At 44.4% G+C, this 72,089-nt stretch overlaps 2 protein-coding genes across 4 annotated transcripts; one reads left to right on the top strand and one right to left on the bottom strand.

The window, feature by feature from the left end:
* Window positions 1-25,358: 25,358 nt before the first annotated feature.
* stil (STIL centriolar assembly protein) lies at window positions 25,359-39,042 on the bottom strand. Its single transcript, XM_064934816.1, is given in 18 exon segments — window positions 25,359-26,723; window positions 27,916-28,235; window positions 28,518-28,671; window positions 29,084-29,321; window positions 30,108-30,237; window positions 30,344-31,321; window positions 31,492-31,612; window positions 31,879-31,988; window positions 32,581-32,731; window positions 34,511-34,597; window positions 34,846-34,929; window positions 35,038-35,164; window positions 35,167-35,293; window positions 37,277-37,464; window positions 37,661-37,776; window positions 38,049-38,156; window positions 38,289-38,374; window positions 38,674-39,042. Coding segments are annotated over 17 exon segments (3,738 nt in total). The 5' UTR covers window positions 38,300-38,374; window positions 38,674-39,042; the 3' UTR covers window positions 25,359-26,035.
* Window positions 39,043-42,050: 3,008 nt separating this feature from the next.
* Window positions 42,051-68,016, top strand: si:dkey-121a11.3 (uncharacterized protein KIAA1614). 3 transcript variants are annotated; one of them, XM_064934814.1, is made up of 10 exons: window positions 42,051-42,195; window positions 50,426-51,478; window positions 52,658-52,727; window positions 53,654-53,794; window positions 56,533-57,938; window positions 60,034-60,184; window positions 63,207-63,456; window positions 63,775-63,893; window positions 65,063-65,238; window positions 65,770-68,016. In XM_064934814.1, exons 2-10 carry the CDS (start codon window positions 50,458-50,460, stop codon window positions 65,967-65,969), a joined length of 3,534 nt encoding a protein of 1,177 aa, XP_064790886.1. In that variant the 5' UTR covers window positions 42,051-42,195; window positions 50,426-50,457; the 3' UTR covers window positions 65,970-68,016. The 3 variants fall into 3 exon arrangements, with proteins under 3 accessions (XP_064790886.1, XP_064790887.1, XP_064790885.1); XM_064934815.1 differs by lacking the exon at window positions 42,051-42,195 and adding an exon at window positions 42,318-42,467 and having other exon boundaries at window positions 56,533-57,920; XM_064934813.1 differs by lacking the exon at window positions 42,051-42,195 and adding an exon at window positions 42,318-42,467.
* The last annotated feature ends 4,073 nt before the right edge of the window (window positions 68,017-72,089 follow it).

The raw sequence follows: 72,089 nt of genomic DNA, 5'->3' as shown, positions 1-72,089 counted from the left end.
GAAATGTGGCAAAAGGTCGCATAGTTCAAGGGGGCGAATACTTTCGCAAGGCACTGTACATCTATGACATGGAATGGTTGTGATGTCTGCTAAATTGGCAAATGACCTGCCAGGTGACATAGTAATGAAATAGGAATCACAATCTTATCAATCAACCAATCAAGTTTGGAAGCATACATACGGAGCTTGCCCACAGCACAGTCACTACAATTTTTTTTCACGTGGAGAAACATCACAACCCTAAACAGCAGCTACATGCTTGTGGAAGAGAAATAAGAAGATGTGTAAGGATGCGTGGTGGTGGTATTAGGGGAAGACACAGTAGAGGAAGAGGCAAAAGGCAAAGAATAAGAGTCCCTGATGAAATCAGAGCCACAATTGTAGACCATGTCATAAACCACGGCCTTAAGAAGGAAGAGGGATGGTCGGAGAGTACAGCCTAATGTAAACAGGTCCACAGTGTTATAAACCACGGCCTTACGATGGAAGAGGGATGGTCGGAGAGTACAGCCTAATGTAAACAGGTCCACAGTGTCATAAACCACGGCCTTACGATGGAAGAGGGATGGTCGGAGAGTACAGCCTAATGTAAACAGGTCCACAGTGTCATAAACCACGGCCTTACGATGGAAGAGGGATGGTCGGAGAGTACAGCCTAATGTAAACAGGTCCACAGTGTCATAAACCACGGCCTTACGATGGAAGAGGGATGGTCGGAGTGTACAGCCTAATGTAAACAGGTCCACAGTGTCATAAACCACGGCCTTACGATGGAAGAGGGATGGTCGGAGAGTACAGCCTAATGTAAACAGGTCCACAGTGTCATAAACCACGGCCTTACGATGGAAGAGGGATGGTCGGAGAGTACAGCCTAATGTAAACAGGTCCACAGTGTCATAAACCACGGCCTTACGATGGAAGAGGGATGGTCGGAGAGTACAGCCTAATGTAAACAGGTCCACAGTGTCATAAACCACGGCCTTACGATGGAAGAGGGATGGTCGGAGAGTACAGCCTAATGTAAACAGGTCCACAGTGTCATAAACCACGGCCTTACGATGGAAGAGGGATGGTCGGAGAGTACAGCCTAATGTAAACAGGTCCACAGTGTCATAAACCACGGCCTTACGATGGAAGAGGGATGGTCGGAGAGTACAGCCTAATGTAAACAGGTCCACAGTGTCATAAACCACGGCCTTACGATGGAAGAGGGATGGTCGGAGAGTACAGCCTAATGTAAACAGGTCCACAGTGTCATAAACCACGGCCTTACGATGGAAGAGGGATGGTCGGAGAGTACAGCCTAATGTAAACAGGTCCACAGTGTCATAAACCACGGCCTTACGATGGAAGAGGGATGGTCGGAGAGTACAGCCTAATGTAAACAGGTCCACAGTGTCATAAACCACGGCCTTACGATGGAAGAGGGATGGTCGGAGAGTACAGCCTAATGTAAACAGGTCCACAGTGTCATAAACCACGGTCTTTCGATGGAAGAGGGATGGTCGGAGAGTACAGCCTAATGTAAACAGGTCCACAGTGTCATAAACCACGGCCTTACGATGGAAGAGGGATGGTCGGAGAGTACAGCCTAATGTAAACAGGTCCACAGCGATTGTGCAAACATTCCGCAGGGAAAACAGGTAAACATGTACTCGTCCTTTAATTTTACATTTACATTTACGTCATTTAGCAGACGCTCTTATCCAGAGCGACTTACAAATTCTGACATCCAGTGGAACAGCCACTTTACAATAGTGCATCTAAATCATTTAAGGGGGGTGAGAAGGATTACTTATCCTATCCTAGGTATTCCTTGAAGAGGTGGGGTTTCAGGTGTCTCCGGAAGGTGGTGATTGACTCCGCTGTCCTGGCGTCGTGAGGGAGTTTGTTCCACCATTGGGGGGCCAGAGCAGCGAACAGTTTTGACTGGGCTGAGCGGGAACTGTACTTCCTCAGTGGTAGGGAGGCGAGCAGGCCAGAGGTGGATGAACGCAGTGCCCTTGTTTGGGTGTAGGGCCTGATCAGAGCCTGGAGGTACTGCGGTGCCGTTCCCCTCACAGCTCCGTAGGCAAGCACCATGGTCTTGTAGCGGATGCGAGCTTCAACTGGAAGCCAGTGGAGAGAGCGGAGGAGCGGGGTGACGTGAGAGAACTTGGGAAGGTTGAACACCAGACGGGCTGCGGCGTTCTGGATGAGTTGTAGGGGTTTAATGGCACAGGCAGGGAGCCCAGCCAACAGCGAGTTGCAGTAATCCAGACGGGAGATGACAAGTGCCTGGATTAGGGCCTGCGCCGCTTCCTGTGTGAGGCAGGGTCGTACTCTGCTGATGTTGTAGAGCATGAACCTACAGGAACGGGCCACCGCCATGATGTTGGTTGAGAACGACAGGGTGTTGTCCAGGATCACGCCAAGGTTCTTAGCGCTCTGGGAGGAGGACACAATGGAGTTGTCAACCGTGATGGCGAGATCATGGAACGGGCAGTCCTTCCCCGGGAGGAAGAGCAGCTCTGTCTTGCCGAGGTTCAGCTTGAGGTGGTGATCCGTCATCCACACTGATATGTCTGCCAGACATGCAGAGATGCGATTCGCCACCTGGTCATCAGAAGGGGGAAAGGAGAAGATTAATTGTGTGTCGTCTGCATAGCAATGATAGGAGAGACCATGTGAGGTTATGACAGAGCCAAGTGACTTGGTGTATAGCGAGAATAGGAGAGGGCCTAGAACAGAGCCCTGGGGGACACCAGTGGTGAGAGCGCGTGGCGAGGAGACAGATTCTCGCCACGCCACCTGGTAGGAGCGACCTGTCAGGTAGGACGCAATCCAAGCGTGGGCCGCGCCGGAGATGCCCAACTCGGAGAGGGTGGAGAGGAGGATCTGATGGTTCACAGTATCGAAGGCAGCCGATAGGTCTAGAAGGATGAGAGCAGAGGAGAGAGAGTTAGCTTTAGCAGTGCGGAGCGCCTCCGTGATACAGAGAAGAGCAGTCTCAGTTGAATGACTAGTCTTGAAACCTGACTGATTTGGATCAAGAAGGTCATTCTGAGAGAGATAGCGGGAGAGCTGGCCAAGGACGGCACGTTCAAGAGTTTTGGAGAGAAAAGAAAGAAGGGATACTGGTCTGTAGTTGTTGACATCGGAGGGATCGAGTGTAGGTTTTTTCAGAAGGGGTGCAACTCTCGCTCTCTTGAAGACGGAAGGGACGTAGCCAGCGGTCAGGGATGAGTTGATGAGCGAGGTGAGGTAAGGGAGAAGGTCTCCGGAAATGGTCTGGAGAAGAGAGGAGGGGATAGGGTCAAGCGGGCAGGTTGTTGGGCGGCCGGCCGTCACAAGAAGCGAGATTTCATCTGGAGAGAGAGGGGAGAAAGAGGTCAGAGCACAGGGTAGGGCAGTGTGAGCAGAACCAGCGGTGTCGTTTGACTTAGCAAACGAGGATCGGATGTCGTCGACCTTCTTTTCAAAATGGTTGACGAAGTCATCTGCAGAGAGGGAGGAGGGGAGGGGAGGGGAGGAGGATTCAGGAGGGAGGAGGATTCAGGAGGGAGGAGAAGGTGGCAAAGAGCTTCCTAGGGTTAGAGGCAGATGCTTGGAATTTAGAGTGGTAGAAAGTGGCTTTAGCAGCAGAGACAGAGGAGGAAAATGTAGAGAGGAGGGAGTGAAAGGATGCCAGGTCCGCAGGGGAGGCGAGTTTTCCTCCATTTCCGCTCGGCTGCCCGGAGCACTGTTCTGTGAGCTCGCAATGAGTCGTCGAGCCACGGAGCGGGAGGGGAGGACCGAGCCGGCCTGGAGGATAGGGGACATAGAGAGTCAAAGGATGCAGAAAGGGAAGAGAGGAGGGTTGAGGAGGCAGAATCAGGAGATAGGTTGGAGAAGGTATGAGCAGAGGGAAGAGATGATAGGATGGAAGAGGAGAGAGTAGCGGGGGAGAGAGAGCGAAGGTTGGGACGGCGCGATACCATCCGAGTAGGGGCAGTGTGGGAAGTGTTGGATGAGAGCGAGAGGGAAAAGGATACAAGGTAGTGGTCGGAGACTTGGAGGGGAGTTGCAATGAGGTTAGTGGAAGAACAGCATCTAGTAAAGATGAGGTCGAGCGTATTGCCTGCCTTGTGAGTAGGGGGAAGGTGAGAGGGTGAGGTCAAAAGAGGAGAGGAGTGGAAAGAAGGAGGCAGAGAGGAATGAGTCAAAGGTAGACGTGGGGAGGTTAAAGTCGCCCAGGACTGTGAGAGGTGAGCCGTCCTCAGGAAAGGAGCTTATCAAGGCATCAAGCTCATTGATGAACTCTCCGAGGGAACCTGGAGGGCGATAAATGATAAGGATGTTAAGCTTGAAAGGGCTGGTAACTGTGACAGCATGGAATTCAAAGGAGGCGATAGACAGATGGGTAAGGGGAGAAAGAGAGAATGACCACTTGGGAGAGATGAGGATCCCGGTGCCACCACCCCGCTGACCAGAAGCTCTCGGGGTGTGCGAGAACACGTGGGCGGACAAAGAGAGGGCAGTAGGAGTAGCAGTGTTATCTGTGGTGATCCATGTTTCCGTCAGTGCCAAGAAGTCGAGGGACTGGAGGGAGGCATAGGCTGAGATGAACTCTGCCTTGTTGGCCGCTGATCGGCAGTTCCAGAGGCTACCGGAGACCTGGAACTCCACGTGGGTCGTGCGCGCTGGGACCACCAGATTAGGTGGCCGCGGCCACGCGGTGTGGATCGTTTGTATGGTCTGTGCAGAGAGGAGAGAACAGGGATAGATAGACACATAGTTGACAGGCTACAGAAGAGGCTACGCTAATGCAAAGGAGATTGGAATGACAAGTGGACTACACGTCTCTAATGTTCAGAAAGTTAAGCTTACGTAGCAAGAATCTTATTGACTAAAATGATTGAAATGATACAGTACTGCTGGAGTAGGCTAGCTGGGAGTGGCTGCGTTGTTGACACTACACTAATCAAGTCGTTCCGTCGAGTGTAATAGTTTCTACAGTGCTGCTATTCGGGGGCTAGCTGGCTAGCTAGCAGTGTTGATTACGTAACGTTACGTTAAAAGAACGACAATAGCTGGCTAGCTAACCTAGAAAATCGCTCTAGACTACACAATTGTCTTAGATACAAAGACGGCTATGTAGCTAGCTAGCTACGATCAAACAAATCAAACAGTTGTACTGTAATGAAGTGAAATGAAAATGTGATACTACCTGTGGAGCGAAGCGGAATGTTGGCCGGGTTGCTAGGTTCAATTCGGTAGACGTTGGCTAGCTGTTGGCTAGCTAGCTCGCAGTATCTCCTACGTTAAGGACGACAAATAGCTGGCTAGCTAACCTCGGTAAATTAAGATAATCACTCTAAGTCTACACACTCTAACTACACAATTATCTTGGATACGAAGACAGCAAGGACAACTATGTAGCTAGCTAACACTACACTAATCGAGTCGTTCAGTTGAGTGTAATAGTTTCTACAGTGCTAGTGGACGTTAGCTAGCTGCTGGGCAGATAGCAGTGTAGACTACGTTAGGACGACGAAATACGATAATTACGCAATTATCTTTGATGCAAAGACGGCTATGTAGCTAGCTAAGAAGAAATTGCTAAGATTAGACAAATCAAACCGTTGTACTATAATGAAATGTAATGAAAATGTAATGAAAAGTTATACTACCTGCGGACCGAAGTGTAGATGCGACCGCTCGCTCCAGGCTTCACTGAAATCTGTTACAGCAGATTTCAGTGTTACAGCATTTCATTCACAACAATACGTCAACTATTGTAAGGTAAATGCAAGTCTGAAAATCACAATGTACCGGAAGATATGTATGCGGAATATACAGTAATAGAGTAATACAGTAATACAGCACAATTTGAATACAATGTACTATCTGCAACATGGTCTATTTGTGAATTCTACATGTCATATATAGGACTGCACAACGACCTCATGCTGGGGGCAGAGCAGCAGTATTCAGCCATCAGCAAGATCAAGACATTTGCAACATGGTCATAGCCAACAATTCCATCAGGCTTTGAGAGATCCAAAGTGCAATCATAAGCGACAACAATATTTTCACAAATATCAATTCTGTCAGCATTTCCACTGTAGACAGAGTGAAGGTGCCATTTGAAAGGAATAGTGACAGAGTGAAGGGGCTGCTTTACCAGTATGTCCAGGTAAACCATTGGTGTGTTTACTGTACTTCAATGATGCCTGTATATACTTCTTGAAGTTGTAGATACCCATAAGAACACAAAACATTTCTACTTTACTAAACTGTCTGATTCTAGAATAGGCTATGTAAAACTAACTTTATATTTTGTTTCTGTGTTACTATATAGAGAATAATGGAGCTGGAAGGACATGAAATGTTCCACATTCTTTTTTTTGTGCGGAAGAGACTGGGTTCAATCTGGCCAAATTGCAGGAGACGTGGCCGCAATCTCATTGGACACCGAGCCACAATTGGCACACCAGGCCAACGTGGGGGCAATATTACAATGTGTGCTGCCATTTCTGAGAATGCTGTGAGCACACATATTCCATACATTGGGCCCTATAACACCCAATTTCTACTGGCCTTCCTAAATACACTTTACAGAGACCTAACACCAGAACACGAAAGAGGTTTAGTTAGACCAGATTTGCCAAATTATGTAACTGTGTGGGATAATGTAAGCTTCCACCGAACCAACATTGTTGGGGAATGGTTTGCTGCGCTTGAAAGGATAACAATGGACTTCCTTCCACCAACCTCCCCATTCCTGAATTGGAAAGAATCATTTTTTTCAGCATGGAGGTGGAAAGTATATGGCATAGTCCACAAGATCAGATGTCTCTGTTAGATGCCATGAATGCTGCTTGTGAGGACATCACAGGCGATCATACAGCATACATTGAGGGAAATAACATTTAAAAAAACTGATGTATCAATACCCAATAAGTGGAGTTTGTGTACAATCTGTCTAGAAAATAACGTTTTCACTTACATGGCGGCAGTAGGTACAGTGCCTTGGGAAAGTATTTGGCCCCCTTGAACTTTGTCACCTTTTGCCACATTTCAGGCTTCAAACATAAAGATATAAAACTGTATTTTTTTGTGAAGAATCAACAACAAGTGGGACACAATCATGAAGTGGAACGACATTTATTGGATATTTAAAACTTTTTTAACAAATCAAAAACTGAAAAATTGGGCGTGCAAAATTATTCAGCCCCCTTAAGTTAATACTTTGTAGCGCCACCTTTTGCTGCGATTACAGCTGTAAGTCGCTTGGGGTACGTCTCTATCAGTTTTGCACATCGAGAGACTGACATTTTTTCCCATTCCTCCTTGCAAAACAGCTCGAGCTCAGTGAGGTTGGATGGAGAGCATTTGTGAACAGCAGTTTTCAGTTCTTTCCACAGATTCTCAATTGGATTCAGGTCGGGACTTTGACTTGGCCATTCTAACACCTGGATATGTTTATTTTTGAACCATTCCATTGTAGATTTTGCTTTATGTTTTGGATCATTGTCTTGTTGGAAGACAAATCTCCGTCCCAGTCTCAGGTCTTTTGCAGACTCCATCAGGTTTTCTTCCAGAATGGTCCTGTATTTGGCTCCATCCATCTTCCCATCAATTTTAACCATCTTCCCTGTCCCTGCTGAAGAAAAGCAGGCCCAAACCATGATGCTGCCACCACCATGTTTGACAGTGGGCATGGTGTGTTCAGGGTGATGAGCTGTGTTGCTTTTACGCCCAACATAACATTTTGCATTGTTGCCAAAAAGTTCAATTTTGGTTTCATCTGACCAGAGCACCTTCTTCCACATGTTTGGTGTGTCTCACAGGTGGCTTGTGGCAAACTTTAAACAACACTTTTTATGGATATCTTTAAGAAATGGCTTTCTTCTTGCCACTCTTCCATAAAGGCCAGATTTGTGCAATATAGGACTGATTGTTGTCCTATGGACAGAGTCTCCCACCTCAGCTGTAGATCTCTGCAGTTCATCCAGAGTGATCATGGGCCTCTTGGCTGCATCTCTGATCAGTCTTCTCCTTGTATGAGCTGACAGTTTAGAGGGACGGCCAGGTCTTGGTAGATTTGCAGTGGTCTGATACTCCTTCCATTTCAATATTATCGCTTGCACAGTGCTCCTTGGGATGTTTAAAGCTTGGGAAATCTTTTTGTATCCAAATCCGGCTTTAAACTTCTTCACAACAGTATCTCGGACCTGCCTGGTGTGTTCCTTGTTCTTCATGATGCTCTCTGCGCTTTTAACGGACCTCTGAGACTATCACAGTGCAGGTGCATTTATACGGAGACTTGATTACACACAGGTGGATTGTATTTATCATCATTAGTCATTTAGGTCAACATTGGATCATTCAGAGATCCTCACTGAACTTCTGGAGAGAGTTTGCTGCACTAAAAGTAAAGGGGCTGAATAATTTTGCACGCCCAATATTTCAGTTTTTGATTTGTTAAAAAAGTTTGAAATATCCAATAAATGTCATTCCACTTCATGATTGTGTCCCACTTGTTGTTGATTCTTCACAAAAAAAATAGTTTTATATCTTTATGTTTGAAGCCTGAAATGTGGCAAAAGGTCGCAAAGTTCAAGGGGGCCGATACTTTCGCAAGGCACTGTATGTGGCCAGTTGAGACAGACAGACAGACAGACAGACAGACAGACAGACAGACAGACAGACAGACAGACAGACAGGCAGACAGGCAGGCAGGCAGGCAGGCAGGCAGGCAGGCAGGCAGGCAAGCAGGCAGGCAGGCAGGCAGGCAGGCAGGCAGGCAGGCAGATAGATAGATAGATAGATAAATAGATAGATAGATAGATAGATAGATAGATAGATAGATAGATAGATAGATAGATAGATAGATAGATAGATAGATAGATAGATAGATAGATAGATAGATAGATAGATAGATAGATTTGGCTGCTAAAATATGAGGGGTGATCATTGACAGATCGAAAGTGCAATGCTTAAATGTTAAAAAGGAATGTGAAAATGATATTTGCATTTTTGTTTTCACATCAGTTAAAATTCTATTAGAAAATGGATAATTGAAAATTACCAATGGTAAACAGAAATTCTAAGTAAAAATTATAAATGGTAAACCAAAAAAGCCAAATGGTAAACAGAAAATCTGTAAATGCAATGTGAAAAATCAAATTGAAAGTCAAGAATGTTCTTTTTTCCATTTCCATTTTCTAAGTGGTTGCAAATTGCTTCTTGGATGTGTGAATCATGAGAGGAACACCACACCCCAGTATTAGGACATTCTATCCATGTCAGACTCTCTGTACATTGATTTTAGACTAGTGTAACTAGTGCTTCGGTGACCACCTGCATGTGATGAGTAACATTATCTAGTGTTGAGTAACTTTGCCTGAAAAGAGAAAAATGTAATTGACTATGTTGCTTAGCAGGCTAAAATGTTATTCTGGTGTGCTGGGCACCAGGTAAGAACCCCATGTGTAAAAATAGTCTCAAATCAAGGCATAGAGAGTGTGATATGACTATGATGTAACACTGCATGTTGGTGTTTTTTTCTTCAGGTTCACGCCTCCAGGAAACCATTTGCATATACTGTGAAAATGGAAATTAAAAGCGAAAATAGAAAATGCTAAATTGGGCAGTTGGAAAATTAAAGCAGTCACTTTCCATAACACTTTACACATTGCATTGACTATGTTTTGTCAACCATTTGCCATTTTCTGTTTACCATTTATCATTTTCATTTAGAATTTCCATTTACCGTTTCCAATTTTCAATTAGCCATTTTGGATTTTAATTTGAACAATTCAATTTCATTGTGGCATGAATCATGGATTTATTTTATCAAAGTTTTATCTGTTTTTTTTGTAGAACCATCTGCAACTGGACACAGACTTTTATACACTACATGACAAATAGTATGCGGACAGCTGCTCGTCGAACATCTCATTCCAAAATCATGGGCATTAATATGGACATGGTCCCCCCATTGCTGCTAAAATAGCCTCCACTATTCTGGGAAGGCTTTGCACTAGATGTTGGAACATTGCTGCGGGGACTTGCTTCCAATCAGCCCCAATATCATTAGTGAGGTCAGGCACTGATGTTGGGCGATTGGGCTTTGCTCTCAGTCGGTATTCAAATTCATCCCAAAGGTGTTCAATTGGGTTGAGGTCAGGGCTCTGTGCAGGCCAGTCAAGTTCTTTCATTCCGATCTCAACAAACCATTTCTGTATGGACTTCGTTTTGTGCTGGGGGCTTAGTCATGCTGAAACAGGGAAGAGCCTTCCCCAAACTGTTACCACAAAGTTGGAATCACAGAATCATCTAGAATGTCATTGTATGCTGTAGAGTTAAGATTTCCCTTCGGGGGGACTAGCCCAAACCATGAAGAAGAGCCCCAGTTCATTAGTTCTCCTCCACCAAACTTTACAGTTGGCACTATGCATTGGGGCAGGTAGCTTACACCTGGCATCTGCCAAACCCAGATTTATCCTTTGGAGTGCTAGATGATGAAGCATAATTCATCACTCCAGAGAACGTGTTTCCACTGCTCCAGGGTCCAATGGTGGCGAGCTTTACACCACTCCAGCTGACGCTTGGCATTGCGCATGGTGATCTTAAGCTTGTGTGTGGTTGCTCGGCCATGGAAACCCATTTCATGAAGCTCCTAATGAACAGTTCTTGTGCTGACGTTTGGAACTTGGTAGTCAGTGTTGCAACCGAGAACAGACGATTTTTACATGCTTCAGCACTTGGCGGTCCCGTTCTAGGAGCTGCCTAAATAGTGACACCTACTGGTATATGAGGGGTTGTGCATTACAGTGAGAACACTTCTACCATCCAAATGCCTACTTTGATGTAACCTGCTTACCACTGTAAAGAAGCGGTGTTCTTTTCAGCCGACCTATCATAACAACGCATTTAGACATTGATCAGCTTCAATACTCATTTGCATAGACGACCTAAATAACATTGAATAGTTGAAAGTAAGTCTTACACAAGCTGTATGTGAAAGTAAATTCATAGTGAGGTTGGTTTGATGAAGGCTATATAAACATCTGATTTGCCCGACAAAGGACACCATAATTTAAACGTGTAGCTAGGTATACTATCGTTCACCTATGGTTGACTGGATCGTTGGAAGTTTAGAAATAGTTACCATTAGTCTTATAAATAGGATGCTAAATCCATTATATTAATAATACACTTTTATCTTTGGATATTGTCTTGTATATGAAGGATGGTTAGCTGATTTCAAATGTAATCTACAAGTTATTAATATGTTGGATTCACATCTGCATCTCAACCAAAAATCTAAGTTGAAGAATAGGACTAAATCAAATCAAACTTTATTTAAAGTGCATTTAAAGTTTGATGTGATTTAGTCCTATTCTTTAACTTGGATTTTTGTTTGAGATGCAGATGTGAATCCAACCTATCAATAATCTATTTGTAAACAAACTGCTTGGATAGTATGTATACTCAATTTTATGAATAACATATATCCATACTTTAAAGTTAATTATTAACTAAATTAATTTGGCATCCTAATTATATGGCTAGTGGTAACTACTTCTAAACTACCAAAGATCCAATCAACCATGCATCATGTTGAAATGATGGTGTCCTTTGGGCAAATCAGATGTCAATGTTGCCTACATAAACCCAACCTTACTTTGAATTTACTTTCACATACAGCTTGTACAAGAACAGTTAGAGGAGTTACTTTCAACTTGGCAATGTTTCGGTAGTCTACCCAAATGAGTATGGAAGTTGATTAATGTCTAAATGTTGACATGACAGCTCAGCTGAATGAAGCACAGCTTGTTTCCAGATGTAGGCATCTGGATGGTAGACTTGTTATGGCTGAAGTATATATATGTATATATATATATATATATATATATATATATATATATATATATATATATATATATATATATATATATATATATATATATATATATATATATATATATGTATATATATATGTATGTACCGTGGCTTAGAAAAGTATTCAGACCCCTAGTGTTTTCCCACATTTTGTTACGTTACAGCCACACAATACCACATAATGACAAAGCGGAAGCAGGATTTTAGAAATGTTTCAAATGTATTACAAATAAAAAACAAGAATACCTTATCTACATAAGTATTCGGAACCATTGCTATGAGACTCAAAATTGAGTCCAGGTGCAGCCTATTTCCATTGATAATCCTTGAGATGTTTCTACAACTTGAATTGGAGTCCAGCTGTGGTAGATTCAATTGATTGGACATGTTTTAGAAAGGCACACACTTCTATATAAGGTCCCACAGTTGACAGTGCATATCAGCGCAAAAACCAGGCCATAGAGATTATCAGTGTCATGTCTTGTTATGTCTGTTCCTGTCCTTTCTCTTCACTCTGTCTCTCTCTGCTGGTCTTTTTAGGTTACCTTCTCTGTCTCTCTTTCTTCAGCTGTTCTACATCTCCCCTAACTAGCTCATTCACTCTTTCCCACCTGTTCTCTCTTCCCCCTCTGATTAGGTCTCTATTTCTCTCTCTGTTCCTGCTACTTTCAGTGTCTGATTCTTGTTTGTGTTTTTGATGCCAGAAGCAAGCTGTCGTCGCGTTTGCTTCCACCTTGTCCTATCCTGTCGGAGTCTGCCTGGCAGGTGCATCCTGCATTATACTAACGTTCTTTTGTTCCATTGACTACGTTGGAAGAGGATTTATGCCATTCCTGTTTTTCATTAAAGAACTCTGTTTTCTGTTAAAACCGCTTTTGGGTCTTCACTCAAGTACATAACAGAAGAATCAGACCAAGAATGGACCCAGCGGCTCCGGGACCCTTTTCACTCCGCCGTCGAGATCCAGGGAGCGATGCTAGGCAGACACGAGGACGAATTGTCTGCTGCTCGACATGCCGTTGAGACCCTGGCCGTCCAAGTCTCCGACCTCACAAGACAGGTTCACCAACTCCACCTCGATCCACCGCCCACTTCCAGGGTTTCCGAGTCTCCGGAGCCCAGGATCAACAACCCGCCGTGTTACTCTGGGAGCCCACTGAGTGCCGCTCATTCCTCACTCAGTGTGATGTGGTGTTCTCTCTCCAGCCCAACACTTACTCCAGGAGCGCAGCCCGCATCGCCTACGTCATTTTCTCCTTACCGGACGGGCGCGTGAGTGGGGCACGGCAATCTGGGTGGCGAGGGCTGAGTGTATTAACCAGTATCAGGACTTTAAGGAGGAGATGATACGGGTTTTTGACCGTTCTGTTTTTGGGGAGGAGGCTTCCAGGGCCCTGTCTTCCCTATGTCAGGGGAATCGATCCATAACGGATTATTCTATTGAGTTTCGCACTCTCGCTGCCTCAAGTGACTGGAACGAGCCGGCTTTGCTCGCTCGTTTTCTGGAGGGTCTCCTCGTCGAGGTTAAGGATGAGATCCTCTCCCGGGAGGTTCCTTCCAGTCTGGACTCCTTAATAGCTCTCGCTATTCGCATAGAGCGACGGTTTGATCTTCGTCGCCGAGCTCGTGGAAAGGAGCTCGCGTTCTCCGTTGCTCCCCTCTCCACATCACTGCCACCTGCCGCATCACTGCCACCCCTCCGCCGGCTCGGATGCTGAGCCTATGCAGCTGGGGGTATCCGCATCTCGGCCAAGGAGAAGGAACGGAGAATCGCCAATCGCCTCTGTCTCTACTGCGGCTCCGCTGGTCATTTTGTCACCTCATGTCCAGTAAAAGCCAGAGCTCATCAGTAAGAGGAGGGCTACTGGTGAGCGCAACTACTCAGGCCTCTCCTTCTGGATCACGCACTACCTTTCCGGTCCATCTCCGCTGGCCCGGTTCATCTGCTTCCTGCAGTGCCTTGATAGACTCTGGGGCGGAGGGCTGTTTTATGGACGAGACCTGGGCTCGGGAACATGACATTCCTCTCAGACAGTTAGGGAGCCCACGGCCTTGTTCGCTTTAGATGGTAGTTCTCTCCCCAAGATTCAGCGTGAGACGCTGCCTTTAACCCTCACTGTCTCTGGTAATCATAGCGAAACCATTTCTTTTTTAATTTTTCGTTCACCTTTTACACCTGTTGTTTTGGGTCATCCCTGGCTAGTGCGCCATAACCCTTCTATTAATTGGTCTAGTAATACTATCCTATCCTGGAATGTTTCTTGTCATGTGACCTGTTTAATGTCTGCTATCCCTCCTGTTTCCTCTGTCTCTTCTTCACAGGAGGAGCCTGGCGATTTGACAGGGGTGCCGGAGGAGTATCACGATCTGCGCACGGTGTTCAGTCGTTCCAAGGCCACTCTCTCCCTCCACACCGGTCGTATGACTGTAGTATTGATCTCCTTCCGGGAACTACTCCCCCGGGGTAGATTATACTCTCTGTCGGCTCCCGAACGTAAGGCTCTCGAGGATTATTTGTCGGTTTCGCTCGACGCCGGTACCATAGTCTCCTCCTCCTCTCCCGCCGGAGCGGGGTTTTTTTGTTCAGAAGAAGGACGGGTCCCTGCGCCCATGCGTGGATTATCGAGGGCTGAATGACATAACGGTTAAGAATCGTTATCCGCTTCCTCTTATGTCTTCAGCCTTCGAGATCCTGCAGGGAGCCAGGTTTTTCACCAAATTGGACCTTCGTAACGCCTACCATCTCGTGCGCATCAGGGAGGGGGACGAGTGGAAGACGGCGTTTAACACTCCGTTAGGGCACTTTGAATACCGGGTTCTTCCTTTCGGCCCGTTAACGCTCCAGCTGTCTTTCAGGCACTAGTTAACGACGTCCTGAGAGACATGCTGAACATTTTTGTTTTCGTTTACATGGACGATATCCTGATTTTTTCACCGTCTCTCTCGATTCATGTTCAGCACGTGCGACGCGTCCTCCAGCGCCTTTTGGAGAACTGTCTTTATGTGAAGGCTGAGAAGTGCACTTTTCATGCCGCCTCTGTCCCTTTTCTCGGTTCCGTTATTTCCGCTGAGGGCATTAAGATGGATCCCGCTAAGGTCCAGGCTGTCATTGATTGGCCCGTTCCTAAGTCACGCGTCGAGCTGCAGCGCTTTCTGGGCTTCGCTAATTTCTATCGTCGTTTCATCCGTAATTTCGGTCAGGTGGCAGCTCCCTCACAGCCCTTACTTCTGTTAAGACGTGCTTTAAGTGGTCCGTTTCCGCCCAGGGAGCTTTTGATCTTCTTAAGAATCGTTTTACATCCGCACCTATTCTTGTTACACCTGACATCTCTAGTCAGTTTGTTGTTGAGGTTGACGCGTCAGAGGTGGGCGTGGGAGCCATTCTTTCTCAGCGCTCTCTCTGACGGCAAGGTCCATCCTTGCGCGTTTTTCTCTCATCGCTTATCGCCGTCAGAACGTAACTATGATGTTGGTAATCGCGAACTGCTCGCCATCCGCTTAGCCCTAGGCGAATGGCGACAGTGGTTGGGGGCGACCGTTCCTTTTGTCGTTTGGACTGACCATAGGAACCTTGAGTACATCCGTTCAGCCAAACGACTTAATGCGCGTCAGGCTCGTTGGGCTCTGTTTTTCGCTCGTTTCGAGTTTGTTATTTCTTATCGTCCGGGCTCAAAAACACCAAGCCTGATGCTTTATCTCGTCTCTTCAGTTCTTCTGAGGTCTCCACCGACCCCGAGGGGATTCTCCCTGACGGGCGTGTTGTCGGGTTGACTGTCTGGGGAATTGAGAGGCAGGTAAAGCAAGCACTCGCTCACACTCCGTCGCCGCGAGCTTGTCCTAGGAACCTTCTGTTCGTTCCCGTTCCTACTCGTCCGGCCGTTCTTCAGTGGGCCCACTCTGCCAAGTTAGCCGGCCACCCCGGCGTTCGGGGTACGCTCGCTTCCATTCGCCAGCGTTTCTGGTGGCCCACTCGGGAACGTGACGCGCGTCGATTTGTCGCCGCTTGTTCGGTCTGCGCGCAGACTAAATCTGGGAACTCTCCTCCTGCCGGCCGTCTCAGACCGCTTCCCATTCCCTCTCGACCGTGGTCTCACATCGCTTTAGATTTTATCACCGGACTGCCTTCATCAGCGGGGAAGACAGTTATTCTTACGGTTGTCGATAGATTCTCTAAGGCGGCTCATTTCATTCCTCTCGCTAAGCTCCCTTCTGCTAAGGAGACGGCTCAGATCATTATCGAGAATGTTTTCCGAATTCATGGCCTTCCGTCTGACGTCGTTTCCGACAGAGGCCCGCAGTTCACGTCTCAATTTTGGAGGGAGTTTTGCCGTTTGATTGGGGCTTCCGTCAGTCTCTCGTCCGGCTTTCATCCCCAGTCTAACGGTCAAGCCGAACGGGCCAATCAGACTGTTGGTCGCATTTTACGCAGTCTTTCTTTTCGTAACCCTGCGTCTTGGTCAGAACAGCTCCCTGGGCAGAGTACGCCCACAACTCGCTTCCCCTCGTCTGCTACCGGTCTATCTCCTTTTCAGAGTAGCCTCGGGTACCAGCCTCCGCTGTTCTCATCTCAGCTCGCCGAGTCCAGCGTCCCTCCGCTCAGGCTTTTGTCCAGCGTTGCGAGCGCACCTGGAAGGGGGGTCAGGTCGGCACTTTGCCGTAATAGGGCGCAGACTGTGAGGGCCGCTAATAAGCGTAGGACCAAGAGTCCTAGATATTGTTGCGGTCAGAGAGTATGGCTCTCCACTCAGAACCTTCCCTTAAGACAGCTTCTCGCAAGTTGGCCCCGCGGTTCATTGGTCCGTTCCGTATTTCTCAGGTCATTAATCCTGTCGCAGTGCGACTTCTTCTCCCGCGCTATCTTCGTCGCGTTCACCCGGTCTTCCATGTCTCCTGTGTTAAGCCCGTTCTTCGCGCCCCGCTCGTCCCTCCCCCCCCATCCTTGTCGAGGGCGCACCCATCTACAGGGTCCGTAAGATTTTGGACATGCGCCCTCGGGGCCGTGGTCATCAGTACCTAGTGGATTGGGAGGGGTACGGTCCTGAGGAGAGGAGTTGGGTTCCCTCTCGGGACGTGCTGGACCGTTCGCTGATCGATGATTTCCTCCGTTGCCGCCAGGTTTCCTCCTCGAGTGCGCCAGGAGGCGCTCGGTGAGTGGGGGGGTACTGTCATGTCTTGTTATGTCTGTTCCTGTCCTTTCTCTTCACTCTGTCTCTCTCTGCTGGTCTTTTTAGGTTACCTTCTCTGTCTCTCTTTCTTCAGCTGTTCTACATCTCCCCTAACTAGCTCATTCACTCTTTCCCACCTGTTCTCTCTTCCCCTCTGATTAGGTCTCTATTTCTCTCTCTGTTCCTGCTACTTTCAGTGTCTGATTCTTGTTTGTGTTTTTGATGCCAGAAGCAAGCTGTCGTCGCGTTTGCTTCCACCTTGTCCTATCCTGTCGGAGTCTGCCTGGCAGGTGCATCCTGCATTATACTAACGTTCTTTTTGTTCCATTGACTACGTTGGAAGAGGATTTATGCCATTCCTGTTTTTCATTAAAGAACTCTGTTTTCTGTTAAAACCGCTTTTGGGTCTTCACTCAAGTACATAACAATCAGGTCTGATGAAACCAAGTCTGAACTCTTTTGCCTGAATGTCGTGTCATGTCTGGAGGAAACCTGGCACCATTCCTACGGTGAAGCACAGTGAATGGCAACATCATGTTGTGGGGATGTTTCCCACAATTATATTTGGAATTTCAACATATACATAGTTGATTATGTTGAAATTTGATTGATGTAACAACCTGTGAGCAGTGATGGAAAAAGTACCCAATTGTCATACTTGAGTAAAAGTATAGATACCTTAATAGAAAGTTACTCAAGTAAAAGTCACCCAGTAAAATACTACTTGAATAAAAGTCTAAAAGTATTTGGTTCAAAATGTACTTAAGTATCAAAAGTAAATGTAATTGCTAAAATAAACTTAAGTATCATAGTAAAAGTATGAATCATTTAAAATTCCTTCTATTAAGCAAAGCAGGCGGCACCATTTTCTTGTTTTTAAAATGTATCAATAGCCAGGGGCGCACTCCAACACTCAGACATAATTTACAAAAGATACATTTGTGTTCAGTGAGTTCGCCAGATCAGAGGCAGAAGGGATGACCATGTGTTGTCTCGATAAGTGTGTGAATTGGACTCTTTTCCTGTTCTGCTAAGCATTCAAAATGTAACGAGTACTTTTGGGTGCCAGTTAAAATGTATGGAGTAAAAAGTATATTATTTTTTTTTTTTAGGAATGTAGCGAAGTAAAAGTTGTCAAAAATATAAATAGTAAAGTAAAGTACAGATACCCCAAAAATATATTTAAGTAGTACTTTAAGGTACATTTTCTTAAGTAATTTACACCACTGCATGTTAGTCAGGTTAAATCAATGTAATTAAGTTAAGTTTTATCCTAACTTCAAAGTTTTACAAAGCTGGTTGAAATGAGATAAACAGTACCGGTTGATGTTTTTTTTTTAAATCCAATGTATTTTCTGTATTTCCACAATATGCTGACAAATTACATCTTTTTTAAAGTGTCCCGGAGTTGAGAATATTAGAGGCATATCCAGAGACCAAAAGGCTGAACAAAAAGCTGAACAAATTAATCAAATGATTAATTTACAATTCTTTAATACCATTAAGCGAGGGGTGCCCTAGTGATGTTGATTATGTCATGATGTCAATTATGCCTCAACATCAGATGTGGGGTATCACCTTTGGGGTCTGAATTCAGTGGTACAATATTCAAACAAAACTGCAAGAGAATTCTTTGATTAGAACTTAAAGTCAACATATAATTCTAATTCTTATCATATCGATGTCACAAAGGTTAAATGCTTTGGAATGTTTATCGTTACCGTGCAAACCTGTTTGTTAGCTCCAATTCTACATTTTTTAATGTAAAATTCTCATTATCCTTTTTGAAAATGAAGAAGGCAATTAAAAAATGGTTTCGAGGTTGGTGTTTTTTTGCTTTGTGTGCTGCTGTAGCACCAACGAGACCAAAACCAGGACAAGAAATGGAAGAAAACAACAAAAGAACAAAGAGACTGAATTTATTGAATTGACAGACCTTGGGAAAAACACTTCAGTCAATGGATCATGCAAACGATCTGGCACAACAAAGAAGGAAGCGCATGAAACATTGAAAAATGACACTCCAACATCAACAAGCAGCAAGATCTCAAATAATACCTTGAACAAAGAGTCACCTGGTCACCTTTCTGTTGAGGACTGTAAGGCCCAGCCTTTTTACCCAACCAACCATTCTCCGCAAAAGGAGAACCCACTTATTCTCCAGTCTGGTCCATTGCTAGATTGCACAGCTGATCATTGGCCATACTTCCTCCAAACCTCCTGCCCCCACCACCCCTGGAGCAAAAAACAACCATGACCGAGAGCTTTGGAGATCTCGCTCTGCTCCAGCCTGGTCAGTCCATGGGAGATGCCTGGAACACTTCAGACATTAGGTAAATATCATTACAGCTAATACTGCATTATGGTACTTGTATGATCTTTTCATTTAATGACCCAACAGAATTCAATAGTTCTGATTTCCTTGTTGACTAGAAGGTCCCATACTGTACAATGACAGAAGAGTTAGCTACAGCACATAGTTTGGAACCAAACCAGGAACAGGGTGTTATGTTGTGTGTATCCTATAGAGCGGAAGAACCTCATTGTCTGGAGGTTGTGAAAAACCTGACAGGCCTGTGGGGCAGCAGTGTGCAACACCAGCCTCATCCAACGTCACCAGCCAATCACCTCAGCCCCGCCCTGAGCCAGTATCTGGACTCCACCACCACACCGATATTCTTTGACCTCCAGAAACTGGGCCTGACCTCTGATCTCATGGAGGTGCCTGAGGAGATGCTGTTTATGGAGGTGTGGGACCTCGGTGAGGGCGCAGGGGACCAGCGCTATAAGGCCAAGTGGGAAATTAGCGGGACGAACGGCATTGTGCTAGACGAGGGCACCTGGCTGCAGAACGATGACAACTGGTGAAACCACACATGAAAGACTATCCTGTTGGGTGAACAATTATCTTCATCTTACGATTCATAAGTGTGTGAATACATTAAAAGACTATTCTTGCATTCCTTCTCTTCAATCCCTCCAACATGCATTACAAAAAGGAAGAGCAAAACATAGATCTGGTAAGCAGACGTGGAGAAAGAAATGTGACAGGTGCAGGTATAGGATGACTATATCTGAGCTATACTCTCACTCTGTGCCAACATGCTGTTTGCATGTGATGAACCACATTTTCCATTTTCCAGAGCCCAGCTCTAGCACAGATTAGCAACATTTCACAATTGAAATCACTAGTATTTGTCTGTTTATTCTAGATATGCCTGATGTGTGACAAGGCAGATTTTTCTGAAGAGCGGTGAGGCGAGGTTAACAGTGGGAAGTCTATGTCAGAGGGGTGTGAAATGACTTCAGGGATAGAAGTCTGGGTTGGGGAAGGACAGTAGAGGGCTAACTAAATAGAACACTAAAATGTAAATTCACAAAAGAAAAACCCATCTGTAGAAAAAAAAAAATAGAAAACTTATATGAATCAGGTACATATTTATTGAGGCAATTTTAAATAGAAAGTTCAAGTTGAGACACTTGAAATAATGCTGAAGGCATTTCATGTACAAACACAAGAAAAACAACATAGCATGAAGGAAACTTAGATATTTACAACATAAAAAAGGAAAAAAAAAAAAATTGGCATGAATGTCTGTTTCACCATGTAATCAGACTTAAAAAAAAGCCCAACATTGACTAAATAAATAGGTACACATCAATTACCAGGAGATTGGGTATAGTGGTTATCAATAAACGGCCAAAACGTAAATTAAATAGCTTTAACAAATGGTTCAAACAATTGGCATCCAGTGCATGTTGAAAATCAAAAGCCCTTTATATTAAAATAGAGAAAATGACCTGGCTGCCACCATTGAAGAGCTAAATCATAACACTACACCCAAGTGGTAGTAGAAGACAAGAATTTTGCTCATAAGACCAAGAGCACTGTCATGATTTGCTAACAGTCTCTGTACATCAGTGGTCACAAACAAATGTATCCATTACAATGAGCACCATGAGATTAAAATAGAGGCGAAATGTGTAAACAAAAATGTATGGAAGCATTAAAAAACCTCTTACTAAGGAAACTGACAAATCCCAATGGATTTCGACAATACATTTCATTTGTCATTTTGAGTTCCCTTTACATTAGTTGCCGTAGTCCTTTAGAAGAGTTTCGGCAGCTGTCGAAGTCTACTTAGGTCCAAGAAATTTCCCATCGACCCTTCTGGTTGAGGACACTCCCTCTGCATTTCTCCTAAAGATGGCCGCCATTTGGCGCCATTCTCTTTCTCCAGACTGTGTTTGGCGCCGCGGGCCAAAAGCTGCATTTTAGGACGCAAGTCTCTGAGTAGCTGACTTTGAGAGTCTGCATGCAGCGCCTGGGGGTTGACAGGGTCGGAGTGGGGCAACTCGTTGGTGATGTTCTTCAGAACCCTCACTCTTTGCCCTTCTTGTTCCTGTTGAACATGGAACTGTACAGTGTATCCCATCTCCGATTGCTCCTCCTCACTCCCGCTCCCCTCCTCTATCAGCCCGTACCGTAGTATGTATACTCAATTTTATGAATAACATATATCCATACTTTAAAGTTAATTATTAACTAAATTAATTTGGCATCCTAATTATATGGCTAGTGGTAACTACTTCTAAACTACCAAAGATCCAATCAACCATGCATCATGTTGAAATGATGGTGTCCTTTGGGCAAATCAGATGTCAATGTTGCCTACATAAACCCAACCTTACTTTGAATTTACTTTCACATACAGCTTGTACAAGAACAGTTAGAGGAGTTACTTTCAACTTGGCAATGTTTCGGTAGTCTACCCAAATGAGTATGGAAGTTGATTAATGTCTAAATGTTGACATGACAGCTCAGCTGAATGAAGCACAGCTTGTTTCCAGATGTAGGCATCTGGATGGTAGACTTGTTATGGCTGAAGTATATATATGTGTATATATATATATATATATATATATATATATATATATATATATATATATATATATATATATATATATGTATATATGTATATATATATATATATATATGTATATATGTATGTACCGTGGCTTAGAAAAGTATTCAGACCCTTAGTGTTTTCCCACATTTTGTTACGTTACAGCCACACAATACCACATAATGACAAAGCGAAAGCAGGATTTTAGAAATGTTTCAAATGTATTACAAATAAAAAACAAGAATACCTTATCTACATAAGTATTTGGAACCATTGCTATGAGACTCAAAATTGAGTCCAGGTGCAGCCTATTTCCATTGATAATCCTTGAGATGTTTCTACAACTTGAATTGGAGTCCAGCTGTGGTAGATTCAATTGATTGGACATGTTTTAGAAAGGCACACACTTCTATATAAGGTCCCACAGTTGACAGTGCATATCAGCGCAAAAACCAGGCCATAGAGATTATCAGGTCTGATGAAACCAAGTCTGAACTCTTTTGCCTGAATGTCGTGTCATGTCTGGAGGAAACCTGGCACCATTCCTACGGTGAAGCACAGTGAATGGCAACATCATGTTGTGGGGATGTTTCCCACAATTATATTTGGAATTTCAACATATACATAGTTGATTATGTTGAAATTTGATTGATGTAACAACCTGTGAGCAGTGATGGAAAAAGTACCCAATTGTCATACTTGAGTAAAAGTATAGATACCTTAATAGAAAGTTACTCAAGTAAAAGTCACCCAGTAAAATACTACTTGAATAAAAGTCTAAAAGTATTTGGTTCAAAATGTACTTAAGTATCAAAAGTAAATGTAATTGCTAAAATAAACTTAAGTATCATAGTAAAAGTATGAATCATTTAAAATTCCTTCTATTAAGCAAAGCAGGCGGCACCATTTTCTTGTTTTTAAAATGTATCAATAGCCAGGGGCGCACTCCAACACTCAGACATCATTTACAAAAGATACATTTGTGTTCAGTGAGTTCGCCAGATCAGAGGCAGAAGGGATGACCATGTGTTGTCTCGATAAGTGTGTTCTGCTAAGCATTCAAAATGTAACGAGTACTTTTGGGTGCTAGTTAAAATGTATGGGGTAAAAAGTATATATTTTTTTTTTTTTTAGGAATGTAGCGAAGTAAAAGTTGTCAAAAATATAAATAGTAAAGTAAAGTACAGATACCCCAAAAAGATATTTAAGTAGTACTTTAAGGTACATTTTCTTAAGTAATTTACACCACTGCATGTTAGTCAGGTTAAATCAATGTAATTAAGTTAAGTTTTATCCTAACTTCAAAGTTTTACAAAGCTGGTTGAAATGAGATGAAAACAGTACCAGTTGATGTTTTTTTTTAAATCCAATGTATTTTCTGTATTTCCACAATATGCTGACAAATTACATTTTTTTTAAAGTGTCCCAGAGTTGAGAATATTAGAGGCATATCCAGAGACCAAAAAGCTGAACAAAAAGCTGAACAAATTAATCAAATGATTAATTTACAATTCTTTAATACCATTAAACGAGGGGTGCCCTAGTGATGTTGATTATGTCTCAACATCAGATGTGGGGTATCACCTTTGGGGTCTGAATTCAGTGGTACAATATTCAAACAAAACTGCAAGAGAATTCTTTGATTAGAACTTAAAGTCAACATATAATTCTAATTCTTATCATATCGATGTCACAAAGGTTAAATGCTTTGGAATGTTTATCGTTACCGTGCAAACCTGTTTGTTAGCTCCAATTCTACATTTTTTAATGTAAAATTCTCATTATCCTTTTTGAAAATGAAGAAGGCAATTAAAAAATGGTTTCGAGGTTGGTGTTTTTTTTGCTTTGTGTGCTGCTGTAGCACCAACGAGACCAAAACCAGGACAAGAAATGGAAGAAAACAACAAAAGAACAAAGAGACTGAATTTATTGAATTGACAGACCTTGGGAAAAACACTTCAGTCAATGGATCATGCAAACGATCTGGCACAACAAAGAAGGAAGCGCCTGAAACATTGAAAAATGACACTCCAACATCAACAAGCAGCAAGATCTCAAATAATACCTTGAACAAAGAGTCACCTGGTCACCTTTCTGTTGAGGACTGTAAGGCCCAGCCTTTTTACCCAACCAACCATTCTCCGCAAAAGGAGAACCCACTTATTCTCCAGTCTGGTCCATTGCTAGATTGCACAGCTGATCATTGGCCATACTTCCCTCCAAACCTCCTGCCCCCACCACCCCTGGAGCAAAAAACAACCATGACCGAGAGCTTTGGAGATCTCGCTCTGCTCCAGCCTGGTCAGTCCATGGGAGATGCCTGGAACACTTCAGACATTAGGTAAATATCATTACAGCTAATACTGCATTATGGTACTTGTATGATCTTTTCATTTAATGACCCAACAGAATTCAATAGTTCTGATTTCCCTTGATGACTAGAAGGTCCCATACTGTACAATGACAGAAGAGTTAGCTACAGCACATAGTTTGGAACCAAACCAGGAACAGGGTGTTATGTTGTGTGTATCCTATAGAGCGGAAGAACCTCATTGTCTGGAGGTTGTGAAAAACCTGACAGGCCTGTGGGGCAGCAGTGTGCAACACCAGCCTCATCCAACGTCACCAGCCAATCACCTCAGCCCCGCCCTGAGCCAGTATCTGGACTCCACCACCACACCGATATTCTTTGACCTCCAGAAACTGGGCCTGACCTCTGATCTCATGGAGGTGCCTGAGGAGATGCTGTTTATGGAGGTGTGGGACCTCGGTGAGGGCGCAGGGGACCAGCGCTATAAGGCCAAGTGGGAAATTAGCGGGACGAACGGCATTGTGCTAGACGAGGGCACCTGGCTGCAGAACGATGACAACTGGTGAAACCACACATGAAAGACTATCCTGTTAGGTGAACAATTATCTTCATCTTACGATTCATAAGTGTGTGAATACATTAAAAGACTATTCTTGCATTCCTTCTCTTCTTCAATCCCTCCAACATGCATTACAAAAAGAGCAAAACGTAGATCTGGTAAGCAGACGTGGAGAAAGAAATGTGACAGGTGCAGGTATAGGATGACTATATCTGAGCTATACTCTCACTCTGTGCCGACATGCTGTTTGCATGTCATTAACCACATTTTCCATTTTCCAGAGCCCAGCTCTAGCACAGATTAGCAACATTTCACAATTGAAATCACTAGTATTTGTCTGTTTATTCTAGATATGCCTGATGTGTGTGACAAGGCAGATTTTTTTGAAGAGCGGTGAGGCGAGGTTAACAGTGGGAAGTCTGTCAGAGGGGTGTGAAATGACTTCAGGGATAGAAGAGGGCTAACTAAATAGAACACTAAAATGTAAATTCACAAAAGAAAAACCCATCTGTAGAAAAAATAGAAAACTTATATGAATCAGGTACATATTTATTGAGGCAATTTTAAATAGAAAGTTCAAGTTGAGACACTTGAAATAATGCTGAAGGCATTTCATGTACAAACACAAGAAAAACAACATAGCATGAAGGAAACTTAGATATTTACAACATAAAAAAGGAAAAAAAAAAAAATTTGGCATGAATGTCTGTTTCACCATGTAATCAGACTTAAAAAAAAGCCCAACATTGACTAAATAAATAGGTACACATCAATTACCAGGAGATTGGGTATAGTGGTTATCAATAAACGGCCAAAACGTAAATTAAATAGCTTTAACAAATGGTTCAAACAATTGGCATCCATTGCATGTTGAAAATCAAAAGCCCTTTATATTAAAATAGAGAAAATGACCTGGCTGCCACCATTGAAGAGCTAAATCATAACACTACACCCAAGTGGTAGTAGAAGACAAGAATTTTGCTCATAAGACCAAGAGCACTGTCGTGATTTGCTAACAGTCTCTGTACATCAGTGGTCAAACAAATGTATCCATTACAATGAGCACCATGAAGATTAAAATAGAGGCGAAATGTGTAAACAAAAATGTATGGAAGCATTAAAAAACCTCTTACTAAGGAAACTGACAAATCCCAATGGATTTCGACAATACATTTCATTTGTCATTTTGAGTTCCCTTTACATTAGTTGCCGTAGTCCTTTAGAAGAGTTTCGGCAGCTGTCGAAGTCTACTTAGGTCCAAGAAATTTCCCATTGACCCTTCTGGTTGAGGACACTCCCTCTGCATTTCTCCTAAAGATGGCCGCCATTTGGCGCCATTCTCTTTCTCCAGACTGTGTTTGGCGCCGCGGGCCAAAAGCTGCATTTTAGGACGCAAGTCTCTGAGTAGCTGACTTTGAGAGTCTGCATGCAGCGCCTGGGGGTTGACAGGGTCGGAGTGGGGCAACTCGTTGGTGATGTTCTTCAGAACCCTCACTCTTTGCCCTTCTTGTTCCTGTTGAACATGGAACTGTACAGTGTATCCCATCTCCGATTGCTCCTCCTCACTCCCGCTCCCCTCCTCTATCAGCCCGTACCTCTTCATGTACTTGCGGGTGGCAAAGGACATGTTATTCGGAGACAGAATACTGCTCAGTCCCATGGCGCTCTTCTCCGTTGGGGGGTTCTCTGAGAGCAGTGTGCAGGGGCTGAGCCTGGGAAGGGCCTTGGGGGGCTGTTGCCCTCCCCCTACAGAGAGTCTGGAGAGCTGCTGGTCGCTCAGGTATCGGAGGGCGATGGCGTTGGCCTCCAGGCTGAGATCCACGCTGCCGCCCCACATGCTGGTCGCGGTCGACTCTGGGAGGGTCAGCCTGCTGATGACCGCCTCCGGGTTGATGCCGGCCAGGGTACTGGGGAGAAGGAAACGGGAGCTGCATTTACAATCAAAGCTACAGGAACACCTTCTGCATAAGGGAATGATGTCGAACTTACATGAGAATGAGCCAGAAAGTAGGAGAATCGGCCATTGTAATAGCCCCTATTGTAATGTTAGAATGGCTGTAACCATAATCAAGGATGGAAAAAGTACCCAATTGTCATACTTGAGTAAAAGATAACTAAATAGAAAATGACAAGTAAAAGTCACCCAGTAAAATACTACTTGAGTGAAAGTTGAAGTACTTAGTTGTAAATATACTTAAGTATCAAAAGTAAATGTAATTGCTAAAATATAATTATCAAAAGTTTTAAAAAAAATTCAAATTCCTTACATTAGGCAAACCAGATGGGGCCATTTTCTTGTTTAACATTTTTTTTCTTTACAGAAAGCCAGGAGCACACTCAGACATAATTCACAAACGAAGCAGGTGTTTAGTGAGCCGCCAGGGATTCTCTCAATAATTGAAAACCATTTTCCTGTCCTGCCAAGCGTTCAAAATGTAACAGTGTAGCGTAAAAAAAAAATCTATTATTTTCTTTAGGAATGCAAACTGGACAGTTTTATCTCAATCTTCATTCAAAGACTCAATCATGGACACTCTTACTGACAGTTGTGGCTACTTTGTGTGATGTATTGTTTTCTCTACCGTCTTTGCCTTTGTGCCGTTGTCTGTGCCCAATAATGTTTGTACCACGTTGTGCTGCAGCCATGCGTTGCTACCATGCTGTGTTGTCATATTCTGCTGCCTTGCCATGTTGTCGTCTGTCTCTATGTAGTGTTGTGGAGTCTGTTGTGTCCTATACTTTATTCATATTTAATCCCAGCTCCCGTCCCCGCAGGAGGCCTTTTGGCAGGTCATCATTGTAAATAAGAATGTTCTTAACTGGCCTAGTTAAATAAAATAAATAATTAGTAAAGTAAAAATTGCCAAAACATATATACACCAAAGTACATATACACCAAAAAACAACTTAAGTTGTATTTGAAAGTATTTTTACTTAAGTACTTTACACCACTGATAATAACAGGTCCATGTTCCGTGTCTGAAACTTCCTTCCCAGTCCTACTGCTAGGTGGCACTATTGTTACACCATAAGACTACTACATCTATGACCGATGTGCAAAGATAGTCAAGTAAACCTGAAACGTCAAGGCAAACATACCTGGCACTCTCGACAGAGCTGCGCCTGGCCTTGCCCCCGGGGTCAGCAGAGTCCAGGTCCACGTTGACCCCGAGCTGCTGCAGCTGGCGCAGCGTGGCGTGCAGCACCTGGTCCCTTCCTTTTGGCTGCTCCCCTCCTTTGGGCTCCGGCCTCCGGGAGCTGACGGGAACAGGGCTAGGGGACGACTGCTGGGACTGACAGTGGGACACTTGTCTAGGGGACAAGCTGTGGCTCTCCCGCCGTGGGTACGAGGTCCTTTGGTCTTCTTCCTCGTCGACCTCCTCGTTCACTGATCCCTGGAGGCGGCTGTTCACTTGGCCCTGTGGAAGGATGAAGAACGTCAGATCTTTATTGGTAAAAGCGCTTCTCGTACGTTTCATTCCAAGCGACAGATAGTCAAAAAAGTGATCTCACAGGATGGAGGCTGGCCACATAACATGTTGGATTAAGCGTTTCACTGCAATACTGGATTCTGTTGAAACATTGCCCCAAAATAAAGCAAACCAGAATGAAAGCCGGTGCAAATACAAACACAGACTAATCACTTGGGGCCGTGCTCATAAGCGTTTCATGGAGAAAGAGCCTATAAAGATGACTCTTACCAGTAGATCCTGATAAAACCGCTGATCGTCCATCGCCCTGGACTCCTCACTCTTGGTGTCGTCTCTCTGTGGAGACTGGGACTGGTAGTACATGCTGGCACTCTCCCCCAACACTGGACTCTGGAAAGAACAGTCTCCAAATGCTGACTGAGTCCTGCAGGAAATGCACAATAAACACAATGCGGTTCATACTCCACTAAAAATTAAATTCACTGAAATGGCCACAAGGTGGCACTAGTGTTCAGGTGGTGAGCCGTCACAGTTGGTGGGATCACACGTCTGATGCCAGTTGTGAGGGCTCACCCTATCGTGGATATTTTCACATCGCCCATGTTGTTCGTGGCTGGGTTTCAGATTGAAACTCTCTATTCCTTTCAATCATTAAAGCCTCATTCTTGTGAAATGAAGGGAGTAAAATTGTGTCAACTCCTCTTTCAGAGTTCTTGGTGGTGAACTACGACCATTACTTGCATTCTTCCAGTCAATTCAAATTGAGGGCTGGGCCAATGTTAAAAAAAAGAAGAAAAAAAGCGCTCAGTTTGAAATGCAGCCAACCGTTTGCTTACCTCTGGTGCGTTGACTGATTGGCTGGTGAGCCTGGCACCCGTCGCCCCCGGACCCCGCTCTCTTCTTCCGAGCCACCTATGTGCCTGCTGTGGGTAAGGTTGGCACTGCCAGAGCTCCGACTAGAGGAGGCCCTGCTGCCATCAGGAGCACCAGGCCCTTTGTGCCACTCTGGCAGTGGGCACTCCTCGTCATCGCGAGCGGGGGCATCGACTGGGACGCCCCAGAACAGACTGGCACCTGAAGAGGAGGGAAGAGATGAAGTTAGTTGACTAAGGGTGTGTTCGTAAATTCACTCTGGCTCTCTCGTCTGAGTGTGAGTGCGAGTGTGCCAGAGGGCAGAATATTGAATTTACGAGCGCGCAACACCGGCTGAATATTACCGGGGTCAGTAAATGTTGGTAAAAAAAGCGCAATTCAATCGTTGCCAGCAGCAGTTAGTCACTAACGCTCTAGATAACCATTTTACTTGCCCTAGCAGAGCTGGTTAGAGTGAGTTTCTCTCCTTTGTGTCTGGAAGCAGCTAGCCAACATTAGCCAGTTAGCTTGGGTGCCATTGTGAGGAACGCTCGGATCAACCCTACTCCTCGGCCAGAGCGTCCAGTGGGCGCACCGAACGCGAAACACTGAATTTACGAACGGACAATCTGACAACACTGAATTTACAAACGCCCAGGACGCACACCAGAGTGAATTTACAAACACACCCTATATGGTATAGTAAACAAACAAAAAAACTCCAAAACAGTTATATGACAAAATAGTAATCATAGGTGTATTGATACTGGGTCGTCCAAATTCACTTTTTCTATTCAGGAGACTTGGAGAGAAAAGAAAAGGCCATGTTCTCAGCAGATCTCAAAATGAACCATAAGTGAGAAATACGATTTCCAGTGTTTCTGGAGACTAGAGCGTCACACAGTCTCACAACAACGAGTGACAGACGTTGTATTGGATCAAAAATGCAGTAGATAGACAAACTATGACTATCCACCATGTATAAGCAGTGATGAATGACTCTAGTACCTGTGCCTACAGCAATGCTAACACTTCTCTTGGTCTGTTGTCCAGGGGAGGTCTGTGTCTGGATGACTGCCTGCTCAGTGGATGGAGATGAGCTCCCCCTTTTCCCTTGGGCCTCAAGTAGCTTCTGGATCTGAAATCAACAGGTTAAGAAAGATTGAGAACACCTGTTCTAAAGCTTTAAGATCGTGTCATTTGATGCAGTGTCTGATATCCAATGACACTGTGGAGAAGCTGACCTGGGCCTGCAGTAACTTGAGCTGCCGGTCTTGGTCCACCAGGATTCTATAGGCGTCAGATGCTAGGAGGTTCATAGGCCCGTCCAGGGGAGAAAGAGAGGGGGTTGCCTGGGCCTGGCAACACTGGTGCTGACAGGCGGGGGCTTGAAGCTCCAAACGGCCCCTGGGAGAGCAGGGCCCCTGAGAGGGGAAGTGGTGTGTGGTGGGGGGGCCACCGGTGAGGCACGCTGGGCTGTAGTGAAGGTTTGTTTGGCGAGAGGTGGGGGGGTTACTTTCAGAGTTGGCGCAGAAGTGCCCACCCGGGGTCCCTGAGGCCCCCTGCCAGTGGTTGGGGTGGTACAAGGGGGTATGGTCATGTTGTTGGAAGGAGCAGCACCCGCAAGGCTGGTTCAAGTTGGGATTGGGGGTGCTGTGGAAGTGCTTGGGATGGACTGGGGGCTGTTGGTGAGCGGGCATGAGGGCTGGGGGGGGACCAGGGCTGTGCCTGGGGATGGGTTGTGGCGAGTTTCCGACAGGGGAGGCCCCTCTGTGAGAGGGGCGACCTGGGGTTTGGTGGAACTGCCTGGCCTGATGGACTGATCCGTTAGGAGAGGAGTCAGTCTTTGGAGAGGAGGAGGACGAAGTAGAGGCAGACGACCTCTTCCCAAACTGCGGAGGGGCTGATTTCCTGCTGGAGGAGGGGGGCCAGAGTGGTGGTGGCTGCTGCCCGGGGGTGAGGGAAGCTCTTCTGCTGCCTTTGCCCTGGGAGGCCATGGCAGGGGTCAGGGGCCTTCTAATGGGTGGGGGGCCCCCGAGGATGGTGGGACCCTGGTCTGGGGGTCTGGCAGCCCAGGGGTGGAGCTGGTGGGAGGGAGGGGCACTTCCTCTGTGCTGCAGAGCTGGGAGGGGAGGATGAGGGCGACCCATGGTCTTTCCATCCAGGAAACTGCCGTCCATCACTAGAGAGAGCTCCGGCACAGAGGGGTGGACCTGCTTGGTCTGAAACAAAAAGGTATAACATTTACAAACCCTAAAGTATAAATAGACTATGCTTCAAATGACAAATAGAGCAACCTCCTCTGGTTACAGCATAGATACAGCATTCCAAAGAGAGGAAAAGGAAGAAAAATAAGGAGACAGACACCAAGAGACAGAGAGAGAGAACTGACCTGCTGGGTGAGAGGGTGTGGGTTTGGGGAGGGCCTGGGGGAGAGGTCCTCATCCTCCACTCCAGAGTCATGGTCGCTGATTGACAGCCTGTCCTGCGGAGAGGCTGCCACTGACGCAGGGCTGAGCGAGAGAAGAGGACAGACAGTCAAACACTGGTGAGCCCATTGTCTAATCAAACACACAGCAATTCCTGTGAAGTCATAAAATCCTGTTAGAGGATCGTTCTCATGAGTTTAGTTAGTAGTTAATAACAAAAGACTAATGATTGTCACCCAACACACAGACAAAAAGCCACCACACACACTGAGACGGCATCAAGTCCCAATCCACTGCTCCAGTCGAGGTAATATTGTTACAGCAGACGCTTGAGAGAAAAGCTTGTATACCTTGTTAAGGAGACACGGGACACCAGTTCCCTGAAGAACTCAGCCTCACGGTTCTGGGTCTCCGCACTGAGCTCAAACTTCAGAGTACGGCCCTCGGACATCTCTACATTCTGCACAGACAAGGAACAAAAGAAACTCAAGTCTCATTTTGACGTGGATTATTCACCTTGTATAAATTATGTAGTCGCCATCCTTAACACCTGCCAGCTTAACCCGGAAGCCAGCTGCACCAACGTGTCGGAGGAACCATCGTTCAACTGGCGACAGCCTGCAGGCACCCGGCCCTCCACAAGGAGTCGCTTGGGCGCGATGAGCCAAATAAAGGCCCCCTGTCCAAACCCTCCCCCAACCCGTACGTACGATGGCGGGCCAATTGTGCGCCGTCCTATGAGAGTTCCTGCCACGGCCGGTTGTGGCACGGCCCAGGAATGATCCCAGGTCTGTGGTAACGCTTCTAGCATTGCCTTAGACCGCTGCGCCACTCAGGAGGCCCATAAATTACTATTGTTGTAATAGTGGGTAAAGGCCACTAGAGGGCTTTTCATACTACAAAGCTGAGCCAAAACAAGCTGAACTGCACCGACCTCCTTATGTATCGACAATAGTTGTTAGAACCATGTTGGTAAGCTCAATGTGAAAGGGAAATGTCCGAGCATGGTTCAGGTTGGAGCGATAGAGTGAGTCAGGCATAAGTGTGCCTACCTGGTAGAGAGTGAGTGACTCGGTGCTGGTGAGCAGTTGAAAGGTCATGTCCTGCTGCTGCCCACAGCAAGGCTGAACCTGGTAGAACTCCGGCTCCCTGTGGGTCACTGAGTACAGCACCACAAGGAACGCACCGCCCTCAGACATCACCCTGGAACACAACAATAAATCAGGGGTGTGTTCATTAAAACATTCTGAAGCGAGAAGGTTGCCCAACTGAACCAATAAGAACACTGATTGATGTAACGGTGTGAAAATGTGTTACGTTGCAGATAGAAATCTCATGAATAGAGCTGTCTGACAAATCCCTATTCTACACATGTACAGTGCATTCAGAAAGTATTCAGACCCCTTGACTTTTTCCACATTTTGTTACATTACAGCCTTATTCTAAAATGGATTACATTGATGGGGGGGGGGGAATATACACACACAATACCCGATAACGACAAAGCAAAAGCAAGTTTAGAATTGTTTGCAAATGTATAAAAACACAGACATCACATTTCATAAGTATTCAGACCCTTTACAGAGTACCTTACTGAAGCCCCTTTGGCAGAGATTACAGCCTCGAGTCTCCTTGGGTATGACACTACAAGCTTGGCACACTCGTATTTGGAGAGTTTCTCCCATTCTTCTCTGCAGATCCTCTCAAGCTGTTCGGTTGGATGGGGAGCATTGCTGCACAGCTGTTTTCAGGTCTCTCCAGAGGTGTTTGATCGGGTTCAAGTCCGGACTCTGGCTGGACCATTGACGGACATTCAGAGACTTGTCCCAAAGCCACTCCTGCGTGATCTTGGCTGTGTGCTTAGGGTCGTTGTCCTGTTGGAAAGTGAACCTTCACCTCAGTCGGAGGACCTGAGCGCTCTGGAGCAGGTTTTCATCCAGGATCTTTCTGTAGTTCACTCCGTTCATCTTTTCCCTCAATCCCGAATAGTCTCCCAATCCCTGCCGCTGAAAAACATCTCCACAGCATGATGCTGCCACCATGCTTCACCATAGGGATGGGGTCAGGTTTCCTCCAGCTGAGACGCTTGGCATTCAGGCCAAAGAGATCAATCTTGGTTTCATCAGACCAGAGAATCTGGTTTCTCTTAGAGTAATTTAGGTGCCTTTAGGCAAACTCCAAGCAGGCTGTTGTGTATTTTACTGAGGAGTGGCTTCCGTCTGGACTCTACCATAAAGGCCTGATTGGTAGAGTGCTGCAGAAATGGTTGTCCTTCTGGAAGGTTCTCCCATCTCCACAGAGGAACAGTGGAGCTCTTTCAGAGTGACTATAGTGTTCTTGGTCACCTCCCTGACCAAGGCCCTTCTCTCCCGATTGCTCAATTTTGCCGGGCAGCCAGCTCTAGGAAGAGTCTTGTGCCTCAACACAATCCTGTCTCGGAGCTCTACGGACAATTCCTTGGATAAGGTATCCATTATTTATTTGTAATAAATTTGTCATTATGGGGAATTGTGTGTAGATTGATGAGTAAAGAAAATTATATAATCCATTTTAGAATAAGGCTGTAATGTAACAAAATGTGGAAAATGTCAAGGGGTCTGAAAACTTCGACTGCACTGTACAGCTAAAGCTCACCTTCATGAATAAGCACCGATGGACTAAAAATATTTCATGATTTGGTAAAAAAAACAAAAAACATCTTAAGCATAGAAACCATAATTCATAAACATTAATAATAATTTAGAAACACTTGAAATAATTTATTCATGCTTATTCATGAACGTTATTACAAAGTGCCTTGCCTGCAGGCCCACATCAGTTGTGCTTCAACCAACGTCTGTGTTCGTTGCTGAATGTTTGGGATAACAACAATAAAACAGTTGGCTACAGCACAGAGTATGGAGCCAGACTACCTTCAGCCAAGTGGGAAATGACAGTCGGGGTGCTATTTGCAATATGTGAACAGATGGGCATCCCACTCACTTGTCATGGAGGGAGGAGCTGAACAGGTACCTCAGACACCACGCCCACACCTGGGGGTTGTAGATGTGGGTGACCCCACTCAACCATCTGCCACAGACAACACCACAAGCACATCAACCAAACTGTACACTACTGCTAATGAGGTGGCGCACACACACACACACACACACACACACACACACACACGCCCCCCAACAGCTTGAGTACTATAAGGAAGGATAAATCCTTTTGTGGATCAGATTATCTCCAATGAATGGAGTCCCCCCAAGCCCGCACATCCAAAATAATAACATATGTTGGCCGAAAAATATAATGTTAATGGAGGGCATTCTCACACTCCGACCAGTGGAAGAGTGTAGGCCTTCGGGTCAGACTCCAGTAGCAGCAGCAGTTTCCGGGTTTGATCCATGGTCAGAAAGCTGAACAAAATGTAGACCAGAGGCATTAATTAATAACACAGCGATAAAAATAAATTATTGGCATGACTTGTTTAATATGTTATTCCATGTTATGGCCTTAATCCTTACCCTTGTTTGCGGCTGGCGCTGCTGTGTAGCGGCTGGGTGAGGCTGGCCGTGCTGCTCAGGTTTCTGGCCAAGGCGGTGGGGATGATGGGCACAGGCCGGACGGGCACAGCGTCCAGCGTGTTGCCGGGGCGGTGGCGGCCCAGCGCAGGCAGAAGCCCAGGCTGTCACCTTGTTGGAAGCAGCTGAGGTGGGCTCGTAGGGCCAGCAGCTTAGACAGGTCCAAGGACTCCCGGCTGCTGCAGCAGTGCTGGAGCATCTGAACAGGTAGGGTGGGAGGGGGGGGGAGGATGGTGACATGGTTTTGGGCTGTTTAAGTTGAGCACATTCCACGGTCGCAGTTCCAGGGCACTGGATTAAAGGTTTCCCCTGGCGGCACTGGTGCCACTAACCTTTTCAGTTATATTGGTGGCACCAGCCCATGATTTGGTTGCATAAAAAAAATATATATATTTGGTGGCACCACAGAATAGGAAAATGAGTAGTGATCTTATAAAGTCATACACAAAGCTTTATTAAAAAGTGTAATAGATTACTGAGATGCTAGAAGTAATAACTTATTTATTGAATACAATGTCCAAACAGGAACGCACCATTCAAGATATTTTGATATGCAACCTAATCCAGTGATTGTCAACCAAATTCATGTCAATTAGGCTAATATTGTTGTACTTTACTGTCAAAAATAGGGCTACAGAATATAGGTTTTTGTTCAATAGAGGCGAATTTGCCTTCATCTTTATGTGCACAGATATTAAATAGAGGCCTAATTAAATTGATGCCAATTCACCAGCTGCGGAAGTGGGACCTCAAAACACATTAGCTAGTTAGCTAATTTTAACGTGGGTCGTTCGAGCCCTGAATACTGATATGAGCCATATATCACGGTATGACGCAAAACTACTTGTTGTAATTACTAGGGCTGACCCCATTTAGTCGACTGGTCGATTGTTTGGTCGATATGCTGTTTTTCGACAAAGATTTCTTTAGCCGAGCATTTAGCTAAACAATTAGAATCATGGTGTACAAGACACCGGTCTGATTCGCACATGGGGATGGCACAGTCCATCACTAAAACATGTGCTACTGAAATTGTACATGGTTATACTACATAAGAACACTAATCAAAATTATATTTTAATAACAAATGCACTTTCTCCCGCGTTGGATCCTGGTCTCTGTCCACAGTTCTGAAACATCAGCACATTGTTGAAATGCCGCTTTTTTCTAGACCATGTTGCTATGTGCATAATAGCAAAGTTACCCAGCATATTGGTGTTGAGAACAATGTGGCAGAGGCAGCAGTGGCGTTAGGAGATGAGAAAACAGCTCTTGCTTTAATTGTCTAAGAATAGCAAGGAGAGAGGAAACCAACTTAAATACACTGAACAAAAATATAAAAACGCAACATGTAAAGGGTTGGGCCCATGTTTCATGAGCTGAAATAAAAGATCCCAGAAATTGTCCATCTATTCCTCGTAGGGTAAGTTGAATAACCCTGCACTGGAGTATCTTTTCAATAGAATGGATCATCTGTGGAATAATGCACTTCACGGTTGGACCAAAACATGGCTTTATCTGCCCAAAAAAATAGGTTGTTTTCATTGAGGTGACCAGGTAGAAAGTGCAGCTTGCACCAATTTGACCAATTAAAAGCTAAACGTGACTAAATGGTCACCGTCTGGAGCCCTGGGTTCAGTAATTAGCAACACCTGTTGCTGACAGGTTGCAATAACTGCCAACTTAGGAATAGAGGGAGTATGCTCCTTCTGTTATCCAGGCAACAGAAGAGGTGGGCCATCTCGTTAGGCGGTTAGGAGGGTGGGTTGAAATTAACCTACAGTTGGGACCAATGTAAATTCCAGTTAGAAAACATAGCATTGTAAGAAAATACGGTAACAAGTGGTTAGAGCGTTGGGCCAGTAACCGAAAGGTTGCTAGATTGAATCCCAGAGCTGACAAGGTAAAAATCTGTCCTTCTGCCCCTGAACAAGGCAGTTAACCCACTAGGCCGTCATTGTAAATAAGAATTTTGTTCTTAACTGACTTGCCTAGTTAAATAAAGGTTAAAGTTGTTTTTAAGTGTATGGTTATTGCTCATATTCTGGTAAGCATAACCTTCATTTCATAACATCCTCATAAAACTTCATCATACTATTCACACAATACATAGTTGCACAGTGTTATATGAGTGATAAGAGGACATTTACTTTCAGTGCAGACATTAACATATTCATGTTACCTTAAAAGAGATGTGGAAGACTTCTGCCGAGTGAACCATGGTGTCTGTAGCAGAGACCCCCTGTGTGTCCAGCACACAGGGCACCAGGACATCCCCGGGCATCAGGGCAGTGGGCACCTTTCCAGAGGAGCCAGGCTGCCCCCGGCCTGGGTCGAACCGGTCCAGTGTCAAAGTCACACCCTCTTCATCTTGGAGAAAGAGTGGAGAGAGAACAGAGGGGCAGTTTAAATATAAAATAGTCAAACTTAAAGAGTACTTACTTAGCAAGCATATCCAAGCAATCATCATGAGTATAAAATAATTATTTTCCATCTAAAAACGTGTTTGCTCTTTTCTCGCTCTCATTTTTTCAATATTTGTCATGAAAAAAATAATACTTCTCACCAGAATCCACAGCAATAGTCCCCAGCAAGTAACAGCTGAACTCAGGCTTGTTACTCTGTCGAGCATGGCGGTGGGCCAAGCGAAGAGTTTTCTCCACAAGAAGTAGCCGGGGATTTCTGTTCAATAGAAAACAGGTTTTCAAGTAGTGAAGGCAGAACATGACCAAATAACAATCACAGGTTGTGTTTCAATAGTCTCCCTCGTATCCTTTCTTTCAACTGAACTGATTGGAGAGAATTAAGCAGATGACAGCAAGCCTGACATATTGCTTACATCCGGCCAAGATTTCTCAAATCAGTACAGACGATGGGCTGGAGATGAGAAAGCCACTGTGTACTACTGTGCTGCATCCTAAGTAGTCACTGTCAAAGAGAACCCAGTAGACTACCTGTAATAGGAGAGGTGGAGGCTAACCACATCCCCATTAGGTGTGGGGTCCCATAGGGCTACTTTGGATTTGGGGAAGGTGAGGGCAGCAAGCGCATTCTCTGGTGACCTGTGGTATGGTTAACAATGTCAACTACTGTCAGACAAACTTTCCAGTGCGACATGTAATTGTATTGGCATTATTAGGAAATAAATGAGAAATGTACCAGGTTTGACATATGCAAAGGAAACATGTACATACCTTGTTGCCATCTTCAGATTATCTGGTTTGTAAACATTGTCCAAGACGTGAGATGGCAAGCCTTTCAAATTCACCTGAACACTCGTCTGTGGACAGGAAAGGCGTTGTTCTGTCAACAAGAACTGGCTATGACTCTGAGACAAACACTTTGACATCGTTATGTCAAGGCCAAACACCGGGTAAAATCTAAATGTGTGTGCATGACACCATGCACATTTTCAAGCAATTCACTGACACCAAAATACTAGCTGGCAACGTAACATTAGCTAACTACTGCAGTTAGATAGTTAAAAGGACTTTAGCCACCTGTCAAGTTTAGAAAATGGCACAGCTAGCTAACGTTGCTGTAACTACCTAGCTAACGTTAGCTCAAACACCCCGTTACCTATGTCAGTCCAATTTGTGACCATAGCACATACAGTAATATTCTTCACCAAACGTAGCCAGTTAACGAACTAGCGATCTTATGGGTTGGCGTGCCACCGAGTCGTTATGGCTGTCTGAAATGTTCGGAGAACTGTCTTCAAGCCGCTGTCCCTCAACTAAGACTTCCTCGACGACAACATCAAAGCAGTCATATCCGCGGTAAATCCGCACTTTCTCGGTCTTGTTTCGTTAATTTGTTTTTTTTACTTCACCTGGCAGCGACCTTGCGTCGCATCGAATGAATCCCTTTCCGCATTGCTAGCTAAACGCAGAACACAAACGTCCTTTGCGATAAATCAAACGTAATTGATTATGGCGCTGTTTCCAGGTTCCAATGGCGGGGCATGAAATCCAGCCAATAGAAAGCTCCGTTTCATGGCTGCCATGGCTCCAATCAGAGGAACTGACAATATCACCCGCTCAGCCCATCCAGTCCTTTTATCGTAATGGCGATGCAGTACATGAGTCTTGTTGAGGTTGCAAAGAATATGAAATGGCGATAATGCTATATGCTACACCGTACATCAAGTCTTGCAACGATGAGCTACGTTTTTGATACTGACAGCCATTTGAATTAAACAAAAACAAAAACACAAGGGGGCGCCATTATACCAGGTTCTACAGTAATACACACAGGCATTTTGCTATGCCACAGACATCCCATCGTTATTGACAGAAGCACGGCAGGCAAACAAAATTACTATGCCACGTCAAATCAACCACAAACATCAGTATCATTTTCAAACCAAATCTTTCACACGGATGCTTTTAATTTGTAGATAGTACCAGTCACAGAAGGGCTTTTCCAACATGACCACCATTCACAGATGCACAGTGATGCTCCATCCCGCTTAAAAGGTTGTCATGATGGTATTCAGGAAAGACCAATGTAATATTGACTTTGCACAAGAGCTTGGTCTGACAGAATTTAGGCTATTACAGAATTGGCCGTAAGTAATCCTGCTCCCCTGTACACCCAAACATCAGCTGGGATCAGCAAGGGGTTTGACATGACATCATCACACATTTGACTCAGTAGAACTCATTTTGACCCTGATAGAAATAATCTCTAGTCCGTCCATGCCTCATTCACTCATGCTGGCTGAGACCAATGGGTTCCAGGTTGAAGTGATTGCAACAGCGTCTAGCCAATGGCTTGTCGTCATGGATTCATTTTGCCCTAATCCATTTCAGTTCAGAGGAGATTAACAATCCAAACCAATTGTTGATATGCAGAGAGAGACTGTGTGACAGAGAGCGGGGGACAGGAAGGAGTACCGTAAGAAATTTCACACGTGAAGATGATTGAGGTACCCCATTCTGTTTAGTGAGATATTTGGGGAATTTAGACAGTCATGGAGCCTGAGGATTTGAACCTGCATCTCATCAGGGAAATCAGCACACTGAAGAAATGCATAAATAGGTAACTTCTCACTTTTTCACATTATTAACTGGATGTACAGTATGTATTGTCTCATCCTTTTTTATAACTATTTTATATTTCACTTTGATATTTTTGTCTAGAATTTGGCCTAAATTTCTCAGTGAGTATAAAGAGTATAGTTGACGATTGTTGGGATCCAGAACACCTGTTGTCATCAATGTGTAATGAAAAAGTAAGGATTTGAGAGGTCAGGTTTGTAACAATGTAAAGGGATCCTAGATCTGTGCTCAGGGTCAATCACTTCTTCAGTCTTGATGAAAAGCTCCGATATCAGAGCATCCTCGACTGTCTACTCCCATAGGCATTTTAAGGCTGTCAGATGCATACAGTTATGTCTGGCTAGCAAGGCTTTTAATATCATCTCTGCAAGGCACTGCAATTCCCGCTTTTCCTTGAAACCCCCACAATCTGAAAAGCAGTGTTTCAACATGACAGCTTCAGACACCGTTGACTACTTTTTCTCTGGCTAAACTGGACTATTTCTCCAGCCCACTGGCAGAAATGAGCTCATAGTCTTGCGTTACTCAGAGAACCCTGTCAACTCAGGAAATACAGGCATAAACTGTTGCTTTAAAAAAATACTGAGATAGTCGCCATTACACTACCAGTCCGGTACTCAGACAGACAGTGTGTAAACAAACACCAGACACACATGTTGGCTTTATCCCAAGGTTGAGATTCGTCTTTGGGCCATACTTACAGTACTTATGAGGTATAGACATAGTCCTGGGCCAATTCATGGTGGTCCTAGATGTGTATGTTACAAATGGGAGTTACAGCACAATAGAGGTCTTGTTCAAAAGGAGGAAGGGGTGGATTGAGCAAATCACATTTCAGCTCTGAAAATAGGGTAACTTATTTGGGGGGGGGAAGGAGAGACATTTTTCATTCGGCTGTGAGTTTGTGATTACATTCCTCAGTTTCCGAGCTTGACTTTCTCAGGTCTGGGTACTTGGATCTAGCTTGGCTGACGCGACCCACTTGACCGCTCAGCGAGGGCAGAGCTGTGACTCACTGATCTGGACAGGAGGTTGTTTGTTAATGCAATATTCGATTAGAAATTGAGCAGACTCATTGATTGGTTTTCTCAAATGTTTTATTCCCTCTGGGGGGGTTAACACTTCTTGTTGTTTTGATTTGAAAATCCAACAGCTGTAATGGATGTGTGTGGATGTGCCTGTGAGTGTTTGAGCAGTGGAGGCTGCTGAGGGGAGGACAACTCATAATAATGGCTGAAATGGAGTGTAATGGCTGGAATGGAGTGAATGGAATGGTATCAACCAACGCATCGTAAAGACAACATAAAAACAGTCTTTCCAGACTCTGAAGTCAGCAGGACTTCCAGTTAGACTAACTTGGATCTAGCAGTGTATGAACTTAAATATCTTCCCCAATGTTTCCGATTATTATGGCCCTGTTTCAAAACAGGCCTGGGAGACCTTGGGGATTCAAAAATTCCCCCTGAAAGAAAAATAAACATGAGAATGCAATTATTATCTAGTGAACCTTTTTGCACGTTAAAAGATATTTTTAAATGTCAAAGTATTCCTTTATTATTTTTTTATCTGACAATCAGTAACATATGAGGTGGAGGGCAGAGAGTGACGAATCAACTGAGCCCAAATCGAGAATCAACAAAGAAAATTCCTGAGCCAGCTGGAATATGAGCCTGGAGACTCGTGCATTTCCTCTGCTCTCTGCATTTAAGATTCCTTTGCTACCTTTCTTTTTCTTTTTCTCTCTCTCTCGCTCTCTCTCTCAAATTCAAGGGTAAAGTTACTAGACTCCACCCACAGTGGGAGGAGTTTCAGCCCCTCCACCAATAGAGCTACCCTTGTGTTGCGTTGAATAATTTCTGTGTCCAATCCTCTACCAGCTGCTCAAGACTGTCTCCTGAAGCAACCCTGAGGTTTCCACACATGTGGATCACCTTTTACAGTCAGTTGCTGCCCACTGCCTGCTGTAGATGTTTTATCAGAGGAAGGAGGGGAGAGGAACTGGATACTTGGCAGCAGGGACTGTTGAGGGGAGGAGAAGGTTGGTGAAACTCCCAGATTTGTGTACTTAAAGGGAGAGTGAGTGCTCAGTAGAGACGAGACCCACACTTGAACTGCCCCAACACAGCTGGATAAAGACAGAGAGGGAGGGAGGGAGGGAAGGGGAAGGTTGTTTCAAAATAGAAGGCGTCGCTGAAATAACAGTGAGAAAATTTTGGGCTGAGCTTTCACAGATTTTAGGATGGCATTTGGGAGAGGAGGCCAGAGCAGGCAGAGCTACCTCAGTCTCTGAACACCAATGGAGGGAGAGAGGTAAGAACTTTTTCCTCTTCACACTCTCAGGGACTATTCTCTCTCTTACCTAAACAAAGGAAGAAACCAACTATAATTATTTCAATGACAATTGGAACTTAAGCATTCAATGTAATTTATTGATCATGGCATCTGGGGTGTCATCTATTGTCCGAATTCAAATACAGGCAGGAGAGGCCAAAATCTATTACATCCTTTGTGGCCACCATATTTGCATGTGAATTAGAAACCTAGTAGCATTTCAGTAGTGGTCAGGTCGGCAGAGGAAATTCAGATAAATTACTGTATTCTAAAACAGCTCCTTATAGAACAAACCCAGTCTCGCAGAAGCAATTGGTTTCCTTCTCCCCTTAGTCTCACATGTTGACCTTGTTGCATTGCGGTTCAGTGACTGCAGGCATTTCAACACAAACTCAGTGGTTGTGAAGTGCAAAGTTGGTGTGGAAGTGTAGCCTTATAACCTCTAACATGCTCTCTGCGTCCCTTAGTCACTCCCTGGAATTTGGAGACAGCAGCTGCATTCCTGACTGAATCTGTGATGATTAAAACCCTACGGCGTAGTATCCATTTCATGAAGTGTCTCTGAGTGCTGATCTAGGATCAAGCCCCCCATCCGTCCGTCTGTCCGTCCGTCCGTCCGTCCGTGTAATATTATTAATTATGATCAAAAGGTGATAACTGATTCTAGATCAGCACTCATACTCTGAGGCAATATGTGAATATGGGCTCTGGTCTTTCTTGAGAGGCAGTAGAGAGTTGAAGGGGTTTAAGACCGGTCTGACAAGACACCTTTAATAAGTTACTATTTTTAAAAACTTTCAACACAATCCCAATCAAAGCTGTGTGTGACTTTTTATGTCAGGTTCCAGTTAATCAAGTGCATGAGGGCATTTCCATGTAAAAAGCCCCATGAGCATTTACATGTGAAGTTCGTGGGGCACAACAAATTTGGTGTTAAATATAGTCTATCATTTTTTTTCACTTCTTCGGGGTCGGTGTCCTGTCAACGGGACGGTTGAGCTAACGTAGGCGAATGCGATTAGCATGAGGTTGTATGTAACAAGAATGTTTCCCAGGACATGGACATATCTGATATTGTCAGAAAGCTTAAATTCTTGTTATTCTAACTGCACTGTCAAATGTACAGTAGTGATTACAGTGAAATAATACCATGCCATTGTTTGAGGAGAGTGCACCATTTTGAACATGAGTTAATAATAAAGTTATTAATAAACAAATTAGGCACATTTGGGCAGTCTTGATACAACATTTTGAACATAAATGCAATGGTTCATTGGATCAGTCTAAAACTTTGCACATACACTCCTGCCATCTGGTGGATACAATCTAAATTGCACCTGGGCTGGAATAATACATTATGGCCTTTCTCTTGCATTTCAAAGATGATGGTACAAAAAAATACAAACAAATGGTTGTTATCTTTTACCAGATCTATTGTGTTATATTCTCCTACATTCATTTCACATTTCCACAAACTTCAAAGGGTTTCCATTCAAATGGTACCAAGAATATGCATGTCCTTGCTTTCAGGGCCTGAGCTACAGGCAGATAGATTGGGGTATGTCATTTTAGGCGAAAATTGAAAAAAAGGGGTGGATCCTTAAGAGGTTTTAAGGCTTACTGTATATATATTTTCCAACCATTTTCCATCCAAAAAAAATAGGAATAACCAGAGGCCTTGATTTCTGGTCAAACAGATGGAAAATGGTTCTTAATCATCAAGCATAAAACGTCTTAAAAGGTATTATAAATACATAAAAACGCAATCATGTTGAAGCAAAGACCCCTGCCAACTAATATCAACACTTACATTTAGTTTTGCAGAAATTATTGGTCTTTTGTATAGTTTTAAAGGGGCAATCAGCTGTTGCTACGTCTTTCTTTGTACCCTTTGATTCTTGAAGAATATAACTTATAAATGCCTCATGAGCTTATTAGTTCAACATTCGTACCCCAGCAGAACCCCAAATATAAGCTTGTTTTACTCCAATATATGTAAACAAACACTATACCCTCTAAACATGGTTAAAACTATCATTTTGATATCATGGGTGGTCAGTCCTTGCATTAATGGCTCTGTCTTTGAATTTGAGAGTGGTTGCATTTCTCCAGTCCCATCCCCCAGCTTTGTTCAGAAACAGAAGCTGGTACAACGCTTTGTTATTGTTTCTACTGCTGATTGCCGCTTTAAGAAATATTACTGCAGATATATACAGAAATTCTAAAAATCCTGTCTAGCACCTTTAAGATATATATATATACGTGTATCACCTTTTACAGTCAATTGCAGCTTTAATAAATATTATCTAGTGTTGTGTCATTCTGTTACCAAAAAACGACATATCTTTAAAGGCATTACACCTAGAATTTCTCCCCTATGTGGAAGCTAGATGAATTGCAACAGCACTTGACTGCATTCAAAACAAATTTCCCGTTCCCCTTCATCCTTTTTCCTCGTAACATGACGAAGACTCGCACTTGAGCCTTTTAGTTTCGGGTTGAGGTCGACCAGCTTCAAACCGCTTGAAAAAAACTATATAATTTTTGTTGTTGAAAATATATTTCACATCGATTTAGATGGTACAATGATATCCTACACTTTTCAGTGTTTGTTTTCTCACATAAACTGAAATTGAGCCAACAGTGTAGAATTTCAGCAGCCATGAAATGACAGAGCCACTTCTACATTGGCTGCTTGACCCAATTTCCAGTAGATAACACAGCCACAAAGTCAAGACAGCTTTTCACATTTTGAACACAGATGCCACTCTTGCAGGAGAAATCATGAGGTTAATATCACAGCCAAACACAACACTGGCGGGTAAGTAATATTGTGAAACACTATCATTCCAATATTACTGGAGATATATTATGGACATTTTCTGAAATTACAATATAAAAATTCAATGTGTAGCACCTTGAACATATTTTTGAATTTCTCTCCATCATGAGGAGGGAGGATAATCAAAGTTCACAGAAGTAACAAGTAAAGGTAGACCAACCAAGTTGTTATATTGTTATTAATAACAATTTGGTTTATGATTTATTAAGTGATTCAAATGTGTCATTCTGTTAAATCGGTAACAGAAAGACCAAAAAAGAATCTGTAACAGAATGACTGCAACTCAATTTGCTACAATGGGAATTTATAGTATTCACAAACCACAGTTGGGTCTCCCGCTACTGTCCTCCCTCCCTTCCACTGGCATAATGTTACGTTCAACTCATAACTGTTTTCTTTCTCTTTCTGTCATCTGGTGGTCAAAGCAAGAGTGTTTAAACAGTCTGGACAACCCCTCCCTCTCTCTCCCTGTCTCTCTTCTCTCGCTCTCCAGTTAATATCACCTCTCCCGGCTCTTACTGACACCTACCCATGAGCCCCCTCTCTTTCCATTTCCTGTAACCAGCCCTCTCACCCACTGAGCACCAACCGACACCGGATATCCATGGATGTTGAAATTTGGTCAGTCCAAATCTGAACCAATCATAGACATCTGTTTCACAAGTTTGGACAGCACCATACAGTAGAGCATGGTACATTCGAGTTAAGTACAGTGGAGCACACTAGAGTAGAGTATAGTATAATTTACTGTATTGTACTGTACTCTACTCTATTGTACTGTACTAAACTATACTCTACTGTGCTGTACTGTACTGTACAGAGTTGTATGGTTTGTCTAACTTTGCAATCAATGGTTTTTGTTTGGCATACTTTTGTGAAAAATCAGAGTCAGCATCGATCTGTTACCGTGGAATTGCCAATAACAAATATTTTCCTGTTGGTGTTGTACTGTGCTATGTGATATCCTACATTATAGCCTTGTTGCATTGTGTAGGGTTCTTCTGTCAAGCTTCCCTAATTCTTCCCTTTCCCTTGATGACTCTCGCTCTCTCTCTCTCTCTCTCTCTCTCTCTCTCTCTCTCTCTCTCTCTCTCTCTCTCTCTCTCTCTCTCTCTCTCTACACTATATTAAATTAAATGAAATGGGTAAATAATAGTGAGTGTGGTTAAGAATGGGGATGTTTGTGAGTACTTGACAGTTGAGGCTTGTGGGTGGTGTTAACTTGGCAGGGAGCCTTCCTTACTAAGCACACACTAATTTAAATCAAATTACTTTCTCTGCAAAGCCCCTCACGAGGAAACCTTTTACATCTGTGTAAACCTCCTTCACCTGGTTTCTCAGTCATAGGGCCAACACAGTGAACTCCAAAAGTTGTTTTGGCTCTGTTCTCCAGTGTTTTGGATTTGAAATGATAGAAAAGTATTGGGACAAATTCACTTATGTGTATTAAAGTAGTATTAAAGCTTGTGACTGCAAACTTGTTGGATGCATTTTGCTGTTTGCTTTGGTTGTTTCAGATTATGTTGTGCCCAATAGTAATTAATGGTAAGTAATCTATTGTGTCGTTTTGGAGTCACTTGTATTGTAAATAAGAAAATAATATGTTTCTCAATGCTTCTACATTAATGTGGATGCTACCACGATTACGGATAGTCCTGAATAAATCGGGAATAATGATGAGTGAGAAAGTTACAGATGCACAAACAGACAGAAAATGCACGTTTGTAGTCAAAAGCTTGATGTAATCATTGTGTGCTAGGAATATAAACTTTTGACTACTTCAATACACATACTGTATAAGTGAATTTCTCCCAGTACTTATGGTCCCCTAAAATGTGCAGACTATGTACAAAAAGTGCTGTAATTTCTAAATTTTTGGATGAAAATACCCTCAAATTAAAACTGACATTCTGCACATTAACCTCGTAGTAATTCAATCAAATCAATCAAATGTATTTATAAAGCCCTTTTTTTTTTACATCAGCCGATGTCACAAAGTGCTGTACAGGAACCCAGCCTGAAACCCCAAACAGCAAGCAATGCAGGTGTAGAATCACGGTGGCTGAGAAAAACTCCCTAGAAAGGCCAGAACCTAGGAAGAAACCTAGAGAGGAACCAGGCTATGAGGGGTAGCCAGTCTTCTTCTGGCTGTGCCGGGTGGAGATTATTATAGTACATGGCCAAGATGTTCAAATGTTTATAGATGACCAGCAGGGTCAAATAATAATAATCACAGTGGTTGTAGAGGGTGCAACAGGTCAGCACCTCAGGAGTAAATGTCAGTTGGCCTATCATAGCCAATCATTCAGTATCTCTACCACTCCTGCTGTCTCTAGAGAGTTGAAAACAGCAGGTCTGGGACAGGTAGCACATCCGGTGAACAGGTCAGGGTTCCATAGCCGCAGGCAGAACAGTTGAAACTGGAGCAGCAGCACAACCAGGTGGACTGTGGACAGCAAGGTCAGGCCAGGTAGTCCTGAGGCATGGTCCTAGGGCTCAGGTCCTCTGAGAGAAAGAAAGAAAGAAAGAGAGAAAAAGGGAGAGAGAGTTCGAGATAGCACACGTAAATTCACACAGGACACCGGATAAGACAGGAGAAATACTCCAGATATAACAGACTGACCCTAGCCCCCCCGACACAAATTATTGCACCATAAATACTGGAGGCTGAGACAGGAGGAGTAATTGTATCATTTCACGACCAAAGTGCTGGAGTACAGAGCAAAAACAAAAAAAAAGTGTCACTGTGCCAGTACTTTTGGAGCTCACTCTATATCTTGTCAGGTAACAGAACTGTGTTTTTCGCTAATGTGAGCACACTGTCTCGTGAGCTGTCAGTGTTTGCAGGCTACCTGCGTCTTGAGAAGCACGGTACTGTTAGGGTTTGTTTGGTGAACCTGGATTGAATTTCATGATGTCACCTTGCTAACAGTAATAAACACTCATGTGGACTGAATGGCTAAAAACTGTACACTGAGTGCACAAAACATTATGAACCCCTGCTCTTTCCATGACATAGACCACGCGTCCAACTCATTCCATGAAGGGCTGAGTGTCTGCGGGTTTTCGTTCCTACCTTGTTCTTGATTGATTAATTAAGGACACAAATTAGTAAGGAACTCCCCTGACCTCCTTGTATGAGGCTGAATTGAAAGGAAAGAAACAAAAACCAGCAGACACTAGACCTGTTACGTTCGTCGTAAGATGAATGATACCAAAGCGCAGCGTGGAAAGTGTTCATGATTTTTAATACTGAACTCTGACAAAACAACAAAATACAAAACCAAACGTAAAGTTCTGCAGGGCTAGACAGCAACTATGCAAAAACAATATCCCACAATCAAAGGTGGGAAAAGGGCTGCCTAAGTATGATCCCCAATCAGAGACAATGATAGACAGATTGGGAACCAACAAAAAAATAGAAAACTAGAATGCCCACCCAAATCACACCCCGACCTAACCAAATAGAGAAATAAAAAGACTCTCTAAGGTCAGGGCGTGACAAGACCCATCCTCGGAATGTGTTTGACACCCCTGACATAGACTGACCAGGTGAATCCACCTGAACGCTATGATCCTTTATTGATGTCACTTGTTAAATCAGTGAGGATGAAGGGGAGGAAACGGGTTAAAGAAGGATTATTAAGCCCTGAGACAATTAATACAAGATTGTGTATGTGTGCGATTCAGAGGGTAAATGGGCAAGACAATAGATTTATGTGCCTTTGAACGGGGTATTGGTAGTAGGTGCCAGGCACACCGGTTTGTGCCAAGAACTGCAACGCTGCTGTGTTTGTCACACTCAACAGCTTTCCCTGTGTATCAAGAATGATCCACTACTCAATAACTCAATATTAGGAAGGTGTTCTTAATGTTTTGTACACTCAGTGTATGGTTACAGAGAAAGGTAGCTGAATATGGGTATGGTGAGTAGCAAGTAATTTATGGGCCTGGAAAATTTGACATGCCTCTCAGTCCCTTTTCTCATTGGGTAAACTAACCCAAGTTGTTATGAAAAGCTAACACAGCAACGGGCACTGTATTTATCAGAACCCATGAGGATGATGTCAGAACACAAGGATGAAATATTCTGTACAAGTGGCCCCAGCCATTGAGGCCCTCATACTGTTGAGAAATCCTGCCTAGTGTTTTATCAAATATTACTGCAGAAAATTATTTTTTAAAATGTAGTGGTTGCAACGCCGTTGACCTCTACCCAGTAATAATAGGATTGAGATGTTTGTTGATGTGTATCTAATTCTGTTTGGCTTTGAGTTAGAGTTAGAGGTCTCCTGTGGATTTGAGGCTGCATAGTAAGTGAGGAAAAACAAGCTGTGAATACCAATAGAGAACATTTGTCAATCTCTTTTGGAAAGGGGTACTGTAAAACATTTTTTTTCCGCAGTTCTCTATAGCTTTGAGTGCCACATAATTTATCTCAATACGACACATTACCCTATTTGATTTCTCTTTTCCCAAAAACCTTTCCACAGTTTCTGGGATGGCGGTCACAATTCACTGTTCATGTTGTCTAGGTGGTAGTTATCCTTTGCTCTCGGTCTGTTTTGTGACATCCTTTATTGGTTGCTGGGGGACTTTAAAGATGCAAGCTCGCCTTTGTGCCGCCATAGTTTTTACCCCTTTGCGACAAAAGTGGGGTCCTCAACGTGAATATCAGAGAGGGTTGCCAAAGTAATTAGCTGCCAGGCAATGTTGTACGTCTGCCCACCATGTTACTTAACAGAAAGGCCCGGTCTTTCTTAAACCTCTAACAAACCTTGTACAAATACCGGAAAAAGACAAGTCCTTTGTGGCAATCTCCTTTTTATTGAGGGACAAGTAAGTTTCCTCTCAGGGTGTATGCCTTTTTGGATTCTAACTTGATTTAACATTTATTTGTCATATGAAAGTACAGATATGATTTTGAAAGGCATTTAGAAAAACTGCCATTTCATGCATCCTTAAAATGACAATTATTGTTCATGAACTATTTATTTGCTCGCTAAAGCAACCGCTATATTCTTAGTCCCTCTTTTAAGTCAGCAAAAAAATGACACCAAAATCCCTTGTATCTCTTCTCTTGTCTCCTTCACAGCTCTGACGCTCCCCTGACGGTGTGATGTGGCCATGGAGAAAGTAGCCATGGCAGACTCCTTTCTCCCCATGCCCTGTGTGCCACAGAGAGCCAAGCCCCAGACCCTGGAACCTGGCATGGAAGACCAACCCTCCTCCAGCCCCAGCCCGGAGCCTGCCACCTCAACCCCTACCCCCACCTTGCCCTCCCCTTGCCCCCTTAGCCAGCTCCTGTTCCAGCAGCAGCCCGGGCCCCCGGGCTCAGCTGTGTCGGCCCTGCAGTCCAAGGTCAAGGCCCTGTCTGAACGCAACAAGGCTGCAGGGAGGGAGGCTTTCAAGGCAGGCATGGATAAGAAGGGCTTTCCTGTGTCCTCTTCCCTATTCGGTCCTGTCCTGGTGAGCTGGGGCTCAAGTAGTAGCGACGAAGATGCAGAGTCCCAGGGTTCCACGCTCCACCCAGTGGTGCCAGACTGCCTGATGGAAGGGGTGGGGACGGGTGGGTTGGACTTCAGCCTGCTTGCGCTCCCACATGAACAGGGTGAGGGCTCCAGCCTGGAGAACCTGTCTGATGTTAACGCCAACTCTAGTCCCCTGGCGGATAATGTTAGCGCTTCTAATGCGGTTAAACCCTGCATCTCTCCCAAGGGGTTCTGGAAGGCCACCAGGCCCGAAACGCTACTGCTGAACGGAGACGCGCCTCCGGCCCCAGACAGGTCTTTGGCCGGGACCCCTGGGGGCCAGCAGAGGAAAGCCAGGGCCCACGGCGGGGTGGGCAGGGAGCTGCTACGCCGTGACAGTCTGGAGGGTCTGAGGCGGTGTATGGGCGAACTGGGTCCCCAGGGGCCAATGGGGGGCCTGTGGAGGGCTGACAGCCTGGAGAGTCTGTGCAGCAGTGGGAGTGCCATGTCTCTAGCAGAGAGAGTGGAGATGAATCGGGGCGTCCTCAAGCAGATGCTGAACAAGAGCCAGGGACCAGAGCCAGTGAGCCTCAGCCCTCTGCTCTCTGAAGCCTCGGCCCTCTGCTCTCTGGAGAGGGAGCAGAGGGCCGAGGAGGTGACCCAGTGCAATGGGAGAGGTACAGTAAAGAACTAAAAGTGTGAGAAAAACATGTCAATAATCAACTGACAGGCTTTCTTGATGTCTATAGTATTCTCTCTGGTATACAATCTGGTTTCCACTCAGGTTATGGATGTGTCACTGCAACCTTAAAGGTCCTAAATGATGTTACCATTGCCCTTGATTCTAAGCAATGTTGTTCTGCTATTTTTATTGACTTGTACAAAGCTTTTGATATGGTAGACCATTCCATCGTCGTGGGCCGGCTAAGGAGTATTGGTGTCTCTGAGGGGTCTTCGGCCTGGTTTGCTAACTACCTCTCTCAAAGAGTTCAGTGTATAAAGTCAGAACATCTGCTGTCTCAGCCACTGCCTGTCACCAAGGGAGTACCCCCAAGGCTCAATCCTAAGCCCCATGCTCTTATCAATTTACATCAACAACATAGCTCAGGCAGTAGGAAGCTCTCCCAGCAGGATGCCTTTTTGCCTTTTGGTAGGCTTCATTGTATGTAAGAATTTGTTCTTAAACTGACTTGCCTAAGCCACCCACTGGACCTAAAACCATGGATTATTTTAGTGAATGTGTGAGTAGTGGTGCAGCTCGGGGTTAGTGTGATAACCATAGTAAAATCACAGCGTGTAGACCCCTTAAATCCACAATGTTGTAAAGGGGTTTACCTGAGAAGGACCTGTTCTATTAGAGAAGAGTACATTTCCCCAACACTCAGTTCACATTCAACACATAGCTCATGGTCAAGGTGTGTGACAAGTTGGGAAAAAAACGTCAACATAATGTGAGGACGTAAAAAAAAAAGACAACGGAAAGTAGAGAGAAAATCTTGAGAGGAAAAAGAGGGTAGGGAGGTAATAGGCTATTTCTGACTGCTGGCCAGATGTTTAATGAATGTAATGCCTGTCTAATTGCAACTGTCTCACAAACAGAAGTTGTCTTCCGCCTGTGGGTTGCTCTGTCCCTCACCCTCATGGCCTCAAACATCCACAATGCTAAATAAATCATGCTTTATATAAACAAAGGGAAAGTAAACAAATAGTTAAACTTAATACGGTTCTTCCATATTTCTCGCTAATGATTTTTTATTGTAGTTTCCAGAGAAATAAGGACATCAACGCCATTTCAATACTGGAGGGAAATTATACTTAAGTCTGCCTGGTTACAGTGTCTATTTATGTCCCTATAGGTTCCATTGCGCTGAATGACAGTGACTGGGATTCAGGAATCTCCCTCCAAGACAGCGAGCACAGCCAAAGGTACAGTAGAACCTCCTGGAGAGCTACTGGGTATGCAGCCTTTTGCTCCAGCCCTGCTTTAAAACACCTGATTATTGTGTTAGAGTAAAGCTGGAACTGGGTTTACCAGCTACGCCTCTACACTATAGCTTAACTATGAATGTATCACAAACAAATGTCATTTGGGTACCCAAACCCCCATCCTAAATACTGCCGCTCTAATACATCTAGAAGATACCGCAGATGCTTTCACGACACCAGCAAACACCAATGACTCTACCGCTTTGCTCTTGTATCTCTCCGCGTTAGAGCCCCAAGCTGCAATTAGTGACAGGGACACAGTGTTTATAACAGCTGTTACTAAAAGCTCCACCCTCCTCACCGAAGAGGATTATGATCATATCTCTCTTCTCTGTACCCAGTCACAGACTCAACACAGGAGAAAGGCTTTCCGGTGAGGCACCTAGTATTTGAAACGCACTCATTTGTTTTCCCATTGAGTGCCTGTTATGCAGGTGTCGTGTTGAAATTGAATGGGCAGCTGTGTGGTTAAAGCTCTGAGCACTGTGGGTAATTGTGTTTTTGGTGGTTGGGAAAATGTAACCCCGCTCACAGATAGGTCTACAGGCAAAGGGACTGCTTCACAGTCCCTCGTTCCTTCATTCACAAACATACACACATAAACACAAGCAAAGGCAAACAAGATAATAGCTTATGAAAAGATACACTCTCTCACGCACGCACACACACACACACACACACACAAAAGCTCATTGATTCACACACACCCCTTGTCAGCCTAATTAGTAGTGACTGCCTGCTCGGCCTAATCCCCTTCTCTATGAGCGTCTCTCCCGCACAGGCGCTGACGTGTGCCTCTCTACCATCTCTCCTCCTCCTCCCCCTAACCTGCCTGTGTGTGTGTGTGTGTGTGTGCGGCCCGACAGGGCCTTTGTGTCCAGCGAGGACCTGCCGCTGAGTCCGCGCCATGAGCAGGCCAAGCGGCTCCTGGAGAGAGCCCGTATGAAGGCCCGTTCCTTCCCACTCAAGGCCGACCACACCATCCTACCCGTCCAGAGGGACAACCCGTAAGTCTGCTGCTCCGCAAGTGGGTGTGTTTATGTGTGAGGGTTTGAGGGTCGTCGGTGTGTGTGCGTGTCTGTTTACCAGCAGAGCTTAGCTGTAGCAGACACCTGTAGCATCATAGCCAACCAAACGAGGCCAAAGAAGAAAGCGGTGTTTCGTTATTTTCTCTCTCCTTTTCTTCCCTTCTGTTCGGTGGGGCCCAGCAGGGCCTGTGAATCTCTGTAGGCTTTTGTGCCGGAGCAACCGGGACGGCTGTCTTGTGTTTGGCACGGCTGTCTTGTGTTTGGCCGGTTAAAGTGTGCTGCGGCTCTCTCGCGGTCTGTCTACTGACCGTGTTCAGGGTAGCAAGCTGCGACAGGTGGTAGTGATATGACACATATTGGATTTACTGCTTTAAATGTAGCATGTTCTATTTGCAGTGCCCTCTATTCATTTTTAAATGCCGATATGTCACATATCTATTATGGGTCACACTTTAGTTACACAGATGCTACATTATGTAGTACTATGTATGTCATATTTACATTTATCTAACTAGTAACTACACAATAACTATACAATATGTAGTTGCCGTTTCCATGTACAGCTGGGTAAGTAGTTCTAGCAAAAGTAGCTATAGAGCATGTGTATGTCATTAGCCAACTTAACGTAAAGCATTGGCCTATATCTCAAATAGTAGTTTTCGGAAAACTATAGTAGTAATTATGGTGGTGATACAGTTAAAATAGTAGTAAATGTCAATATGTAAATAGACACGTTTATATTGCTCTAATTTCAAGGCTTTTTAATGAAGTGTATAATAATAATAATAATGGTTTAGGGCAGGCGCGGGCGCGGGCGGATTCAGCTGGGAGCTGATTTGTTGTTGTTGTTGTTGTTGTTGTTAAGCAGATGGTCGGGGAGCCGGAACATACAGTACCAGTCTCAACACCTCTTTATTTGGACTATTTTCTACATTTTAGAACAATACATGATTCCATATGTGTTATTTCATAGTTTTGATGTCCTCACTATTATTATACAATGTAGAAAATAGTAAAAAAATAAAGAAATCCCTTGAATGAGATGGCGTGTCCAAACTTTTGACTGGTACTGTAGTTATAAATAATTTGTACACTGCAAATTTACTGCAATAAGCCCAAACATATATATGGTATTTGACAAAAACAGAATCATTTCAAGCCTTGAGTACATCTATTTATGTGTGGGAACAGATTGGTAACAGATTTCCAAAATTAAAATCACTTACAGCTGATTTGCTGGTGATTTTACAGTCTTATGTCCAACAAAGCAAATTATATAAAATAAATTCTAAAAGGAAAATGAGGGGGTGCACATAAATTTAACCACGAGCAGAATTTGGCCCACGGGCCACCTATTGGGGAATTGGTTTAGGGCATTGGGTTATCTAGGTTGCTATGTCAGGTTCTCTCTCTCTCTCTCTCTCTCTCTCTCTCTCTCTCTCTCTCTCTCTCTCTCTCTCTCTCTCTCTCTCTCTCTCTCTCTCTCTCTCTCTCTCTCTCTCTCTCTCTCTCTCTCTCTCTCTCTCTCTCTCTCTCTCTCTCTCTCTCTCTCTCTCTCTCTCTCTCTCTCATATATACACACACGTCTATTTCCACATTACGCAATCCAGCTGGAATTATACACCTCCCCAATCTCAATCCTAATATCATGGTCTGGGAGCAGTGATTACTGATTACCTCAGCACATTCACTCTGACCAAGGCAGGATGTTCCCTCATACAGCTGTCAATCACCAGACAGCATCAACATTCGCTCCAGATTAGAATGATTGGATGGGACTTTTTGGATACCGACCAACCACTAGGTGATATGACAGAAATGATGTAATAATGACCCCCCTTCAATGACAGCCAACTATTATCAAAATCCTTCCAATTGGAAGGAATTTGGATTTATGTGATTGCGGTGCCATAAGTTGTCCTGTTTATTCATTGGATAAGAACAATTCTTGTTTCTGTGTTGGGTCTGATTTAATTTGGAAATATCTCTGGTTTGGAGGGAGCTTTCTGGTTGTGATTTGACGCTTGGTAAGACTGATTCCCTCTAATGCTTCGCTACACATCTTCCAGCTGTTACCCTCAGCCCCCCCCCCCCCTCCCCCACACACACACACACACACACACACACACCAACCACACAATCCCAGGGGTAGATACCCAGTGTGTGAGGAGTCCATACAAGGAAAGCACAGTACAATACTCCCATCAGCTCCCCAGAGGAATCTTAGCCAGCCATGCAATATCTTGTTCCCCACCATCCAAAAGTGTGGGCTCACAACTGTCAATCACTTTATTTCCATGGTCATTTTTCCAAATGCATTTCTCATTTACATTTATAGATGAAGTTGTATATGAGCAATAGCGTAAATAAATACACTATCTCTTGGATACGACTCAAGATAGCTGTCCATTATTGTGGTAACAGAGGCTATGTGATTGGATACAGACAGAGAGGACGTCCATACTGGGGATGACCTTCCCCTTAGCGAGAGTTGGGAATGTAGAGGCTGGAACAGACAGGGGCCAGAACATAGATAAGAATCCCACAGGCATCCAACCAATCCCCTGTGTTAGGAGGAAAAATGCTGAATGCTTTTTTATGGGGTTTCAGTCTTTTTTTCCGGTTAGGGTTTGTGTGTGTGTGTTACCTTACCACAGTGGTGCCAGTGTGTGTTTGTGTGTCCTTCTGGATGTGTGTGTGTGTGCAACCATCCACAGGGAGCAGCTGTCGACGGCTGGAGCTTCCTTGCACCGGGCTCTGCTGGCGGGGAAGGACAGCCAGTCGGTGTCGTCGGCGACGGTTCCTGCAGTTACCTCGTTCTCGGGAAACCTCAGTGACTCCTCCAGCAGCGACTCGGCCTGTGGCCCCCGCCGACGTCCCGGCCAATCACCAACGCGGGTCCGCTTCGAGGACGAGTCGGAGAAAGACGCGGAGGTGCGCTACTTGGAGAGGCTCCGCCAGAGAAGGAGGGCGGGTGAGAGGGCCCAGGGTCTTCTTATATCCAAGCCCAATCTCTCTTCCTATGTCAATGGGCGGAGGGACACTGATCCAGGAACTGGAACAGGGATCGAGCGAGGGCACAAAAAGGCCCACAGGGCACAGGAAGGCCAATTAAACGGTGGCAGCCATTTCAAATCTGTGGTGGCACAAGAGGAGGCGCTTAACAGGCAGTGCAACTCGTGCGGGACGTTCCTTGAAGGAGGGGTCCTGAACCCAGGCCTCCATCCGAACCTTTCACCCCTGAACCTGAACCTCCATCAAAACCCTTCACCCCCAATAGGGCAGAACTACCCGGTGAACAGAGGGGGGGAGGAGAAGGCGCTGATGCCTTGCTGGGTGGCTCCCAACGAGCCCAGCCGGACAGTTCGTACCGAGCTGATCAAGGAGACATACATTGGGAAGGTAACCCCTGGCGATGTGGCAGATAGCGAAGGGATGGGCCTCGGCTCGGCGGGAGAGACGGACAGCAGCAGTGGTGGTGGTGGAGGTGGTGGGAGTGTTCGAGTGTCGACAATGAAGGTGAAGAGGAGGAGTAGGAGAGGTGAGCTTTTGGGCACCAATGGGCAAGGAGCACCCATCACAATGACACCAACGCCACCAGCACCCAGGCCCAATCACAGCTTGGCGCCGATGAGCTCAACCAATGGTATTGTGGTGGTGCCACCCAACCCGTACCCCATTGAGCAACCAGAGTCAAAGGTGGTGGGTTTTCCCACTCACTCCCCTGCGCCCCCAGATGAACCCACAAACAGTCCCCTGTGCCTCAAGGGCACCCCCTTTCCCCCTTCCCCAACGCCCATCAAATCAGCTCTGAAATCGGGACCCAAGAGCCGACCCAATGGCCAGCGAGTGGTCAAACTCATGCCTTCACCACAGTACCGCCTTTTGCCCCAGAACTCCTTGGGGGACCAAGGGAGAGGGGCAGCACCTAGCCCCCAGAACAAGCACTCTGTCGGCGCGAACTTCGTGGAGTATGGTTCCTCTTTGGGGCTGACTTCCAGCACCGACACAATGATGCCCTGTATCAGGCCTGCCTCCCTGCTGAAGACCTCCCCATCGCCAGCTAGGACAGCAGTAGAGAAGATGGGGGACCCTGCGTCACCAGGTCAGCTTCAAATACACGGTCAGCTTCAAATACACACGCACAGAGACACCTAACACTAATTCTACCCTTCACCCTAAATCCCCTAGAAATAACGTTTATCTTTGTGGAGACTATAACAAAATGTCCCCACTTGGTCAACATTTTTGGTTTACTTGAAGTTAAACACATCAAACACGTCCATTGCAATGTACAAACACACACTATAAAGTAGAGAGCTCTCCTCCCGGGTGGCCTCGTGTGATACTGCTGTCTCCGGTGTGCACTGAGTGCTAGAGTGCAGGCGTAGTAAAACCGGATATAGAAAGATGGCAACAACCACGAAACAGGGTATGCAAACTTGAGTAGATTACGTTGAAAACGACGGGCGTCCATCTTGGATGCTCTCTCTAGTTAAATTATAACTAATAATATCTATTGCATTTAGCAGATGCTTTTGTCTAAAGCGATTTACAGTCATGCCTGAATGATGATGGTGCCGAGAATCGAACCAACAACTCTGGCGGGGCAAGCGCCATGCTCAACCAACTGAGTCATACAGGCATAGTTCATATCTTTTTTTTACCGTAATTTAACTGGAAAAGTCAGTTAAAGAACAAATTCTTATTTACGATGACGGCCTCCCTCGGCCAAACCCGGATGACGCCGGGCAAGTTGTCCGCCGCCCTATGGGACTCCAAACCACGGCAGGTTGTGATGCAGCCTGGAATCGAACTCGGGTCTGTAGTGACGCCTCTAGCACTGAGATGCAGTGCCTTAGACTACTGTGCCACTCGGGAGCCCTAATATACTGTACCTTTATATACTGCACCTCAGTGTGTGGGACAGCGGATTGGTGAGAAAGACATGGGTTGCTAATATTCACAGCTCATCTGAATGGCAGAAGTCAAAGGTGACGGCATGATCTACATATCAATGGGCGGTGATGGTAAATGCCTTGTTGAAAGCAAAGGAGGCGAATTCCAATGCAGTCGATTTATTCTACCGTCAGACAACCTTTAAGAACGGTTGTTAAAGGGATAAAAATGGGATAAATAAAATTGTATCCACGAGTTCATCTGATTCTGAGGAGGTATATAAAGGGCCTCTGTGCCAAAATCTCAAAGTATTCCTTTAAAAATAAAGATTAGACCTGAACTGTACCTGACTACTGACACAGACTCTGATCACAGTCACCATTGACTCAAATAGTCTAAACAGTATACGGTACGGGCATCTCAGAGGAAAATTACATTAAAAAAAAAATCTACAATTGAATATGTTTTCAGTCTTACTCTAGTTCCCTAGTGGCCATTGGTAAATGCACGGCCTCATGGGTAATTAAGTCCATGCTGCTTGTGTCAGTGATGTGTCAGCGTGCATCCATACGCGTGTGTGTGTGTGTGTGTGTGTGTGTGTGTGTGTGTGTGTGTGTGTGTGTGTGTGTGTGTGTGTGTGTGTGTGTGTGCTGCACCCAGGTCCCAGCAGGGATTTTGCAGTCAGCACATACACACATCCCCTAGCCCCAGCCCTGTAATCCCACCGAGGCCTGTTCGCTCCGTTTCCACAGGCTGGATGATTGGATATGTGAAGCATCTGATTGTTCCCACTGTGGCCTCTGTCTCTCTCACTCTCCATGTCTCTGTCTATGTCTCTCTCTTTGTCTCTCTGTCTTTCTCTGTATCTCTCTGACGCTTCCTCCCCTCCTGTCTCTAATTCTCTCTCTGTCTCTATGCATGAGAAATACTCAACATTCCCCCCCACAAAAAAAATAGATGTAGCTAGAAATTCATGTTTCACAAACAACATTCTACAAAAATGTATCATATCACATGCAAATGCCTCAGTCCTAACAAGGCTCTAACTCAGGAGTGTCAAACTCATTTTGATCCGCAGGCCGCATTCGGTCTTTCTTGAGGTCTGGAGGGCTGCACTTGAAATTCATGATATTTTCTCGATGTCAATTATATCGTGCTCTATCCATCGCTTTTGGAATTTCTGATGCTCCCTGACTGTCAGCTTTCCTTTCGCTGACTGTAAGCAAATGACAGAGTGGAAAAACTAGAAATGTACACTGACTATGCCAAGCATTAGGAACACCTTACTAATGTTGAAGTCTCTTTACTCTCTCCTCTAGAAGTGGAGCAGCATCATCCAGGGATGGGAGAGCTCTGTCCTGAAGGAACCAGCATCATTACCCCGCCCCCGTACCGCTCTGGGGGTGATGTATGGGTCAGGGGACCAATGAGAGCAGAGCATCAAAGGGAGGACAGCCCTAGTCCAACTCAGTGAGTATTGTTACCTCTCTCCACCACACTCTTATGCGTAGTTCTAAACTGACCCGAAGCCTGTATGATTAGGTTCTTCATGTAGATTGTAAAGGATTGCCTTGCCCTCTGGTAGGTTTGGTGGAATTCTTTGAGAATTATTTCTCCCATCTTTAGTTCTTTCAGATCAAGGTTAAATCGAGAGTTCGGAGCTGGGCTAGAACTCATAGCTGAGTCACTAATATCACTGTTTGTATATGGCAGAATTTGGCATGAAAGCACTTCAGGCCTGCTCATCACAGTATATTGATTAGTTGAGTTACTGTAGACGTGTTAGGCTGGAACAAAGCACACTCTTAAGAGTTGCCCACACCTGCCCTAGGTGAAGGTTTGACCCAAAATGAACATCTGTCCCTCTCCCTAATACCTTTCCTGAGAGAGATGTTAAAGAAAGCTAGTTTTAGATTCCCCAGATTATGTTCCATTTTACCAAGCTATCATCTAATTTGGAGCTCTGCCTGCCTGCCTGCCAGCCTGTCTGCCTGCCTGCCTGCCTGCTTGCCAGCCAGCCTGCCTGCCTGCCTGCCTGCCTGCCTGCCAGCATTAGCCCATAGCCATTATTAGTCTTCCACAGACTGTTTTTATAGAAACTAGGTCAAACAAGGTGGTTTTAGAGTGGTGGTGCAGACATAAATAGAGCACTTCCTCAGTTGAAGCCTTTTTAAAAAACTCAACACTGACCTCCTCTGACCAAATAGTAGTAAGTGAATGGATACACATTGCTCATAAATGGCTCCTGTGTCAGAGGCGTTAAGAATGAGTTCTTTCCATTTTCCTGAATGATTTGATTCGGACAGAATTTCAAAAAAAAAATCAAATCAAATTAAATTAAGTATTTATAATGGAAAAGTATCATGGAAATGAGCCAAGCTTTGACCTAACCAGAGTGCTTTGATGGTGTCCAGGTTGCACCTTTCTTTTGTTTACGGACTCAATGCGGGTGCGAATTTTCTGGAACCCTCTTGCCAATAGCTAAAGGGCTGAAGGTTCTGCGCATGTTCTGAGATTCGCTACTTTACGCACAGTCTCTGCTCTACTCGTTTGGCTACCCAGAGAACAGGCTACAGTATTTTGGTGATGAATGGAGAATGGTGCTCATTCCAATGTCTGCAAGATCACATAATGATAGTATTCTACAGAACAGAACCGAATATAATAGCATGGTATAAGGTTAATGTAAGGCAAACACCGCCTCATTTCTTATGAGATTTTAGGATGATTGGGCGAATGGTCACATTTTTTCATCAAAACACTGGTAGGCTACAGTTTGTTAACACCCTCTGCTCTAAAATTCACTCACTGTACGTAATTCAAAACAACACTACATCACTTAGAAGATCTACAGTGGGTATAGAAAGTCACCGCCCCCTTTCAGAACGTTCACCTATTTGTTTCTTTACAGCCTGAAATGAAAACGCATGGAATTAGACCATTCCGGCTTTATTTACACCGAGTAACCCACAATATCCCAGTGAGATTATTATTATTTTTTTAAAGCTCTGAAACTGAATTACAAGTAAAACAGTAAAATACCGTATTTGGATAAGTGAACACCCCGCCTTAGAATTGCAAACCTTCTGAGATATAACCAACCACCTTCCAGTTCACAAATCAAGCTAATTGGCTTCCATCTGTGATCAATTGTCGTGACTTTGATTGGTTCAGAATAAAAACAGTCGTTCATCAAGGACTCCACTATTTAGTACTGCAATTCAAAGCAAATAGTCCATTATGGAAAGATGTGGAAAGGCACCAAGTCAGGGGATGGATATAAAAAGATTTCAAAGGCTTTATCTATCCCTCGGCGCACAGTTAATACCATTATTAAGAAGTGGTTAAGTCATATGGCACCGCCCAGACCCTGCATAGATCAGGCCGTCCCTCCAAGCTGGATGATCGGGAAAGGAAGAGACTGATCAGAGAGGCTACCAAGAAGCCAATGACGACTTTGAAGGTGCTTCAAGCCTTTATGGCAAAGACTGGTCAATGTGTGAGACCACAATATCACAAGCGGTCCACAAATCTGGCTTCTATGGGAGGGTGGCAAGGGGGGGGAAGCACTTTACATCTACCCACCCAAAGAACATCATGCCCACAGTAAAGCCTGGCAGTGGCAGCATTCTGTTGTGGGGGGGTTTCTCTGCAGCAGGGACTGGAGCACTTATCAGGATAGAAGGGAAACTGGACAGTGCAAAATACCGACTGATTCTTGAGGAGAACCTGCAGCCCTTTGCCAGGAAGTTGAAACCGGGAAGATGGTTCACGTTTCCACATGACAATGGCCCAAAGCAAACCGCCAAAGCAACTGTACAGTGACTGAAAGACAAGAAGGTTAATGTGAGTGGCCTAGTCAGAGCCCCGACCTAAATCCCATCGAGAATCTGTGGAATGACTTGAAGAGTGCAGTCCATGAGCGGTCACCAAGCAATTTGACTGAGCTTGAAGAATTCTGCAAGGAAGAATGGGCAAATATTGCACAGTCTAGGTGTGCTAAGTTAGTAGAGAAGTATTCAAAGAGACTCATGGCTGTAATTCAAGCAAAAGGTGGTTCCACTGAGTATTAACTCAGGGTATTCACTTAACCAGGTAGGGTATTTTACTGTTTTAATTGTAGTTTGACACTTTTTTTTTTCTTCTTCACTTTGAAATTGTGGTTTACTGTGTAAATAAATCTATTCCCATGAAACTAATTGAGAACGGTGAACATGCAGATGCTACATGGATATTTCACCAGTAAAACTTGAACTGACTGTAAGGACTGAATTTACTTTCACAGTTGACAGTGAGGGTGACCACATGTCTGTAAAATGTGTCCGTAGAGGGAAAGAAACATGTGCAGAATGTGATGTGGACCTTTAGCTCTGGGGAAGATGGTTCCAGGGGAAGGGATGGGGCCGGAACAGGGTGGTTGCATTCAGATTCAGAGCCTCTGCCTTTCTTTTTTTTCTTTTTGTGGCGTTGCTCATTTCTTTCTTTTTCACAGGAGGGTAAGGGCAGAGACAGAGCAGCGGGAGGGCAGATCCAAGCTCTCTCTGCGTCGTTTCTTCTCCGCCATCGGCCTAAATGGAGTGGGGAAGCTTGGTAAAGGGCGCTCCAGTAGCATGGAGCAGCTTAGCTTCCAGCCCCGAGGCCTCCCCTCGGCATCTCCTGGCCCCACCTCCAGCCTCGGCACCCCCAAGTGCCCAGACCCCAGCCAGCTGAGGAAAGCACCTTCGCTCCAATCCCTACGCATGGTGACAGAATACCTTCCTTTGTCATGTCAAACGTATCTTTTGAATTATAGGGGAATTCTATGGATTTGAACCGTGCTTGTAGTCAGAGTGCCACTTTGTCTGTCAAACTCTGCTTAATCTATAAGAATATTTAGAGTTTAGTTGACTGGAACATGATGAATAGAAAAGTGTGTAATAGAAGTATAAATATACATGATTTCACACATAACTATGCTATAAAGAGTATATTTGGTAACATTATGCTTTATGAAGAAATCTAAATGCACCAATATTGTGGAAGCTGACAGGGTTACTGTCATGTTAATTTCTCACCACCAGGGGTCACCCTTTATGCAGCTGAGGAAATCGTCATCAGTCCAGAATTTACAGTCGTCAAAAAAGAAAGATCGCTCCAATGCGTACACACCTGGAGACCAACCCAGCAGCCCTGCTCTCAGGTACAACATAAACAGACATGCGCGCACACACATTAGAACTATGGCATCAGCAACATACACATAGGCAACTGTTACAGTAATGAAAGGTCATCTAACATCCAACTATCTGTCACGGTTTAACTTGCGCACTCATTTAATATTATGAATGAAGTCAACGTCGATCCTTCCTGATAAGAGATTACAATGCTGGCATGTGCTCAAGTCTAGGTTGATCTCATATCTCTGGTATGCATGGACGGCTGCCGTATGTGTTGTGTAACCGAATAGTTTCCATTTACTGGGTCTGAGGGGGTGTCCAGAATGGAGAGATAAAAATAGAGTGAATGTGGTGGTGATGCCAACAACAACAAAAAAGACATGGAACCCAGTAGACTATCGCATCATTATGGACTTGGAAAGTTGGGAGCAGGGGTGAAATTGAACACGGACTGTTCGGGTGATGTTGTTGACACTGCCTGTGCGTGCGTGCATGTGTATGTCTACATGAGTGCACTGGTAGCTGATCCAGGAGAGACCAGAGACGAGGACATTCCAGCCTCAGCCTTGCGCTTCGATAGCCGTCCTCGAGAGGCAGTCAGAAACCTGATCGGCTAGGGACATGACAGCCTTGCTATATATGGACCGAGCTATGTGGCTCTCTGGGAAGTGGGCTGGGGAGGGGCTTCTGCCATAAAGACCTTAATGTAGGGAGCAGACCATTCCCCCATGCAATGACTTCATTATGTACATTATAAAACGGGAAATGGCACGAGGCAGCACACTTTTTTTTGTCTCTCCATTGACCTTCATTGCTTTTTACTGAAATAAAATAGCATTTTCTATAGGATGACGTAATGTGGAAATGCGTCAGTATACCTTGTTTGAAACCCTAATGGACATACTGAGCGGGATTAATCTATACAACAAGATTACATGCGCACATCCAGTGGTATTGCAGAGGTGGTATTAGGTCAAATAAATCTTAATGGAGATCTAAGGGTCGATCTATTATTCAGGACACCACCTGGGAGCGTAGATTGCAATGTCCGTTCTCAACTCTGCATGGCGACATCTGAGCCTGTGTCACAGACTGCAATGTTTGGATTTTGTGGTAACGAATTAATATTTATTGCATGCTACAAATGGTGCCCCATATGTGTCACTGCAACTCTGCTGTCATGTCTTTCCAGTAGGGGATTTCAGAGGGCTCTGAGTGTGGAGGATGTGGGCTGCCCTAGCGGGGTGCGCTCTGTGGGGAGGGTGGCCCAAGCCTTCCCTGATGGGACCCTTCTGCTGGAGCTTAGCAGACCCCCCGACGGCCCATTCGGCTTCCTCATCTCCCGGGGCAAAGGACGACCAGACTCGGGTACATAAGGACATGAGAGCTTGGCTCTGCCTGGCCTGACCTCAGATCTGTTTGTGCTGTTACCAACTCCTATGGTCATTGTCTCGCCATTGGTCTGGACCAGGCTAAGCCATGAACAGAAACAGTTTGGTACCAGGCTAGGATTTGCCCTGTTTTGGTTGTCTTTTCTAATGTCGTGTTCTGTAATCGTGCTGTTTATTAGAATGTCCCCCTTCATTGTGCTCATCTTCTTACTTCTCTCCTGTCCTGCAGTTGAATGTGTGTTTAGTGTTGTACTCCTTTGCTGTTTGTGTGTTAGGTCATGTTTTCCTCTCCTGTGTCCTAAGGTTGTATTTTATATTAGCCGTGTGTGTGTGTGCTCCTCCCCTATGATCCTACCGGTGTATGTGTTGGTAGTGATACTCCTCTCCTGTGGTATCACTATTGCCTGTCCGTGTGTTATAAATAAGGTGTGAAAATGTGTGTGTGTGTGTGTGTGTGTGTGGCCTTACCAGCAACACGCTCCTGTACTTTATCCTGTCTGTCTTGTAGGTGTGTACGTGGAGGAGATGGGCGACAGCAGCACAGAGAAGCTGTATGCGGGGCTGTTGGGAGTGGGAGACGAGCTGCTGGAGGTGAACGGTGAGAAGGTGGCTGGTCTCAGTCTGGACCTGGTGACTTGCCTAATGACCCAGGACAACATAGCCTCTATCCGCGTGCTCCGACAAAGGAGACTCCCCCCTCCTCGCTAGGCAACCTGAGGACCGCCGGTTACAGTGGAGACACCATGGCAACCTGCAATGCCATGGAAACCGGCTATGTCATGGCAACCACAGACACCATGGCAACCATGGACGCCACAGAAACCACAAACCCCATGGAAACCTGGGGTGTTGGGGGGTATGACAGAGGGACGGTGTGTGTGATCGGCTTTATGACTGTGGCTATTTCTATGCCTGCTTGCTTTGACAGCAGTAATAATGTCCTCTCTATCTAAATAGAGCATTGTTCTTCTGAAGACACATCAAGATGTTTGACACGATTTGCTCTCCTATATGGGTCACATGGAGTTGCTATAAGAGCAGTAGCTGTCATGTCCTGTTATGTTTCCTCATGTCCTGTTGTGTTTTTTTTCCCTTGAGTTCTTTGTCATCAGGTGCTCCTTACCGTACCTCTTTTTAAAACACAGCAGTACAAAACATTTTTTATTATCATTACAGGTAATGCATAAAGGTTTCAGCAGCTCACACATCAATAATACAGTCTGGTAGGAGATCCTCTGTTAAATACCTCGTAACAATCTCCTACAGTATTTGTTCCATGCATCTTTATGCAATTAAATCATGTTTTTATTGGTTTAGTCAAACCAGATCTGGATTTCTGTGGATTAGCAACAGAGATGACATCAAGCATCTCAAAAGTGATACCATTTAAACAAACCTAGCAGTTTGCAGTCTCTGAGTCCAAGATGCTAATTTTGCCTAGCCAGCCTTGTGGAGTGAATGGAACTATGGGACATAATCCTAACTGAAAAAGAAGACTTGAGTTTTCCAGTCTTGGACTAATAATAAACGTACGTCTTAGATATGAACTGAAGCACTATGGAGATGAGGCACTCTGGATAGCACAGAGTAGACCAAGTCTGACAAGAAATGAAGGAGTCGATGTCTTGAGTTTGGAAGTCTAGTCAAGAATAAGTCATTTCTCTATAGTCTCTTCCAATGGTGTGTCCTGTTTACTGCAATAGCTACAAGGAACTAGCCCGGTGCCAGTCTAGTTGTGCTTTAACCAGCTTGTCTTTGACCATGTTTGTGTTGTTGAATGCAGAAAAAGTCAGGCACGCAGGCTAAAAAGGTACGACTTACTCCAAAGAATGGGATGAGAATAAGGTGTCACAACTATCTACATTTGGTCAATTGTCTCAGTAATAACGAACTTGAAAATGACAACGTTTCAAAACCCAACACGCATGGCCTCAAACGTACATTTTGTTTGTCTTCCTCGGTCCTAGTGGATCAACAACGCTATCCATGCCGTCTTGATTGTACCGAAGGATCATCCACTTTCCTCTCTGCTTGTGTGCATTTGCCAAACAAAGTAGAATCAATATTTGTTTACATTTTACCATATAAATGCGCAGTACCCAAATAGAACTTAAATCCTATCAATCAGAAGGTCACGGTTGTGACAGAAAAGTATCCACTTTTATCAGGAGCCTGGTCCCAGATCTGTTAATACCGTCTTGCCAACTCATACGGTCATTGTCACGCCTGATCAGTCCTTTTTTTTTTTTTTTTTAGGTCATTCCTGGTTGGTTTTCAGACACCCTGATGTTGTCAGTCAGGGTACTGAATTTAGGATTTGTCCGTCAATGGACAAAGACCTTTCCAATGCTGCTGATAGTTTTTTGTTTGTTAATGTCATTACAAGAATGCATTGTACACAAAGCAATAACTGCCAAAGTATTTGGTTGATTGTCTAAAGAAAGACATTGTCAAACCATTGGGTTGTAAATGATGAGAAAGTAGATCCGAGAAGTTGATGATGAGAATTCAGACAGACTCCTTCGGGAAAATGTGTAGTAAATTATTTGGACCTTTCAACAGCAAACACGTGGTACTAGAGGTCATTACACGCGTGTGACCGTGACGATAGGAAAGCATCGACATTTGAGGAGTCATTCCACATCCTTCATCAGTATTAAAGTGTGCACAGAACAGAGACTTTTCACTGTCATTCAATATATGTATTTTCTTATTTATTTATATCTATGGTTCAAATAAAAGAATGTGAACTACCCGCCTTCTTTCATGCCTTGAATCAGAACATACAATCACTTCTCATTTAATATTGCCCTATTCAAATTACACACAATCTGATATATCAGCATGGTCTGACATGAAGTGTCCTCCTCGATGTAAATGACATCAGCTTCAGTTCAAGAACAAGCAGCATTTTTTTTAACCTTTATTTATTAACTAGGCCAGTCAGTTAAGAACAAATTCTCATTTACAATGACGGCCTACACCATCCAAACCCGGACGACGCTGGCCCAATTGTGCGCTACCCTATGGGCCTCCCAATCACGGCCGGTTGTGCAACAGCCTGGATTTGAACCAGGGTGTCTGTAGTGACACCTCTTGTGCTGAGATGCAGTGCCTTGGACCGCTGTGCCACTCGGAGCATCTTCACAGCATCTACAAAGCTCATGACTGTTTAGATCACACGACCGTATAGGTTTCGCAATGGGGTCATCTTTCACGGCTTGAGTCAGTGGCCTCTTTGCCTTTTAGAAAGAGAGGTGAAAGAGGGATGAATGGAGGAAGAGGAGACAGGTGTGTACAGTAGCCAGGGCTTCATGTGGTCTGAAGAAAGGTGTTAGAGTGGTCAATACCTTGCCCCCAAAATCCCTCTGATAACATGGAGTTAGTATATCACCACCACCACTCACACCCTGTCAGACCTCTAACCGTCAAGTAGATAGAATATATATATATACACTATATGACCTAAAGTATGTGGACACCTGCTCGTCAAACATCTCGTTCCAAAATAATTTGCTTCTCTAACAGCCTCCACTCTTCTGGGACGGCTTTCCACTAGATGTTGGAACATTGCTGCGGGGACTTGATTCCATTCAGCCACAAGAGCATTCGTGAGGTAAAGTACTGATTTTGGATGATTAGGCGCGGCTCGCAGTCAGCGTTCCAATTCATCCCAAAGGTGTTCGATAGGGGTTGAGGTCAGGGCTCTGTGCAGGCCACTCAAGTTCTTCCACGCCGATCCCGACAAACCATTTCTGTATGGACCTTGCTTTGTGCACGCGGGCATTGTCATACTGAAACAGGAAAGGGCCTTCCCTAAACTGTTGCCACAAAGTTGGAACCACAGAATTGTCTAGAATGTTGCATGCTATTGTGTTAAGATTTCCCTTCACTGGAACTAAGGGGCCTAGTCCAAACCATGAAAAACAGCCCAAGATCATTAGTCCTCCTCCACCAAACTGTACAGTTGGCACTATGCATTTGGGCAGGTAGCGTTCTTCTGGCATCCGTTGGACTGCCAGATGGTGAAGTGTGATTCATTACTCCAGAGATTTCAGGGCAGAAATTTGATTAACTAACTTGTTGGAAAGGTGGTATCCTATGACAGTGCCACGTTGAAAGTAGCTGAGCTCTTCAGTAAAGCCACTCTACTGCCAGTGTTTGTTTATGGAGATTGCATGGCTGTCAGCAACGGGTGTGGCTGAAATAGCTGAATCCACTAATTTGAAAGGGTGTCCACATACTTCTGTATATACAGTATAAATAGAATGCTGAATTATTGTGACTCATTGGATTTGTCCATTTAGAATTCAGCAAAGGAAACAACTTGACTGCCTCTTCCTTGTATGTCAATATTCCCCAGCCTGCTTTGCAAAGCTACTGACACCAGCTGTCTAGAGGGGCTGGGTGAAACCCCTCCTCCTTCTCCTCTCTATGGGAGTGTGTGCTCAGCTGGTCCCTATCTCCATCTTTTGGGGAACAAGACAGAGGAGCAGGGATCCTGCACCATGCACTTGCGCTCAACCAAGTACACCAACCCCCTCCAGTCTTTTGGACACCCCCTACCTGTGTGCTCCTACCAGAAGTGAGACCAAGTAACAATTTTTCGAGTCACAAGCAAGTCTCAAGTCACAAGGTCCAAGTCTCAAGTCACAAGGTTCGAGTCTCAAGACACAAGGTTCGAGTCTCGAGTCCCAAGGTTCGAGTCTCAAGTTACAAGGTCCAAGTCGACTCCAAAGTAGAACGGGTCTAGTCTTGAGTCAAGTCCAAGTCGTGCATTCTTAGAGCAAGTCAAGTCAATAAAATAAAAAAATCTATACATAAAATGAGTTGTTCAACTACAAATCGAGACCTTGGGACTAGAAGGTTCTGACATTTTAGTCAAAAATGAGTTAGTCATATGTATCTTTAGATGGTTCTTCATATGTCTGTAAAGTACTATGTTTGAAAAAGTACATTTTAAGTAATAAAAATTGAACAACTATAGTTCTATCTGCATAAACCCATTTGAACTTGGCACTATAAGGTTCTATCCGTAATGCAATCACAAGCCTGAACAAATACAGACGGCCCAATCAGAACACGTCTTTGCCATCTCCCTCTAAGTATGGTCTAGGCTAGTCCAGCCAGCAATAATGGCAGGCAAGCAACAACAAAAAACACTGTCAGAAATCTTAAAGTAAATGATGTCAGAAATCTAAATGATTTAGATAAACTGATGTCAGAAGGTGAATTCACCAAAATGATGCTAAATGACTTAAATGTAATGTAAATGTAAATGTCACATCGTTGTTCAGTGATGACATGACCATAATGACCATCATCCATTTCTTAATGTATTTGATCATGTGTTCTGACTCTATTTTGGTAAAATAGTGTTATTCTATCATGTATGTATTCAATTAGCTACAGTCTTCTTAAAAACTGAACATGTCTAATTGAGAAGAGCCAAATAAAACCCTATGACTGAACCTAGATTGACATTTCAGAGCCATACGGTTCTATCTGCAATTGCACCCCCTTAAAAAAACTAATGTACAAATGTCTCAAGATTGGAAGCACAGGTACCTTTAAGCTGAGGACCTTAATGGGTTATGAACAAACAATTCACTACAAAACAGTTCTGAGATCTGGGATGTGAAAACTGATGTTCTATATCTCAGAACTATGCTTAGTGCAGATAGAGCCTTATAGTCTTAAGGTCCCAAAATCTGAAATGTGTATATTTATTGAGACGACCAGACAGACCCTTTCATTATTTTGTCTTCCACACATGTTGATTATGTAATCATTTATTTTGACAACAAATTCCAAATGCAAGCTTCATAACTCCATTATCAACTTCCAAAAGACCAGTAAGCCTATGCTAGTAATTGTTGCGTGATGCCCCATTGCTGGTGAGCATGCAAAATAAACAGTTTCTTATTCTTGATCACCAAACTATTTTTGCATACAGTGCATTCAGAAAGTATTCAGACCCTTTGACCTTTTCCACATTTTGTTACGTTAGTCTTATTTTAAAATAGATGACATCTTTTCAAAGAAAAATAGGTTTTTAGACATTTTTTGCCCATTTAAAAAATAAATAAATAATATACCTATTTACCTAAGTATTCCGACTCGAAATTGAGATCAGGTGCATCCTTGATGTTTCGACAACTTGATTGGAGTCCACCTGTGGTAAATTCAATTGATTGGACATGATTTGGAAAGGCACACACCTGTCTATATAAGGTCCCACAGTGGACGGTGCATGTCAGAGCAAAAACCAAGCAGTGAGGTCGAAGGAATTGTCCGTAGAACGCCGAGACAAGTAGCAGATTGCCACACTGAATGTTATATTGATAATATTAACGTAGGTATGCTCCTCTGTTTTTGCCAGGCAAAAAAGGAGAAAATTAAACAAGTGCTTTGTGATCACGAATCTGGACACGTGCGCACGCCAAGGCTGATGACAGTAGGCCTATGTCAGTAACCTGATCGCCTATTAAAATATGCATTACTTTTTTTTCGCTAATTGAGAAAAGTTATGAGTTTTTTAAAATGTATTTTTTCCCATTCAGTTTGACACTCATGACCCACCCAAAACGTTCTCACTGCACTACTGTAGGTAAACTGACCTGTTTTGATTGACAGTTTGCTGGTCCAATCAAAGGCAGAGAGTGCGTTTTACTAGCTAATCTGTTGTCCAGTGGCAAAATGTTACAATATCTGGCCAGATAATTTAAGTCATCAGTCTAAATTGAGTCTTGAGGCTCCAAGGCAAGTCTCAAGTTGTTTTATTTTCTATCAAGTCATCAAATTTGTGACTCTGGTCTATACCTCTGG

This window comes from Oncorhynchus masou, chromosome 24, assembly GCF_036934945.1.
Source record: "Oncorhynchus masou masou isolate Uvic2021 chromosome 24, UVic_Omas_1.1, whole genome shotgun sequence".
NCBI lineage: Eukaryota > Metazoa > Chordata > Actinopteri > Salmoniformes > Salmonidae > Oncorhynchus > Oncorhynchus masou.
This window is presented reverse-complemented; position numbering and strand designations above follow the sequence as displayed.

Coding starts and splice junctions, on each gene's coding strand:
- si:dkey-121a11.3 (XM_064934814.1), top strand. CDS start 50,458: ATGGAGAAAGTAGCCATGGCAGACTCCTTTCTCCCCATGCCCTGTGTG. Junction 57,939..60,033: donor AGGTCAGCTTCAAATACACG/GTCAGCTTCAAA, acceptor TCTCTCCTCTAG/AAGTGGAGCAGCATCATCCA. Junction 63,894..65,062: donor CCCAGCAGCCCTGCTCTCAG/GTACAACATAAA, acceptor ATGTCTTTCCAG/TAGGGGATTTCAGAGGGCTC.